General features: G+C 39.5%; 2 protein-coding genes and 1 long non-coding RNA gene across 3 annotated transcripts; 1 reads left to right on the forward strand and 2 right to left on the reverse strand.

The window, feature by feature from the left end:
- Positions 1-1,088: 1,088 nt before the first annotated feature.
- On the forward strand, positions 1,089-2,688 carry LOC147557388 (uncharacterized). Its single transcript, XM_086658836.1, has 2 exons — positions 1,089-1,650; positions 1,700-2,688. The coding sequence occupies exons 1-2, from the start codon at positions 1,089-1,091 to the stop codon at positions 2,686-2,688; spliced, it is 1,551 nt and encodes a 516-aa protein (XP_086514962.1).
- Positions 2,689-25,213: 22,525 nt separating this feature from the next.
- Positions 25,214-25,882, reverse strand: LOC147557389 (uncharacterized). The gene has a single exon (XM_086658837.1). It carries the CDS (start codon positions 25,880-25,882, stop codon positions 25,214-25,216), a length of 669 nt encoding a protein of 222 aa, XP_086514963.1.
- Positions 25,883-48,929: 23,047 nt separating this feature from the next.
- LOC147557390 (uncharacterized) lies at positions 48,930-52,591 on the reverse strand. Its single transcript, XR_015234013.1, has 3 exons — positions 52,442-52,591; positions 52,259-52,336; positions 48,930-50,969 (listed from the first exon to the last, which is right to left on the reverse strand). It is a non-coding gene; the product is annotated as an uncharacterized LOC147557390 (long non-coding RNA).
- Positions 52,592-72,089: the final 19,498 nt, after the last annotated feature.

The raw sequence follows: 72,089 nt of genomic DNA on the forward strand, positions 1-72,089 counted from the left end.
AACCTAAGGGTCATGTTCAATTCACTCTCTATGGTGATTCAATTTTTATCATTAGAGCTGATCTTGAGGAGGATAGGGAGCTTATACTGAGTCATGAGCCTGTTTATATTGCTAGTAGATTGTTCATTACTAGGAAATGGTATTGTGGGATTGAAAAAGAGGTGCATCAGCTCTCTTCTCTGCCTCTTTGGATTATCTTGAAGGATATTCCTACTTCCTTATGGTATGAAGAAGGAATAGCTCTTGTTGCTAGTTATGTGGGTAAGCCTCTGTTTATGGATGGACCAACAGCTTTGAAGACAAGGATGTCCTATGCTAGAATATGTGTTAGAGGTTGAGGTGGGTAAGGAGTTACCTAGTCATATTCCTGTTATTATGGACAATGATGATGAAGTGGTAGTTAGAGTTGAATATGCATGGAAACCAATATATTGTGCTGGCTGTAAGGTTATTGGTCATTCTTCTTCTAAGTGTCCTAAAGTAGCAGCTAAACCTAAGCAAGTTTGGGTGGCTAAGCAGGCCCAGGGTAGTAAGCCTGCTCCTAAAGTTGATTCTTCTGATGCTGCTGGTCATGTTGCTGCTGATAATTCTTCTGGGGTGGATAAGAGCAAGGAGAGGGGTTTGGATGAGTCTACCCCTATTGATGAAGATGAAGGATGGACTGAGGTCAAAAGGAAAAACTCTCTCAAGAGGAAGGAGAAGGACAGGGATACAGGTGCCTCTTTGCTAGGTTCTCATACTGTTTCTGTTATGAAGGTAGGGGAGGGGTTTGACCCTCCCGATAAGGGGATGAGGGAGGTTCCTCCTAGTGGATTGGCCAATGCTCAGATGTTTTGGTCCACTATGGAGAATGAGGTTGAATGTAGTGGAACCATTGTTCCTTATGGGAAACAGCCAGTTGCTATGAGTGTAAAATCTTTTGAGGCTAAGATTTTGGAGGACAGGAGAGGGCCTAAGTTGAAAAAGGTTACCTATACTGTTCCTAATGTTTAGTATTGGTTGTTGGAATGTAAGGGGCATGAACTCCCCCCATAAGTTGAGTGAGGTTACTAGGTTTATTAAGTAATAATTTGGGTATTTGTGGGTTGATGGAAACTCAGGTCAATGATAGTAATAAGGAGATAATTAGAAGAAATCTTATGCCTTCTTGGAGTTGGATTCACAATTATAATAATAGTGTTAGTGGTAGGGTGTGGGTTCTCTGGGATGCTGGTTTGGTGTCTCTTTGTACTGTGGGTGAATCAGCCCAAATGATAACAGTTCTAGCTACTCTGAAGGATGGGAGATGTTTTCTGTTGGGCTTTGTTTATGCTAGTTATGAGGGCATGAAGAGAAGGGATCTGTGGCAGGAAATGTGTGATTTTTCTAAGAGGTTTTCTCTTCCTTGGTTGGTCCTAGGGGATTTCAATGTGGTTTTGGAGGCTAGACACCAAATGGAAGGTGTTGTGGCTAAGCAGCATAATGTTTTTGAATTTAAGGAATGTCTTGATGAAAGTAAGTTGTTTGATTGTCCTTTTTCAGGATGTCATTTCACTTGGACAAATAAGCAAGTTGGTGAGGGGGCTATTGTTAAGAAGCTTGATAGAGCTCTTGTTAACATTGAATGGATTGAGGCTTATACAAATGCAAAAGCTGAGTTTCTTAACATGGGTATTTCTGACCATTCCCCTTGTGGTGTTTCTCTTTTTGAGTTGGCCAGGGTTGGCCCTAGGCCTTTTAAATTCTTCAACTGCTGGACTGAGGAGGAGGGGGTTCTTTCCTATTGTTAAGGAAGCTTGGGATATGGAAGTTATGGGTAATCCCATGTATAGGCTGGTCACAAAGCTCAAGAAGGTTAAATCTTGTTTGAGTGAGTGGAAAAAGAAGATGTTCACTCCTTTCGCTTCACAGGTTCGCGAGGCCAGGACTGTTCTTGATTGTGTTCAGTCTGAGTTGAGGTCTAATCCTCTCTGTGCTCATACTAGGAAGAAGAAGAGAGATGTTGTGGCTGAGTTTAGCTTCAAAGCCAATATGGAGGAGTCTATGTTGAGGCAAAAATCTAGGGTTCAATATGTTGACTTGGGGGATAGTAACACCAAGCTTTTCCATAACTCTCTTAAAGAGAGGAGGAGCAGGAATAATATTCCTTTTCTGGTGAACAGTGAAGGTGTCAAGCTGCTTGATCCAAAGGAGGTTGCAGAGGAATGTGTAAATTTTTATAAAGGTTTATTTGGTACTTCCACCTTTTCTTCTAAGGGTGCCTCTGGTCTTGATGGGGTTCAGTTTGATGCCAAAGTTTCTCCCGAGCAAGCTGCTGATCTCATTAGAAAGGTGTCTAGAGAGGAGATAGTTTATGCTCTTTCCACTATTAATTCAGATATGGCCCCTGGCCCTGTTGGGTTTTCTTCCTATTTCTTTAAAGCTTGTTGGGATATTGTGGGAGATGATGTGGTGAATGTTGTGTCTAGGTTCTTCTCTGCTGGGAAATTGCTTGGGGAAATGAATTCCACTTTGGTGACTTTGGTTCCTAAGTCTCCTGCTGCTTCCAAGATTAATGAGTTTAGGCCTATTGCTTGCTGCAATGTGGTTTACAAGTGTAAATCTAAGATCCTGACTTTGAGAATGAGGGGGATCATTGGTGGGTTGGTGAACTCTTGTCAGTCAGCCTTCATTCCTGGGAGAGAGTTATTCAAGATAACATACTATTAGCTCATGAGCTAACAAGGAATTATCATAGGGAGAAGGGGTCTCCTAGATGTGCCATCAAAATTGACTTACAGAAAGCCTATGACACTGTACAGTGGGGGGCCCTTAGGAAGGCTATGGAGCTGTTTGGGTTCCCTTCTCAGTTCCTTGATTGGGTGTTTGCCTGTGTGTCTTCTCCTAAGTTCTCTATAATGGTGAATGGGAGTTCTTATGGGTATTTTGAGGGGAAAAGAGGCATTAGGCAGGGCTATCCTATGTCTCCTTTTCTCTTTGTAATTCTCATGGAGGTCTTGAATGTTTTTCTCTTGCAGAAAGTGAAGGAGGGAGGTATACACTTTCATCCTAAATGTTTTAACCCTCTCATTACTCACTTATGTTTTGCAGGTGATCTCCTTGTGTTCATCAAAGGAGATGTGCAATCTGCTATTGGGCTTCATCAAGTGCTGGATCAGTTTCATTTGTGCACTGGCTTAAGGGTTAACAATTTGAAGAGTACCATTTTTGCAGCTGGTGTTGATATAGTTAACAATTCGAAATTACCATGGAGGGCGAGGCATTTGTGGAAGAGAGTTCAGAGGCTTCGAAGTCAATTTCGGAGTTTTCGAGTTTTTCATGTCTATAGAGAAGCCAATCAGGCTGCAGATTTCTTGTCGAAGATGAAGCTCGGACCGGGGGTGACTCACTTGAATATTAGTCAACTTCCGGCGGAATTAGTCAATATCGTTAATGCAGACTCTAGAGGGACAGTGAGAATGAGGAAAGGGTGGGGCTAATGAAATAATGTAATTTTGATTTCCTTGCTGTTTTTTTTATTTTCTATTTCATTGTACTCGGTTCGGGCTTCTCCCGCTTATCATTATAAAAAAAAACTTGACTAAGGCTGCTTTAAGGTTTGATTGTAGTCCTCTGCCAGTCAGGTATCTTGGGGTTCCCCTTCTCTCTTATAGGCTTAGATACTCTGACTGTTTGGCTCTTATTGATAAATTGCTGGTTAGAGTGAAATCTTGGAAACTCAAATTTCTCTCTTATGCTGAGAGACTAACCATGGTCTCTTTTGTGCTCTGTGGAATGGTTCAATTTTGGTTTTCTGTGTTTGTCCTTCCCATGAAAGCTATTGATGAGATTAACAGGATTATTATGAGATTCTTATGGACTGGGTCAGACATAAGAATTGGAAATAATGCTGTAAATTGGGCTATGGTCTGCTCCCCTGCCTCTGAGGGAGGTCTCAATCTAAGGAATTTGAGGAGGTTGAATGTTGCTACTTGCCTTAGACATCTCTGGCATATTGTTAAGGGCAGGGATTCATTGTGGGTTTCTTGGGTTCACAATCATCTTATCAGAGGGAGATGCTTCTGGACTGACAATGTCCCTGATGATGCCTCTTGGGTCTGGAGGAGGATCCTGCAGTTTAGACATCTTGGTCTTAAGTTTGTTATGCATTTAGTGGGTGATGGCCAAAATATTAGCTTCTGGATGGATAATTGGCATCCTCTGGGAGTGTTGTTTGATCTTCAAAATGATTTCTTTAGGATGGACAACAGGCTCCACAGGAATGCAAAGGTTAGTTGCTGCATTGAGAATGGAAAGTGGTCTGTTCCTATTATGGTTGCTGGCCCTCTTGAGCCTATTGCTTCTAGGCAGGTTGAAGTTCCAATTGGAGGAGGTCAGGATGTCCTTGTATGGACTGCTAGCAGCACTGGAGAATTTTCTATTAAAAGTACTTATAAGGCTATCAGGAATGTGTCTGACTTGGTTCCTTGGCCTAGCCTAGTCTGGTTCAGCCACAATATCCCTAGACACAGCTTCATTGCCTGATTGGTATGCATAGAGCTTTGAAAACTAAAAAGAAACCTCAAGGTTGGGGGTTGGATATCAACAGTACATGTGTTCGCTGTTGTGAGGCTGATGAGGATGATTATCATCTTCTCTTCCAATGTGAGTTTTCCTGCTCCATTTGGAGGAGACTGTTGAGTTTGATGAATGCTCAATGGAGTAGCCATGGAAGTTGGGCAGCTGTTGTTGCTTGGTATGGTTCCTTGTTTGCTGGGCAGGATAGTTATGCTCTTTTGGGTAAGCTGAGTTTTAATGGCTTTATTTATCATGTGTGGGCTGAGAGGAACAGGAGAATTTTTACAGGGAAGATTGAGAGCTCTGATGGGATTCTTCATAGAATTGTTTCTGATGTGAAGATTAAAATGGCTAAGGCTAATAAGATAGTGCTGGATTGTAATAAAAACAGGGTGGTTGCTGCTAATTGGAATCTTTCTTGGGAGTTTGTAGCTAGGAAAGTCACTGTTTGCAAATGGGTTGGTCCTCCTGCTGGCACCATTATGATAAACTCTGATGGTTATCTTAGTAATGACCGAGCTGGTTTTGGCAGTGTCTTGCAAGATCATAATGCTACTGTGATTATAGCCATTTGTGGTAGAACTAATCCCATTAGTGTGATCCATCATGAGCTTGAAGGGGCTGAGGCTGGGTTATCTCTTGCTGCTAACATGGGTTTTACTAAGGTGACCCTTGCTACTGATTCTCTGTTGGTTCTTAGGCTGCTCACTAAGTCTGGAGTGGAGCCTCCTTGGCGTTCTCTCTTCCTTTGGCGCAAGATTAAGGCTATTATGGCTAAGTTTGAGATATGTTTGATTCAACATGTGTATAGAGAGGTTAATTGTGTGGTTGATCTACTCTCGAAGGCAAAGTCAGATTATGGTGTTACAACCTTATGTGGTACGGTTCTAGGGGCTGAGATTCAAAGAGTGCTCCTTGAAGACAAGAATGGTTACCTTAGGAGAAGATTGCACTAGTTTGTTTAGTTGCTAGTTTTTTTTGTCTTTGGCTTTTTTTCTAGCTTTGTAAGACCTTGGGTCTAGTTTGAGATATGTTGGGTTCGGGCCCCTTATAGCTCGCTGATTTATGCAAAAAAAAAAAAAACTATAGAGAAATTGGCTTACGCGCTCATTCTGACTGCTAGGAAGCTGCGCCCATACTTCCAAGCTCACACAATAGTGGTTCAGACGGACCAACCGCTCAGGAATATACTCCAAAATATGGATCTCTCAGGATGATTGACGAAATGGGCAGTGGAGCTGAGTGAATTTGACATCAGGTACGAGCCCCGAACCGCTATAAAAGGGCAAGCATTGGCGGATTTCGTAACGGAATGCTCGATCATAGCAGCAAATCTTGGCCCAGTCTCATCTTAATAACAATGAATTAAAAATTGACTTAAAATGACCACAAAATGATCTTTTCAGGAGAGAGAAACTCCCGGGTGGCGCATTTTTCTAGAGTTGGCGGCGGCGCTGATTTTCTTCCCCGACGTTCTTGGATCTGATCGGTGGTGCTACTTTTCTTTTTCTTTTTTGATTTTTGTATCCATTAGTCTCCTTCATCTAGCACTACCTTCCTTTGAGGGGACATATTGGAATCGAGGGAGACGAAACTTCTTCTCCCTCCTCCTGGAGGTGGAAGCTTGGGTTCTTCTGAGCCTGTGTTTCTACCGAAACAGAGAGAGTGTGGTGAGGAGAAAGTGGATTTTACTGAGAAACAGGATGGTTCTACTGGTTTGAATGAGAAGAGAAGTGCGTCGAGTTGGGCTTCTCTGTTTCGACCGGAGGAGACAAAGTTCAGATCTAAGCTGGAGTATTCGCCTCCAGTAATGGGGAAGGAAGGTGAGCTTCCTAAAATTTTATTGGAAGAGTTTGAAGATGAAATCAAGGAGTGTGAGAATCTGGTTATTGGGTCGTTTGTTGGTCAGAGACTTCCTTTCATGGTGGTTCGTAGGGTTTTACTTGATCGATGGAAACCCAAAGGAAATATGCTTTTGACTGCACACAGAGATGCAGCTTATATTATTCGATTTGATCTTGAGGAAGATAGACAGAGGGTTTTAGAGATGGAACCACTCTATATTGCTAACAGGTTGTTCTTTGTTCGACCATGGGAGTTGTTTATTGAAGAAGATGTAGCTGCAATGGAGTCCTTGCCTGTTTGGGTTTGTTTTCGTAATGTTCCCATGTTTCTTTGGAATCCAAAAGGGTTGGCAAAGATTGCTAGCCACTTAGGTAAACCTATTATGTTAGATGAACCAACAGCAAGGGCTGGCTTAGGAAAACCTATTATGTTTGGCTGTGTAACCGATTTGGGACTGTTCAACTGCTCGTATACAGGTTGTTTTTATACTGGGTCTAACAGGCAGATGGGAGTTGCGAACATCAGTTCCAAGATTGATCGGGCACTTATTAATAGTGGGTGGCTGACTTGTTTTCCTCTAGCTAAAGCAGACTTTCTACCGGCTGGGGACTCAGATCACTCACCTATTATTATACCACTCGTTGCACCTAACATACACCGGCGAACTCCGTTTCGGTTCTTTAATGCCTGGACGGAGGTTCCCACGTTTAAAGCTCTTGTTGCTGATGTATGGAAGGAGTCAGTACGGGGTAACCCGATGTTTCGAATGGTGACAAAGCTCGAGGCTTTGAAAGCTCGGTTGAATGAATGGAAGAAAAGATCGGTTCAATGGGGTGACGAATCAGGTAACCATTAACCGTAATTTTTTACATTCAGTGCAGGTCCGATTACAGGGTGATCCAGCAAACCCGGTTTTACGGAGGCAAGAGAGAGAAGCTACTGAAAACTATAGTAACGTTGTTCGGGCTGAAACGGCAATGCTCCGACAACGTGCTAAAGTTGAATGGCTTACTCTTGATGACAGCAATACAACTTACTTTCACAACTCTATCAAAGAGCGGAAGTCTAGGAATGCTATTACTAGACTCACCAGGGAGGATGGTTCGGTGGCTGAGGATCCAGCGGAGATAGCTAATATGTGTGTCGACTTATTTGGTCGGGAGGACGAGGATAATGAATCATTAGATCCCATACCTAATGTGGAGTTCTCACGCCCGCTTACGGAAGCTGAAGGAGCTCTTCTCATCACGAGGGTGACTAGAGATGAGATTTTTGCTGCTTTACAGACTATTGGTTCTGATCGATCGCCGGGGCCGGATGGGTTCTCTTCCCATTTTTTTAAGGCGTGTTAGGACATCGTGGGAGATGATTTTGTGGAAGCTATCCAGAGGTTCTTCAGCTCAGGAAAACTTCTCAAAGAGGTAAACTCTACTTTTGTGACTCTAATTCCTAAAATAGATAATGCTTCTTCAGTGTCAGATTTCAGACCGATATCTTGTTGTAATGTGTTGTATAAATGCATTACCAAGATTCTTACTATACGGCTGAAGGAAGTTATTTATTCGCAAAAGATGGGCTCAATATTAACAACAGTTGGAACGCCACTCATCTAAAGTTGTACCACTTCTAAACCCTATCTCTTTACTTTACTTACCCCTTCCAATAACACTTGTACTGACTTAAGCATCGGAGAGTCGGTGGCCATGCCACCGACTACCCCTCTCATCCATTTTGTGACAGGATTCTTGACAATAAAGTGGGACACACCCCATTAGACCAGCTGGTCTGCCAGCGTAGACATACACATCTGGTGAAGTTTTTTTTTTTTTTTTGCATTGATGAGCTAGGTTTAAAGGGCCATACCCTGAACAGCAAAAACAAAGCTAAAAAGCAACAAAGGAACTAAACAAGAAACAACATCTATTAAGTCCTAGATAAAACTACCGCCCCGATGAAGGTGACCGGGGGTATAAGGAGAAGTCCTTGCGAAACTGTTCATGCTTAAAATGAGGAAGACAACCCTGGTAGCTAAGGCCACGACCGGGGGCACGGGAGGAGTCCCGGCGAAAACTAGTCGAGCTCAAGCCGACGAAAACAACCCTGCTAGCGAAAGCCACGACCAGGGACAGGACAGCCTCGGTAGCTATGGCAACGACCGAGGGCCCTAAGGAGAGGTCCTAGTTAAACTAGCCAAGCTCAAGCTGGCGAAACCAGCTCTGGTAGCGAAAGCCAGGACCAGAGGCCTAAGGAGAAGTCCTAGTTAAACTAGCCAAGCTCAAGCGGGCGAAACCAGCTCTGGTAGCGAAAGCCACGACCAGAGGCCTAAGGGGAAGTCTTAGTTAAACTAGCCAAGCTCAAGCTGGCGAAACCAGCTCTGGTAGCGAAAGCCACGACCAGAGGACTAAGAGAAGTCCTAGTTAAACTAGCCAAGCTCAAGCTGGCGAAACCAGCTCTGGTAGCGAAAGCCACGACCAGAGGCCTAAGGAGAAGTCCTAGTTAAACTCTAGTCAAGCTCAAGCTGGCGAAACCAGCTCTGATAGCGAAAGCCACGACCAGAGGCCTAAGGAGAAGTCCTAGTTAAACTAACCAAACTCAAGCTGGCGAAACCAACTCTGGTAGTGAAAGCCACGACCAGAGGTTTAAGGAGAAGTCCTAGCGGAACTTGTCGAGCTCAAGCTAGCAATATCAGCTCTGGTAACGAAAGCCGCGACCAGAGGTCTTAGGAGGAGTCCTGGTGAAACTAGTTATGCGAAGACAGCTCTGGCATAGACAACTAGGGGAAGAGCTAAAAACTCTAACACTATTGAAAATTTTTTATGCAGGGCTAATTTGGGTTCTATTTTGCAGAAGGAAATAGTAAGCTTAAGGCATGCTAGACTAGGTCTGAAATTTCTTTTCTTGCAGGTGCGATCATTCGGAGCATGCATAGTAAGCCTAGGAAAACGCATTAGTAAGTTAGGTTTTGTGCTGACATTGATCTTGCAGAACCAGCGCACGGTATCAATACCAAACTGCAACAAAGTGACCCAGAGCAAGAAGATAAGGTTTTTTTTATTCAAGGCAATTACAGAAGAAATTACAATAAAGACAGCATAAAAAATATCATCAGCAGAGATTCGGTGATAATCGAAGCAGAAAAACCACTCGCCAAACACTTGGACGGAGCTCAACACCTCGTTTATTCTCCTGATTGATCGACATAGTGGCCACCCAAGAAAGAAAACCGCAGGCAGGAGCTATCTTCTAAAGAATTGGAGCTTACAATTCTAAAGGAACTTCGGCCAAAAAGACAAAGTTTGCCAAATCGGGAGTGTACTACCTCGAAAACACCCTCTCTCGAGAAAGACTCGAACCGACAACCGGGTAACTATCCCCATTGCCGGAAAAGCTGTCCCTAACTATCCCCATTGACGGAAAAATACCCCTTCAGGCAGGCAACATGTACTAACTCTATACAGAAGCCTCATCCCGAATCCTTTACATGAACAGGAAGAAATCATAGAACAAAGGAAGAAACCTTTGGGATTTTTCTGATGAAGAAGTAGGTTGAGGAATCAAAACAGATATTTATTACAGAAAAGATGATCAAGGAAATGGGCAAAAAGCATTGAAGACAAAGACCGAGGGCATCTTGGAAACACGCGAGAAAATTAAAAGTTTCGGGAAACGCGCCTCATTCCCAATAACAGAGCTCCGCGTGTCCTTGTGTGACCAAGTGAGTTGCCGTGTGCAATAACCCAAAAGATCAACATTGAAAATTGTATGGGCCAAAATACGTCACCATGAGCGCCCCTAGAAATCCATGATTAATGGGCCTAGATGGTGACCAAGCCCATGAATTAATGGCTAATGGGCCCGACCCATTTATCTCCGGGCACCCCGAAGCAACGCCAAAGTAAAGAAGCACTACCAGCCCTGGAGGAAGAGGTCCGCCTCGCCTCCTTACCAGGCTGAAATACGTAACCACTTCCAGCCCTGAAAGAAGAGGTATGTCCTCACCAGCAGACCTCCCTTCGCATATCCGTTGGGAGACATTACGATTATTGAAGATCCCAAATATACCCGTTAATGGGTTATAATATTCGTATTAATGGTGACAGCTCATGCGTTACCACAATTAAAACGACAACTCATCACCGAGTGGTTAGAGGCACACGCTGATAATAAAAAAAAACCGATAACTCATCACCGAGTAGCAGTCGATCCAAGACTCTATAAAAGGACCAAGAAGAAGATAGTATAGATCATCTGATTCCGGGCAAACACATCGAGTACAGACTCAATACTATCATCGAATTCCCGACAAATACACTTGATCATCTGGTGATCACGAAGTACACCCAATACTTTCTCTTTCATACAGAGTACCATCAACTCATTTTCTCTCTCATAGACTTCTCTCACCTAGGCACTATTACGGCCTTGCATCCATATACAGGGTCCTGTCAAATACAAGACATTATCAAATACAGGCATATCTTATCAGGTGCAAGATCTTTGAGGAAACAAACACATACTTTCCCGAGAAAGTATAAGTACAAGGCTTATCAAGGGCCTGCCTACTTTCTCTCTCCTATAACCTCTAACAAGGGTTCGTCTACTTTAAGGGTTCGTCTACTTTCAAGAGGTCAGGACCTCCCCACATCACCCACATAACAATCAACAAGGGTTCGCTCACTTTATATCTCCTCGGGGCCAGACCCTTAACATACTACCCACGTGATTAATTGCAAGGTTAGACCCTTAAAGATTCTCATTTATTTACGATACATATCCCTGGACGAGGCAAATAATATATATCTATAAAGGGTAATACCCTTACCCTTATGGATATGAGGCATTCATTGGCGGAGCTACACCCAGACATAACAGCTAAGTCTACATCAAGAGCACTCGGGAAACTCACTATACCTTGAAAAGACAAGCTTGCCCGTGCTTCGATCAGCACACCAGCTCCGCCTTAATAAAAGTCTACGATCAAAAGCACTCGGTGTATAAGCCTTGCCTTGATCAGTAGCCCTGCTTTGCAAGCCTTCCTTGATTACATCAGGCTTCATCAAAAGTCTACGATCGATAAGCACTCGGCTTTTAAGCCATGCCTCGGTCAGTAGCCCTACTCTACAATCCTGCCTCGATTTGAGTAGCTTTCACTAAGTCTGCGTCAAGTGCACTCGGCGTACAAGCCTTGCCTTGATTGGCAGCCCTGCATCACGTGCCTCTCCAAGAGCACTAGGTCCGCCTCGCCAGGAGCTCCGGATCTGCCTCGTCAACAAATTTAGGTCAGGACTACAGGCAGACACCCTGCCTTGATCGGTAGTCCTACCCCATCAGCCCGCCTCATTAAAAGTCTACGATCGAAAAAGCACTCGGCACATAAGCCTTGCCTCGGTCAGTAGCCCTACTCTACAATCCCGCCTCGGTTTGAGTAGTTACCATTAAGTCTATGTCAAGTGCATAAGCCTTGCCTTGACTGACAGCCCTGCATGTGCCTCGCCAAGAGCACTAGGTCCGCCACGCCAGGAGCTCCGGATCTTCCTCGTCAAAATTAGGTCAAGACTAGTCCTACCTCACGTCAAGTGCACTCGGCATATAAGTCTTGCCTTAACTGACAAACCCACATCACAAGACTCACCGAGAGCACTAGGTCCGCCTCGCCAGAAGCTCTGGACCTGCCTCACTAAAAATTTATGTCAGGACTACTCGGCATATATCTTGCCTCGATCGGTAGTCCTGCCTCATGAGCATGCATCATTTGAAAATTTATCTTAGGACTACCTGGTAAACATCTTGCCTGGTTTTGTAGTCCTGATGAGCCCGTTTCATTAAAATTTTATGTCCTATCTTGATCGGTAGTTAACCCCATTTACATCAGGACCGCCTCGATTGGTAATCATGCTTCACGAGCCCGCCTCGATTAGAAAGTTTGCACCAAGAACACTCGACATATAACCCATGCATTGACTAGGCAACCATGCACCGCCACGCGCATTGCCAAGAACGCTGGATCCACCAACTGAAAAGAGATCGGTATTTATTAAACCGTCCCATGGAGCATCTTTCTTCCTCGAACAATCCAATAACTGCTGATGTCCAGGTACTCTTTAATTATCATAGTGTGCATCTCCCTTGTAATTTTCAAAAAGTAAAATAAATATACACATATGTATACCTGTACGGGATACGCATATATATGGGTCCATTGAAAATTGAAAAGGGACATGAGTTGGAAATTAAGGTGGGACCCTTGGAGGCTTCGCCTTTAAAATTATCAATTTCGGTGGAAAAAAAAGGTGGGAACGCTTTCAATTACAATTTGGATAATTAATGGGACCTTGGGAACCTCAATTCCATATTTATATTAGAGTAGTTTTTCAATCCTTTACTTTCCAAAGTTGGGAAGTGACAACATAAGCATACGTGGGACCTGATGACATTTGGTTTCTTTTCCAAAACTGTGAGAAGGAATTGACTTGGAGTACTAATTTTGACATCACGTCCCGACCATGACCTCACGTCCCGACCATGACGTCACGTCCCGACCTCTTCATACTACCAGTGACAGTACGCTTTGATCTGTTCGGGACTTTATTTTAATTTCTCAAGTTATTTCGGCTGAAAAAGTTCATCTTATTTATGGGGTCTCCTTATATATCTCCCTAGACCCGAATAATCTTCGGATTATAGATACATCTCGACCGCGTTATTTTGAAAAATCGGAAATTCCGCCCAATGCGTCTATTTTGTTTAAAATAATCTTTGCACGAGATTACTGGTTAATATTCCTTTAATCGAACATTATTGATATAATTCTATTTGAGATTAATAAAACTTCGACGCTCCGAAGAGTGTTCCGCAACAGCTTCAACCGTCAACCGGTAATTCGGGGAATCGAAGAACATTAAAATTTCACTCGGATCACTCCAATGTGCCTCCTCCAGAGCAATCCAGATTGACTCAATAAACGCGACACTCCTCGCGGACAAGCCCCCACGGGACAGGAACTCGGCTATATATGCAGCAAGATCGAACTACGAATTGGCCATATGACTTCAAACTACTCTCTAAGTTTCCGCACTCCGTCAACTTAGAGAGTGGGGGACAAATTGTATGAGCCAAAATACGTCACCAAAAGCGCCCCTAGAAATCCATGATTAATGGGCCTAGATGGTGACCAAGCCCATGAATTAACGGTTAATGGGCCCGACCCATTTATCTCTGGGCACCCCGAAGCAACGCCAAAGTAAAGAAGCACTACCAGCCCTGGAGGAAGAGGTCTGCCCTCGCCTCCTTACCAGGCTGAAATACGTAACCACTTCAGCCCTGAAAGAAGAGGTTCGTCCTCACCAGCAGACCTCCCTTCGCATATCCGTTGGGAGACGTTACAATTATTGAAGATCCCAAATATATCCGTTAATGGGTTACAATATCCGTATTAATGGTGACAGCCCATGCGTTACCACAATTAAAACGACAACTCATCACCGAGTAGCAGTCGATCCAAGACTCTATAAAAGGACCAAGAAAAAGGTGGCACAGATCATCTGGTTCCGGGCAAACACATCGAGTACAGACTCAATACTATCATCGAATTCCCGACAAATACACTTGATCATCTGGTGATCACGAAGGACACCCAATACTTTCTCTTTCATACAGAGTACCATCAACTCATTTTCTCTCTCATAGAGTCCTGCCTTCCTTCTCTCACCTAGGCCTTGCATCCATATACAAGGTCTTGTCAAATACAAGACATTATCAAATACAGGCATATCTTATCAGGTGCAGGATCTTTGAGGAAACAAACACATACTTTCCCGAGAAAGTATAAGTACAGGGCTTATCAAGGGTCTGTCTACTTTCTCTCTCATATAACCTCTAACAAGGGTTCGTCTACTTTCAAGAGATTAGGACCTCCCCACATAACCCACGTAACAATCAACAAGGGTTCGCTCACTTTATATCTCCTCAGGGCCAGACCCTTAACATGCCACCCACGTGATTAATTGCAAGGTTAGACCCTTAAAGCTTCTCACTTATTTACGATAAATACCCCTGGACGAGGCAAACCAAACCACTCCAGGGCTGCCTCACTCAAGGACAGACTTCCTAGGCTGTCATAATCATTCTCCAATCAAGTCAGTCATCCGTAGAGAGCGAGCTCCGGCCACTCTACGAGTCGTGCCTAAGCTCCGACCATTATCCAACCAACGGTAACATTCCAAGGCTAATATCCACGTACGTTTTACTTCTCTTGCAAGCTTACTAACTTGACCGTCGGAGCCCCCTTAGGCCGGCACCATCCCGGTGTCCCCTAAGACCTCACGGTCACGTGTGTTGTTGTCTCTTTTGTCACAGGTTGAGCCCAAAGACGTCATCGGTGCCCGCAAAATCATTAACAGGTGGAGGTTCGACTTCAGGTCAATGACCCGATGGTCTCCGCTGACTTCTTGACCCGCGATTTCCTACCCTCACAAAAACGCGTGATCAGAAGATCAAATCTGTGACGTCATAAAATCACGCATGGAGAGGAATTAAGTATTTGCGCAGAAGACGGAACGTGACCTGGATTACAAGCCACGTGTCAGAACACAGTCGGATCAGCTCTAGCAGAGCTAACACCCAATCAAAGAAAATCTCCAAGTCATAAACATCAATCAGCTCTGGAGTACGGACAGTAAGACAGAACTTCACCAAACGGCCACGGTCTAGGTAAGGCTCAAAGAGCTTTACGATACAGCTCTGGGACAGGTAATATTCTCGACTTCTGGCCTTCAAAGTAAAACACACGAGTTACTTCTACTCCTTAGTCTCTCTACTTTCAACTAAGGAGTGGCGGGACTCATGATGATGCATAAAATGTCTAGACATTAACTAACTTCTGAAGAGTCAAAGATCATACCAAAAGTCTCTCCACAGCTCGGCTTAAGGCAGCAGGACAGCTAAAACCCCTGATGGTCTACCACACATTCCCACAACCGGAAGGTGGAAGGAGGAGAAGCAGGAGGACCGCCGACATCAACCGAGACTCTAATCATGACAGCCACTTCCACAACGACGAACAAGGAACCCCACGGCAGAAAAGAGAGCCGGTTCAGAGGTCCTTGTGGTACCGGTCAGAGAATAGACTAAAGGATAAAGGGGCCTAGATAAACTTAAGGTAGACAGATGATCCTCGTCCAGCAGATCTTGAGGACGAAGTACATCGACAAAACTTTCCTTGGTCACGCAAAAATGTTCGATGGGAGAATCGTTATAGCTCAGAACCATATAGAAAGCAACCCTCACGTCATTACGGGGGAGAGTTCCTCTGAGCGTTAGAAGAGTGAAATATAGAAGAGTCGTCTGAATCTCCATGCTTATTTACAAGACAGAGGAGACGCAATAAGAGGAGCGTGATCAACGAAGAATCGCGACGAGCAGTCACAATTATAAAATGGGGAACCAACAGACTTAAACGTAGAAGATAAAGAGAAGCACAAAAGTATAAAGGAAAAAGGTAATTCTTTATTAATTCATAAGAAGGACCTATTACAGAAGAAATTGCAGGAACATGCTCATGAGTTGGTGAGATCCTATGGGAGGAAGGATGGTCAACCTAGATGCACTGTGAAAATTGACCTCCAAAAAGCTTATGATACAGTGAGATGGAGTTCTTTGCTCAAGATTCTTAGAAAATATGGGCTTCTTGAGAAGTTTGTCAAATGGGTTGAAGTGTGTGTTACTACTCCCAAATTCTCAGTGGTTGTGAATGGAGCTTCTAATGGATATTTTGAGGGGAAGAGGGGACTAAAGCAGGGATGCCCAATTTCTCCTTATCTTTTTGTGATGGTGATGGAGGTTTTTGTTGTCCTTCTTTCTAGAAAGCAGAGTACTGGTGCTCTCCAGCTTCACCCTAAGTGCAAAAACCCTGTGGTAACTCATCTCTGCTTTGCTGGTGATAGTTGGTTTTTATGAAAGGTGATAGGGGTTCAGCTATTGCTCTTAGGGAAGTACTTAATGAATTCTATACTTGTACTGACCTAGCTGTGAATGGTAGGAAGAGTTCAGTCTTTTTCTCTTGTGTGACTAATGAGAACAAGAGTGAAATGCTTCACTTCTTGGGGTTCCCAGGAGGCTCTCTCCCCATTTGATACCTTGGGTTGCCTCTGCTTTCTACTAGACTTTCTTACACTGATTGTGTGCCTCTCATACAGAAGATATCTAGTAAGGCTGAGTCTTGGAAAGCTAGGTTTCTCACTTTTGCTGGTAGGCTATTGCTAGTGAATGTTGTTCTCAATAGTATGCTAATTTATTGGATGTCTGTGTTTGTTCTCCCAAAAAGAGCTTATAAAGAAATCAATAGCATTCTTAATAAGTTCATTTGGTCTGGTATTGAGTTAGGCTCTAAGAGAACTACAGTCAAATGGTCTGTTATGTGTTTGGCCAAAGCTGAAGGGGGTCTAGGTATCTGGGATATTGAAACTCTGAATGTGGCTATGAATCTTAGGCATGTTTGGGATGTTTCTTCCAAGAAAGATACCTTATGGGTCAAATGGGTTCAGCAAAATCTAGTGAAGCATAAAGACTTCTGGCTTATGAAGACTCCAAAAGACTGCTCTTGGTGTTGGAGAAAAGGTGCTTGAGAGTAAAGGTTGTGCTCAGCAGTTTGTCTTTCACATTATTGGTAATGAGGCTAATACCTCTTTTTGGGTAGATAACTGGCATCCTCTAGGGCCCCTATATGAGTTGTTTGAGCCTCATTTCAGGTACCATTCCTTTTTTAACATTCGTACTACAGTTGATGCTTTTATCAGGGATGGAGAATGGAAGGTGCCTGGGTTTTTGGTTTATGAGCTTCCCACTGTTTTTTCTAGTATCCATGAGGTCCCTTTTCAGGCTGATGAGATGGATAGGGTGGTTTGGAAGGCCAATGCTAAGGGAGTTTACTCTCTGATGGAAACCTATGATGCTCTTAGGCATAGGGGTCCAGAAGTTATATGGAAGCACCTGGTTTGGTTCTCTAAGTATCCATGAGGTCCCTTTTCAGGCTGATGAGATGGATAGGGTGGTCTGGAAGGCCAATGCTAAGGGAGTTTACTCTCTGATGGAAACCTATGATGCTCTTAGGCATAGGGGTCCAGAAGTTATATGGAAGCATCTGGTTTGGTTCTCTAAGTGCATACCTAAGCACTGTTTTATTACTTGGCTTGTCTTGAACAGAGGTCTTAAGACCAGGCAGAGGCTTAAGTCATGGGGTATGCAGGTAGAGGATAATGAACAGAATTCTACCTTTGCTTCTAACTGGAATCTCAACATTAAGCTTACTAGGCCTCAGCTCAGGGGTTATAAGTGGGAGCCCCCTCCTAGCAGTTGGGTCTTGATTAACACTGATGGCTCACTTGATTGTAATTACTGTTGGTTATGGAGCTGTGCCTAAGATGACCATGGGAATGTCTTGGCTTTGGGTGCAGGTTCAACTCTTACTGTTACAGTGGTTGTGCATGAACTCCAAGGGATTGAGTTTGGTTTGAGACTAGCTAAAGCTAGAGGTTATAAGCAGGTGTTTTTTTTTTTGAAAAAGTCAACAGGGATTAAAGGGACCCTGACCCTTTTATTGAAATAAACCAACAAATACAAAATCCCACATTATAGCAAGCTATAATGGTCCACAAAGAAAAACACAAAACAACATTAACTCTCAGTAGGCCAAAATCTCCTAATCCTAACCATTCCTCTCCTATCCTGATCCACAATTGAAGCAAGCATACTAGGAAGTTGCTCCACATCCAAACAGACAACTCCATTGCTGCTCAGCCGAGACAAAAAGTCAGCTGCCTGATTAAGTTCTCTATAGGTATGGTGCACAACACAACTCTCAAACTCCTGCATCAGCCTTCTGATCTCCCTCCAGGTGCTCCACACAGTCCAAGGTGGCTTCCCACCCTTATCATTAAGAATAGACACCACATTGGTCGAGTCAGAAGCAAGGAACACCCTGTTCAGCCCTTTCTCCCTAGCCAACCTCAGGCCTAATAAGACTCCTTGCATTTCATGCAACAAAACACTACCAGGTTCAGCTCTACCAGCCCCAGCTGCAAGCACAATACCATATTCATCTCTGATAATGGCTCCAAATCCTGCATAGTCCCTATCAAAAGCACCATCAGTATTGATCAAGACAGAACCTGCAATTGGAGCCCTCCATCTTAAGCCCTTTACACACTGAAAAACCACAGGCTTAACAATGTTCAAATTAAGCAACAATTCAGAATTTTCTATGCTGGCTTCAATTCTGCCACTCCAAGCTTCAACCTTAACCATCACCTCCTGTTTCATAATGGTAAGGATAGTGTCTGCACTCCTACTGGTTTGCTGGAAAGCTCTCAAATTTCTCTCCCTCCAAACATGATAAATATAAGAAGAGAATAGCATACACCTGACTTTATGCACAAACTTTCCACCCTTAAAGTGCATTAAACACCAGCCAACAACACTGTCCCAATCATAGAATAGGCTAGGACTAAGCCCTAACAGCTCCAGCAGCCCCTTCCAAATTACTCCTGAAAAAGAACACTCAAAGAGCAGGTGAAAATCAGTCTCATCAACTAAGCCACAGAGAAAGCACCTCTTAGGCACATGAAAGCCCCAAGAATTGAGCTTCATGGTAGTCTTCAATCCCCTCTGCAAAGCAACCCAGGCAATAAAAGAGTGTCTAGGAATAGCTAGACTAGACCACACCAAACTATACCAATCCACCTTAGCACACTTCTGTCTCACAAACTCATAGGTTGATTTTAGGTTGAATTCCCCATTCTTACTCACAGTCCATACTACAGTATCCTCTTCCACTTTACCAATCTCAATACCCTCCAGGTTACCCAAGATAGGATCCAAGAAGGGCTTAAGATGGTTTGGCACATTCCAAGACCCATCCTTAATAATAGCAGATACATACATATGAAGAGGCAAATTAGAAGTAAATCTTAAGGATTCCTTATAAGCAGAGTATAGGACCCCCTGAGGGTGCCAAGCATCTATCCACATCTGAATACTGTCACCCTTTCCTATCAAGTGAAAAATAAGAGATTTAGCTATCTCCCTACTACCAAGAATCCTCCTCCAACACCAGGAGCAATCATGAGGAACATCCATGAGCCAAAAACACTTCCCTCTAACAAGATTCTGCTGCACCCACCTGACCCAAAGAGACTTCTTACCACTCACTAAGTCCCAGACATGTCTAAGGTTCATAGCCTCATTGAGATTCTCAATACTCCTAATACCCAAACCCCCTTCTTCTTTAGGAAGGAATACAATATCCCTCTTAACAGTAGGCCTCTTTTTCCCCATGTCCACCCCACACCAGAGGAACCTAAAGAAAATAGAATTTATCTACTTAAACACCCTTTTAGGCAAGACAAAGACAGAAGTCCAATACACCATAACCCCACAAAGCACAGCCTTTATCAACAAACACCTCCCAGCAAAAGATAGGTACCTGGCCTTCCAAGAATGCACCCTTCCTTGAATTTGGTCAATCAGGGGCAGGCAGTCATTATAAGACAACCTAGTAGAAATCAGAGGTAAACCAAGATACCTAATAGGTAAAGAACCCCAATTAAAGCCCAAAACCTGTTGAATTTCTACCTTAACCTCAGTCTCCATACCAGCCCAATACATAGAACTCTTCTCACAGTTAACCCCTAGACCAGTACCCTTATGCAAACAGTTGAGAGCCCTATTCAGAGCACAAGCTGAATCCACATCACCTCTAAAAAACACCATAAGATCATCAGCAAAACAAAGATGTGTGATCTTTGGTTTCTTGCACCTAGGATGTAAATGAAAATTACCCTCAACCTCCTCCTTCAAAAGTAAAGCTGAAAACACTTCCATCACCATAACAAAGAGGTAAGGTGAAATAGGGTCCCCCTGTCTCAAGCCCCTCCTACCATGAAAATAGCCATGAGCACCCCCATTCACCACTATAGAATATCTAGGAGTAGAAACACACTCATAGATCCACTTCACAAAAATCTCAGGCAAATGAAACTTTCTAAGTATCTTAAGCAAGGCAGACCATCTAACAGTGTCATATGCCTTCCTAAGATCAATTTTCACAGTGCACCTGGCTACCCCACTCTTATAATTATAGTTCCTAACAATCTCATGGGCCATCATGATGTTGTCCTGGATACATCTACCAGAGATAAAGGCTGACTGGTTCTCACTCACCATAGAGAACACCACCAACTTCAGCCTTTCTGTAAGAATCTTAGTAATGCACTTATATACTACATTACAACAAGAAATAGGCCTAAAATCCCCCAAAGAAGAAGCATTAGAGACCTTAGGGACAAGAGAAACAAGGGTAGAATTTACCTCCTTAAGCATCCTCCCTGACTTAAAGAAGTTCTGGATGGCTGCAACAAAGTCATCCCCAACTATTAGCCAGCATTTCTTGAAGAAAAAAGAAGAGAACCCATCTGGACCAGGAGCCTTCTCAGAACCTATAGTAGAAAGAGCATAAACAACCTCTTCCCTACTGACAGGCTTAATCAATCCCCAACCCCTAGAGGATGTAGAAAATCAAAAGAGTCTAACACATCATCTTCATCTCCACTCACCTCTTCAGTCCCTAGCATCCTCTCATAAAACCTTACACACTCTTCAACCACCTTCTCCTGGTCTTCCACAACCACCCCATCTTCCCCCACCACATGCCTAATAGTATTCCTAGCCTTTCTCTCCTTAATGGTGCTATAGAAGAATTTATTATTACCATCATCCAAAGTGAGCCACTTTACTCTAGCTTGTTGCTTCAACATAGAAGTTTCAGCCGAGGAATCCATTAACCAATTATTCTTATATTGCCAAGTAACCACATACCTATGGTGTGCTTTCTACCTTAAAGATCAGTTGGTGTCCTCCAAGTAGTATTGTGTATATTCGGGAGAAACTCAAAGTCAGGAGCAAGAAGATATGTATATATAAAATATCATGAGAGATCCCTTTGTTTTAAACCTCCTCTTTGTACATATTTCTTTTTCTTAATATATTCATTCAAAAGGATAGTGAAATGGGAGACTTGGGTTATGTAACAAGTCCCACCTTTTGTACTCCCACGTTTTGTACTCACTCTTATTGTAAATATTTCTTGTTTCTTTTTTTTTGCATATATCAGCAGGTTTAAGGAAAACCTGAAACCAAAAGCAAAGAGTCTACACAATCATCAAAAGAAAAACCCATACAAGCCCCAACAGCCCAACAAAAACATATGGTCCCATAAGAAGATTACAACCATAAAGACAAATATAAGAAGGAAACCACAATCAAAAGAAAACACTTCTTCATCTCTGTCTTAATCTAATAAGACCCAATCTATCTTCCATAGCAACAGCTTTCATAGCATCACTAAGGTCCCCTACTGCAAGCTGCTCCATCCCTTCAGTTGTCCTAGCCTTAGACAATAAATCAGCAAGTTGATTCACTTCTCTAAAGACATGATCAATACTGAAAGCACTAAACTTGGCTATGCTGCATTTGATACTTCTCCAAACTTTCAAGGACTGCCAAGGAGGATCTGCATCAAGTTTATTCACCAGCTCACAAGCCCACTTAGAATCAGTAGCCACCTGCACCCTATCAAAACCATAAGCCAAGGCAGTTACCAAGCCAACATCAATGGCCTGCAGCTCATGATGAATGACACTGACAGGAAAAGTCCCTGCTTGAACAGCACACACAATCTCACCTGCAAAGTCCCTCAAGACACACCCAAAGCCAGCCTGATCAGCACTATAAGAACCATCAGTGTTGATCAAGATAAACCCAGGCTTAGGAGCAATCCAGGAACATGGAATGAGTTTAGGAGGCACAACAGTCAAGTGAAGATTCCAATTTCTAGCAATAACATCCAATCTAGGATTACTAACAGTGCTACAGCTAAGACAATTCATTTTCATCCTCACCTCCTCAATGATTCTCACCAACAAGCCCTCCTGAGATACACAAGTGCTAGAGAATACCCTTTTATTTCTCTCACACCAAATGTGATAAATGAAAGCATTAAAAGTCAATCTGCCTAGAATAGCTATTTTATCTTTACCACTAAACATCCTGACACACCAATTTATCATGGAGTCCCAGGAGTTACATGGCACCTGAATAAGAGCCAACATCCTAAGTAACTTCCTCCAAATATCCTTAGAATAACTACAGGAGAAGAATAAATGAAAGTCATCTTCATCCTCTTTAGAACATAGGGTGCAAGTAACATCAATATTAAGACCCCATTTGTAAAGTTTCAGCTTAGTCTTCACAGCCCTATGCAAAACAACCCAAGTAATGAAGCTATGCCTGGGTATATTATGACTAAACCAGACAAGAGAAGACCAAGAAACAGAAGGAGAAACCTCTCTCATGGCCTCATATGTACTTTTCAAAGTGAAAGTACCCTTATCATTAGCTATCCAGACCCTAGAATCATCATAGCCATCAGCCACATCCACCTTATGCAAACTGTTTGCAATAGGTCCCAAATAGATAGATTGCAGGAGAGAAAAAGTCCAATTACTATCAACCATACAGTCACTTACCTTAGCATTCAGGTGCAATATATTATCATATTTAAGCTGCTCAGGGAAGAAAGGTAGCAAAATACCCATAGGGTGCCATGGATCCTTCCAAAACCAAGTATCCTTGCCATTGCCTATCATCACAGAGCAGAATTCCAGACCTTGCTGTCTATAATGCAAAATCCTGCGCCAGCACCAAGAAGCATCACACTTCACAGACAGAGACCAAAAACAGTTATCCTTAATCAAATACTTTTGAACCCATTGGACCCAAAGAGTAGGCTTAAAGATAAATAACTCCCAAATATGTCTCAAAGTACAGGCAATATTCAAGGTTGCTAGGTCTCTCAAGTTAAGACCTCCCTCTTTAGTTGGGTGACAAATAGTGGTCCAGCTGACAGAAGCACCCTTGGCAGACATATCTGGACCATCCCACAAGAACCTCATAAACATTCTATCTAGCTCATTGATCACCCTTTTAGGTAAAACAAATACACTGAACCAAAACAGAACCATACCATTAAGGACTGCTCTAATAAGAGTCAATCTCCCTGCATAAGATAAGAATCTCATCTTCCAAGACTGAATTCTACTCAAAACTTTATCAATAAGAGGCTGACAATCATTATAGCTAAGTCTAGAAGAAATGAGAGGAACTCCCAAATATCTAACAGGGAGGGAAGTACAAGCAAAACCCAAACAGTCCCTTAACCCATGAATCTTCTCATCTGTCAAACCAGCTGAAAAAATAGAGCTTTTAGCTTTATTAACCTTCAGCCCAGTACACTCAGCAAACAAATCTAAGGCATGAGACAAAGCTCTAGCTGAGCCTAAGTCTCCTTGCATAAACACCATAAGGTCATCAGCAAAACTCAAGTGGGTGATCATAGGATCTTTACATCTAGGATGTAGCAAGAATCTACCCTCAACAGCCTCAGTAACCAAAAGCACATTAAACACCTCCATAACTAATACAAAGAGGTAGGGAGACATAGGGCAACCTTGTCTAATGCCTCTCTGACCCTTAAGATAACCATAAGAACAACCATTGATCATGAATGAATATTTAGGAGAAGATATGCAGACATTAACCCATTGAATAAACTGCTTAGGAAATCCAAACTTATCCATAATTTTCAGAAGAGAAGACCACTCAATAGTATCATAAGCCTTTTGCAAATCAATCTTAATTGCACACCTAGCAGGACCTTTAGTCCTATGATAATTCCTAGTAAGTTCATGTGCCAATAGGATATTATCTTGAATAGCTCTCCCAGAGATAAAGGCAGATTGACAAGGGCTAACAAGATGGCCTATAACATGCTTCATTCTAAGAGTCAATATCTTGGTAATGCATTTATAGATGACATTACAACAAGAAATGGGTCTAAAGTCAGTCATTCTTGAGGCACCAGGAGTCTTAGGAACCAAGGAAACCAAGGTAGAATTTACCTCACCAAGCAATTTCCCAGTCTTGAAGAATCTAAAAACAGCATTGACCACATCATCACCCACCACTTTCCAACAGTCTTTAAAGAAATGGGCAGAAAAGCCATCAGGGCCAGGAGCTTTATCACTAGCAATGGTAGAGAGAGCAAAGACCACCTCTTCTCTGGTCACCATAGCAGTGAGAGCAGCAGCTTGGTCAGAAGTGACTAGCCTGTCAAAAGAAATGGAATCAAGCAAAGTTAGCCCATTAGTACTTAAAACAGAGGTGCCAAACAGCCTAGTGTAGAATCCCACACACTCATTAGCCACATCCTGAGGAAGCACCAGCTTAACACCCTCTTCATTATAAAGAAATGGGATATTATTCCTGGATCTCCTCTCTTTCATAGAATTATGAAAGAACTTGGTATTCTGATCCCCCAGATCAATCTTCTGCACCCTGGACTTCTGCCTAATCATTGACTCCTCCATAGTAGCAAGTTTGACATAAGAAGCAACAACTTCCCTTTCCTGACTCCTAATAGTTGCATCAAGAGGCTCCACTTGCAGTCTGGTTTGGAGAAGCTCCACAACCTGCTTAGCTTGGTCAACCTTAGCACCAAACCCAGCAAATTTTACTTTTTTCCACTTCACCAGAGCCTTCTTAACATTCTTAAGTCTACTCACAACTTGGAACATAGGGTTCCCACATACTGGCAAAGCCCAAGCCTTCTTAACAATCTCTTGAAACTCATCCTCAAGAGTCCAAGCATTAAAGAACTTGAAAGGCCTAGGACCTGTGCTCATCCCCTCAAATAAAGAAAGAACAAAAGAAGAGTGATCAGAAACTAAAGGGTTAAAAAATTCTGTCTTAGCATTAGATATAGGCCAGTCCACTCAATGTTAACCAACACTCTGTCCAATTTCTCAGCCACAGCACCCTCACCAACTTGTCTATTAGACCAAGTAAATTCACATCCACAGTAGGCACAATCAAAAAGATTAGCACCATGAACAAAATTTCTGAAATCAGCCAATCCCCCTTCTCTCACATTGGCACCCCCTGCTTTATCTTTAACCTCAAGGATTGTGTTGAAATCCCCCATAACCACCCAGGGACAAGAGTATAACTCTCTAAGGTTAAGCAAAGAGCTCCAAAGAACCCTTCTAGTCACAGCATCATTACTAGCATACACAAAGCTAATAAGAAAGACCTTACCATCAACAAAAGTAGCCATAACAGAGATATGCTGAGCATTCATGTTAATAACCTGCAAAGACACCACAGAAGAGTCCCAAAGAACCCATATTCTGCCTGTACTATCAAAATCATAATTATTAATCCAATTCCAAGTAGGAAGCAACCTCCTCCTAACCATTACACTCTTACCCACATCAATATGAGTTTCAAAAAGACCACACAAACACAAATTACTATTCCTAATAAATTTAGTAACCTCCCCAGCTCTAGTAGGGATATTCATCCCCCTTACATTCCAACCTCCAATATGAATCATTTAATCACATGAGAAGACCCTTTCCTAGGCTTAGGGTCCCTAGCCTCATTCAAAATTTTGGTCTCAAAAGCCAAAACATTATTACCAACAAGATTAGACTGAGAACATGACAACTTACCCCTATCACCCATAGGAAGAGATGCCCCCTCACCAGGACAGTCACCCTCATCCACCACCATGCTAGGCCTCAGAAGCAAAGACCTGTCCTTCCCACCAATATGAATCTGCTTAGAGTTGCTTATAAGGTCCTGACTAGGCAGCTGACCAGCACCTCCACCAACATCCCTCTTCCCTTCATAAGCACCAGCCACAGCTTTCTTACCAGCACCACTGTCAGTCACTTCATAACCACCTAATTCCCTACCTTTCCTCTTCATACTACCTTTATGCTTCACCTCAGTCCAACCCCCATCATGAACATTAGTACCCTCCATAGGCACCACTGTGTCAGCTAAAGGAACATCTCTAGTACTTGGTTCTCCACACTTCTCACTGTCCATAGGATCATTCATTACCTGAGTCTCAACATTCTTCTTAACCTTAGCAAACTTCAGGCAGGAACTAGAACTGTGACCTAATTCACAACAATGAACACAATACCTAGGTCTCCAGGCATACTCAATATCAATATCCAAATCCTCACCATCCACACACAATTCCAACACATGAGGAAGTTCCTTATCCATAGGAATCTCCACACAAACCCTGGCATAAGCCATCCTCAGCCCAGAAGAGGTAGGACCATCCAGAAATAAGGGTTTACCAATAGAACTAACAATATCAGCTAAGCCTTCTTCATGCCACAAGTGAATAGGAACACCCTTAAGCTTAACCCAAATGGGAATAGACCTAAGTTTCATAACCTCCTTCTCAAGAAAAGGAGTCCATGGTCGAGCAATAAAAATCCTATTAGCTACAGAGATAGGCTCATGTTCCAATATCTTCACCCTATCCTCTTCCAATGAAGCTCTTATAACATACACTGAATCTCCATGAAGGGTGAAGGAAACATCCCCTTTAGGTTTCCAAATGTTAATCAAAGACCTTTTAACAACCATAAAAGGCAGTTTGCTACCAAAGAAATTTCCAATTATCAATGTTCTACAATCCTCAATCTGATCCTGATAGTTAGAGGATGAAATAACAGACCTACCATTAACTATAACAGGATCACGAAACTCCAAAGACTTCCTACCAGAACTACGATTCTTCGCAAATAGCTTAGCCCAATCCAGAGAAGAAGCCATACCTTGAGAGACAGGTACCTGAGTCGAAGGGAGCTCTGAGTAATCACCACCCACAGATCCACCATCAATCGGAGAAGCAACTGCAACCCTCATGGGAGCACGCAAGACCCTAGCACCACCCATAGAAGCCCCTAAAATCGATTTCCCCTCAACCATACTACCCTGTTTTGATAGTGTCTCTGATCCTTTCAGACCAAGAGAACCATCGCCAGGAGTTTGGAGGGAACCAGTCACCTCCACCATCACGATTGAAGCCCCAAGGGACTACCAGTAAGGTGGAGATACTCGAAATCGGAAGAACAAGAGACTCGATCCAAGAAAAAAAAAGGAAAAGAAAAGAAGAAGAATCACTGCCGGCCAGGAAGGAACGATAACTACCACTGTCGGAGAAAGAAAGACCGCCGGCGCCGCCAAATCTCACCACCCGAGACTTTCTCTCTCCTCTCTAGGGTTTTTTTTCACCTAACTTTAAATATTTCTTGTTTCACTAGTATTCATTCAAAGTTTTATGTAGAAGGATCATGAAACCGCGTCGGAATGGGTTTAGGCTGAATTATAAGACTATATTGTGCATAACTGACCTGAAACTAACTGAAAACTAGGTCTTGTATCTTACTATAGACCTTATCTAATCTCTTCGAGCCATGTATCTAACCAACCATATGCTCAGGTAAACCCTTTCATGTATTGCCCATGGGGAGCACATCTAATTATTTATTGGTACACACTTAGCTCTCCAGTTCTCGGGCTCCGGCTAGCCTATCTTCCCAAATGTGTCGGGGTGTTTGGATCGGGGTAACGGACTCTTGGATTTATTTCCAAGCCATTAAATCTAAGTAAGGCCCTCTGATGTACCTGAGTTGGAATGCATCATCAGTTCAACTAGATCAAAAAAAGGAAAGAAATAATAAGAATTCAGTCTCAACAATGCTAGGTCGTTATCCGCCTACTTGGGCCGTTGGGCCCCCACTTGGGAGTTCAGATAAGAGGAAAAGGGCAGACAGATAGATTTGAGGGCAGTATGGTCATGCCCACATCCTTTTCCCTTGTCTTATTATCATACCGTCAAGTAGGTGGGTGATCTATCTTTATTGAATTAGTTTAACACATAATGAAAGCAATATGTTTTGCACTTACCAGTAAAAATCTTTTTCAAGAAGGAAACCCATAAGCCTCCTGGTTTATTATCAAATTTCACAGGAACGTTCTAAAATATATCAAGAACATAAAGAATATCAAATTCATCAAAGTAAGCATCAATTAATACCAGTAGTAAACATTTATTCTAGCATCAAAAGAAAGGAGAGTGTTACAATTTATCCCATTCTGAAGTTCTAAATTACCTGACAGAATCCTATATAAAGTCTGGCTAATGATACTAAGGAGCATTTGTTACCTTGATGCACCAATTAATTTTATGGGTTTTTCACTTTTTCTTGTATTGGCATGTACGCGACAAGAATATGCAGTTATAATCGCAAGTGAAGTGATGATTTAACTGGAAAAAAAAGACCATTCAAATATCCACATCCATACTCTAACAATGCTCATATCTAGCCTTATATGCACCAAGCATTAAAACTAAATACCCCCATCCGCCATTCTCAACGATCTTCTAGCAATGTACGCCCTAAATGTTTCCAAACATTAAAAACCTCATAAGCTACTAAGTAGTAAACCTACTTACCCCGACGGAAGTTAGAAAGTAAACTTACCCCACAGAAGGTGAAAAATAGTAGAGCATACCATAAAGATTTTTTCAGAGATGCAACATTTTTTTCTTTTGTCTTTGTTAATAGAGGACAATAGTTTTAGTCATACTATTAAACTAAGTACTCATATGTTTGATTAAGTTTCATTACTTACCCGCAATTAGAAAATTAAAATTGTTTTTCCTTGTAATGAGGTTGTATGCAAATTTCTAACCCTCAAGCTCAAATGTGATGATTGAACATACTAATTTCATTTGTCTTACTCAGAATAATGCAAATCTCATATCGCTTTCTTATGTTTAAATACAAAAAATGTAAAGAACTATATAAAATATTAATGTTAGTGTGTTTAAGATATTTGAAATCAAACCTGCTTTATATCGCCCCAAGTTGGTGATTGCGAAAACCAATCAATTTTTTCAAAAATCCCATCTTCTCGACGACTGTGCAATTTCACAACAAGATTTTCAAGTATCACTATATTTCATTCTCATTTGATATAACAAATTATAGATCACGATATGTGAGAAGAGGCAAGAACTTCAAAGAAGTCCGACTAAGATATATCTAAAAGCAATGACACCTTAAGAGGAAACAAGTTTAGTACCACAACTTTTAATTCAGGATATATAACTTGAATCAAATTGGACATCACAAAGAAGTAAGACTAAGATATATCTAAAAGCAATGACACCTCAAGAGGAAGCAAGTTTAGTACCACAACTTTTAATTCAGGATATATATAACTTGAATCAAATTGGACATCACACCTAAAACTGAAAGTCGAAGGAAGTTGTACCCCAAATCTAACACTGACGTCGGGGCATAATAATTTATAACAAAGCTAGGTTCCTTAAACGCGGATGACAAAAATCAGAACATCAAAACACCTTTTTATAATATTAGTATCTGACTCATGAGTTAAGAAAATTGCCGAAGTCTCTGACCTTCTGTAGCAGAATACTTGTGAAGCTTATCAGTACTTGCATGTTGACCCTAAATTAGAGGGCTTTTAAATTGTAACCGAAAATCAAACGAAGCCTCGGATTCGAACACTTGAGGGAAGAGTGGCCCGGGTCGTCTACAAAGGTCGTCGCCCGTCTCGAACGGGAGGTAATTTTTCTAATCACCCACGAATCCCCTGTTAGTGGGTACTTTTTATAAGATCTTCGTAGTGCTTCCTCGGTTTTCGTGTTAAAAAAAAAAAAAAAAAAAAACTTTGGACCAATAGAAAGGAATCAAGTGTAGTTTTTGTAAGTGTCAATTCTCATCTTGTGATCGTGCCTGACCATCATGGCACATTTTTCTAATGGTTGGACGTACCCTGTTGATGATGATGACCTTGATCTAAAGGGACCCGTCATCAACCGAACTGATATAACCTTAAGAGAATACCAACAATTGCGTAAAGACTGGCTTAACCGACGTGGTAAGACTCTAAGAGATTATCAACGACTTGACGAGGGGAATAGGTTAGTTGAGCCTAACCGAATTGGTATGACCCTAGGAGAGTACCAACAGATGTGTAGAGACGAGCCTAACCGACCGGGTATGACATTTGGTGATTATCAAGGAATGTCTAGAAACAGTCCGATTAGTGAGTGGAGTAGACCATATAAGCCTGATCAATCTCATATGACATTAGGAGATTATCAACAAATGTGTAGAGATGGTCCGATTAGCGATGGATATGGTTCGACGCCAAATATATATGAGAGACCTTATAGTCCACACTATTCTGAGACCAATGACTTTAGAGACAAGTATGATCCTAATATGTACGGAGGAAGTTATTATCAAGAGTCTACATTTAATTACACTAGCGAACCTTATTATGAAGAGACTCTTGAAGATAGATCTCAATTAGATTCCGAGAGTCATCTTATTGAGATGATGTCACAATTTGCGACTCAAACACAACAGGAGATCGAGTCCTTGACTCAACAGGTGGAAATGCTTAAGTCACAGTTATTCGCCGACGAGGAAGGGGTTTCACCACCCAAAACTCAGGAAGGTACTAGGTACGATGACGAGGTTAATACATCTAACCCTAGTACTAAGTTAAATGTCGATGAATTTACTGATAATACCCTAGAGCCTGAAAGGTCTGATGACCTTGTTGTCTTGCTTCCTCCACCTATGTCATCTCACCATGATAGGACTGCATTAGACGTTGATATTCAAGATGATGGCTCTTTGAGCAAGTTTGGGAATGACACTATTCTGAACTTTCCGACATTTGACAATTGTAAGGAGTCAGTCTTAGATGAAATGTTAGGAAGGCATGACACTATAAATGACTGCGAGGCTCCAGATGTCTTTGAGGACATCAATGACGTTAGAGACATGTTAGATAGTTTGTCAGACTGTTTACCTAAGGAAACCATAGACCTAGACTTGGTCCCCGAGTATATTGCCTTACCCTTAGAGTCTAGTTTGACCTTTCACATGGTCTCAGACTCGGTTGTTGATCCCTTTTGGGACACTTCAGATGTCTCCTCGAGAACGTCTATGGAAATAGTGGACATTCTATCCACTAAGCTTGCAGATGACTTTCTGCCTTCGACGGATATATTGGCCCTTCATTGTTATGTCGATCCTTTTGATGACTTTCTAGTCGTTGGTCCTAGTATTTATAGTTACTTAGTGGACTGTGCACCCACTAAGTTTGGGGATTGCCCTTGTTCTTTGATAGTCTCACATGCACTCTCTGCAATTCACAAAAATGTGAGACTATCGTTCACTGAAAACTTTGTGTTTTGGGTGGACCCACAGATGTATCGGTTATTGGTTTACAGTTAATCACATATTTGTAATCCAGTAGGTATAATTTTTTCTATTCATCTGTTTCGTCTGGCTAAAGACGTTAAACTTAGCGCTTTCTGGGAGGCAACCACGGTTAGGACGTTGGAATCAGGTAATATCTTTCCCTTCACCCTGTTATTTTTGCATAGTCTTCAGAACATCGAGGACAATGTTCGGTTTAAGTTTGGGGATAGGGGAATGAATTTTTTGCTAAGTCCTTATTTCAAAAATTCAAAAGGGTTCAAAATTTTAAATTTTTAGATTGAAAATGTGAGTCTAGTTGTTTTTGCTTGTTAATAGTTATAGAATCTAGTTGGTTGTACTACACTTTTGCTAAAGGTTTTTCCACGAATTTCGAGTCTTGAAGTTGTCTGTGCACTAGCCATGTGAGTGTTAGATAGGGAAAGAGTTAATTTTTCTGAGAGAACTTAATCGATCATTAGTGGAGACTTAACCTATGTGAGAATCTGAGCCTTTCCTTTTGTTTTTAGTGATCTCTTCTGTGATAACTCCGAGTAGAATGAAAAGCTGCTCAACCTCGCAATATTCATTAGAGCTCAGTTGATCTCTTGAGTTCAAATTTTACAACCACTAGGGCTGTCATCAGGAAGCGAACCTTTCTCTTGTAGTTTGAGAAACTTGAAAACAATGTCAACTAGAGGAAGATAGAAACCCATTTATTAGTTAGAAACCTGAGAATAAGGCATGAAGCAAAATGAAGAGAATATTACCAAGGGCAGAATAATGTCAAGAAAGAAATATTTGTATTTTGAGTTTTATTACCAGAAGTGTATTAAAAAAAATAGAAATAGAAAAAGAAAGAAAAAAAAGTGTTTGTTTGTGTTTAAGTGTTTAGTCCCTGAAGTAGTTCTTGAAGATTTGAAGACGTCGAGTTCTCTGTGGTTCTAGTCACATCATCATTTATAGTCTATTGACCTCTAGGAAGCATTGTTAGATAGTTGATCAGGTGAGAAGAATTGGTTAGCTTCCCCATCCCGTATTAGTGGTTGTTTCCTTCCTATGAGATCAGTCGTTCACGAATTTTTTTTATTATAGTCCGTCTTTTTTTCATGTGTTGAGTTTTCCTTTCATATTCATACTCACACATTGAGTGAACCATTTCTGAGTGACTTTAATTTTTGAGTGTATGACCGTGAGGCAAAAGTCGAGGCGAAATGTATTGAGAAAGTGATCGAGGTCTTGTCTGTTCGGAACTGAAATGATGCTCATATTGGCTGGTCACGTGCACTTCGAGTCTTGATTACTAGTGAAGGGATTATTAGCTTTTGTATGGTTTGGTCAACTTTGATTTCATTTCTATTAACTTTTGAAAACTTACCGGATAAACATTTTTAGTCCATCTCATATTTGACCCTTATGCATTTTTGAGATTTTTGAATTTTGTGGGTATATTCACTGCAAACCCTCACGAGACAAAACTCGTCCTCTTGGGTAACCTAGAGGTTTAATGGCTTGTTGCACGTGCTAAGTGCAATCGTGGGTCCCTACGAAAGTGGTGAAATGGGTTTAGTTTAATTTTTCTGTTTTGCTCGAGGACTAGCAAAATCTAAGTTTGGGGATGTTTGATGAGCCATGAAAATGTCTCATCTGAATCTCTTAACTTGGACTAGTTAGTCCAATTTCGAGCCGTCACTCTGATGAATTGTTTGTTTTTCTTTCTCAGGTGTCTTTTACGGAGTTCAGTGTGAAAAGCGGATAAAAACGAGAGAAAGACGAGCTAGGAGTATTTTTTGGGCATTTATTGATTATGGTAATTTTGGTCAAAATTGGTGCTCGAATGAAAGTACAGTCTAAGACGAAGCCAACGGTGAAAACGGAACTCAAATCGGAACCCGGATGAGAGAGTTAGCCTAAGTCAAAGTTGAGATGGAAGATGTGGTGTAGGAGAAGATATGGTAACCTTTTGGAAAGATTAATGAAATCCCAATATCAATCTTCTCCAGCTCTCGGTTTCTCTCTTCCCATTATAATTTCCAAATTAACTTCATATCTCCAATGTTCCTGTTGAAAAGATTTAAAAAGGAATACCCAAGATTTGGGTTCAATCCACGTGAGAATAGCTGGTTCACTTGAGATGGAAGATGCGGTGTAGCAGAAGCATCTTAATAACGTGGGACGCACATATACAAGTCGCTTGGATGGCACATGCTATAGGAAACCGTCAGATTAAGACGTGCGCGGAAATTAATGGGTAGATCAATCTAGACTACCGTAGTTAACATGCGTCCATGAATTACTGGATAGAGTTCTTATTTATCCCGAAAATGTACTGCCTACACCCAATAGTGTACCAAGAGTTTCACATTACTGTTCCGGATACGCGCCACGTGTGCTCAATTTGATCTGGTCAACTGTTTTTTTGAATAAAACTTTGACTTAGGCTAACTCTCTCATCCGGGTTCCGATTTAAGTTCCGTTTTCACCGTTGGCTTCGTCTTAGACTGTACTTTCATTCGAGCACCAATTTTGACCAAAATTACCATAATCAAGAAATGCCCAAAAAATACTCCTAGCTCGTCTTTCTCTCGTTTTTATCCGCTTTTCACACTGCGTAAAAGACACCTGAGAAAAAAAAACAAACAATTCATCAGAGTGACGGCTCGAAATTGGACTAACTAGTCCAAGTTAAGAGATTCAGATGAGACATTTTCATGGCTCATCACATGTCCAGTGACTTCAATACATCTTCTACCATAGACATATTGGAACATGCACGTGTAGATGTATGCTCGACATGGGAAGTCAGACTACGTGATCTATTTAGTTTTTTCCATCTCGTTATTTTCGTTCTTTTTAGTTTTTTCCAACTAAATTGAGAATGCTACCCTTAAACTTTTGCCTTCGAGTGGCTTCAGATATTTTTGTTCATGCGAAATAATAATGACATAAAATTTGCTGAAAACAAGAAAAGCTGCAAATTACTGATTACTTCCTTCTAAATAAAACATGAACGTGATCAGGGTTCCTTTGTGTGGGTCAAGCAACACAGGCTGCATATTGAGAATCATTGAGGAGGTGAGGATGAAAATGAATTGTCTTAGCTGTAGCACTGTTAGTAATCCTAGATTGGATGTTATTGCTAGAAATTGGAATCTTCACTTGACTGTTGTGCCTCCTAAACTCATTCCATGTTCCTGGATTGCTCCTAAGCCTGGGTTTATCTTGATCAACACTGATGGTTCTTATAGTGCTGATCAGGCTGGCTTTGGGTGTGTCTTGAGGGACTTTGCAGGTGAGATTGTGTGTGCTGTTCAAGCAGGGACTTCTCCTGTCAGTGTCATTCATCATGAGCTGCAGGCCATTGATGTTGGCTTGGTAACTGCCTTGGCTTATGGTTTTGATAGGGTGCAGGTGGCTACTGATTCTAAGTGGGCTTGTGAGCTGGTGAATAAACTTGATGCAGATCCTCCTTGGCAGTCCTTGAAAGTTTGGAGAAGTATCAAATGCAGCATAGCCAAGTTTAGTGCTTTCAGTATTGATCATGTCTTTAGAGAAGTGAATCAACTTGCTGATTTATTGTCTAAGGCTAGGACAACTGAAGGGATGGAGCAGCTTGCAGTAGGGGACCTTAGTGATGCTATGAAAGCTGTTGCTATGGAAGATAGATTGGGTCTTATTAGATTAAGACAGAGATGAAGAAGTGTTTTCTTTTGATTGTGGTTTCCTTCTTATATTTGTCTTTATGGTTGTAATCTTCTTATGGGACCATATGTTTTTGTTGGGCTGTTGGGGCTTGTATGGGTTTTTCTTTTGTTGATTGTGTAGACTCTTTGCTTTTGGTTTCAGGTTTTCCTTAAACCTGCTGATATATGCAAAAAAAAAACACAGGCTGCATATATTCATCGAGGATTAATTAGACCGATAGTGATTAAACATATGAAGTAATTACTAGCCACCTAGGAAATAAGTCGCAACATGCAGGAAATAAAAGTTATACGGTAAGGAAGTCTTGAGAGTGTTCAATTATTAAACAGAATGCGGCAATTTATTTATTTTACGTGAAGGAAAAGAATAAGCTGAAAATAACGAGATGGCATACCTGTAATACTATTGAAGGAGCAACCACATCTAATACATATTCCAAATTTGAAAGCCATGTGAGTCTTCACTTGCCAAGATCGACAAATTACCACAATTAAGAGTATCCATACTCCAGCTAGACCAGTAAAACCAAAATTCTTTTAAATATCATGAAGTCCCGAGACAGCATACCTAAAGCCTGTATGTATCTATCATCCAGCCAAAACCACCTTATTCCCATTTTATTTGCGACATCGATGAAGTTTCCGATCTTTAGTAACGCTGATTCATCTTACCAACTAGTCTACCGGACATGGATTTAGTAGTATCAATTTGACAAGAAAACCATTAGACAAATAGATGGTTCTGAAGTTTTAAGTTTCTTAGCCTACAAAATCCTTCGAATATGACCAGTTTTAGAGTATGTGATGGAACAAGTCAAGTTTATGATTACTACAGCATAACATTATCAGATCAAAAGAAATGATAGCAAGAACTACATGAGGATAGAGACTACGAGGGAGATGAACAAAAATAGATGGAAATATGAGATATTCAAAATTATAGTTTTGAAATGATCAATTCAGTGATTTAACACAACAATATACATATAAAAACGAGGTTACGACTTAAAAAAAAGCCATTAGTCGAGGAAGATACGAACTCACTAGCCGTACACCAGGTCAATAGGGGATATAAAACCATGGCTTTAATCTTGTTTTAACTTTGAACAATTAGTTCCTATATAACGGTCAAGGCTGGTATTTGAAGTTACAAATCCCTCATTTACCAAAAACATTAAATTAGAAAGATCAGACACAATATAATACCTATTTTAGTGGGAAGTTTCGGCATGAAAGAAATAGAAGAATGATGTGAAAACAATTAAGGTACAAGAGTCAATGATACTGCAGCTAGGGGAAGACTCAAATGTCACGAGTTAATATATCTCGTAACAAAACTGAGTGAAGAGAACTTGCCATACAAATCCCATAGCTGCATTTAGTCAATGTCAATTATCACCAAAATATTACTAGCTAGTATAGTCACTAGCCAGTTCCAATTAAATATCAATCATTCTGAAATTGGCATATGAACTCTCTAGGAACTCTAACTTACCATCGACATTCTTGAGGGCACCAGAGACTCAGAGAGCAACCAAATAAATATCGAAAGTTTAAAAATTAAGTGCAGGTCCCAGAATTACCGATCTATCATATATTATAAGAACTTCAAACCAACGAAAAACAAACTGATTCTAGTAGTTAGCTTTTGCAGAACAGGTTAAAAAAATTCCACAATGATGCTTGTCAATCCTCCTAAATTTGTTCAAGGCCATCAGACACAATATAATACCTATTTTAGTGGGGAGTTTCGGCATGAAAGAAATAGAAGAATGATGTGAAAACAATTAAGGTACAAGAGTCAATGATACTGCAGCTAGGGGAAGACTCAAACGTCACGAGTTAATATATCTCGTAACAAAACTGAGTGAAGAGAACTTGCCATACAAATCCCATAGCTGCATTTAGTCAATGTCAATTATCACCAAAATATTACTAGCTAGTATAGTCACTATCCCTTTCCAATTAAATATCAATCATTCTGAAATTGGCATATGAACTCTGTAGGAACTCTAACTTACCATCGACATTCTTGAGGGCACCAGAGAGCAACCAAATAAATATCGAAAGTTTAAAAATTAAGTGCAGGTCCCAGAATTACCGATCTATCATATGTTAAGAACTTCAAACCAACGAAAAACAAACTGATTCTAGTAGTTAGCTTTTGCAGAACAGGTAAAAAAAATTCCACAATGATGCTTGTCAATCCTCCTAAATTTGTTCAAGGCCAAAGTAGTTGTCAATTCCAGTTCAATCCACATTAGGTCAATAGTAACTTCTATCACTACTAATGGCTTCAATAGAATTAAGTAAACAACAAAGTGGATTAAATAGAAGTGAAATTAGAATAGATATATAATGACGACAAAAAATAACCGATTTTGTCAACTGACCAAAAGTCACCATAAAGACAAAATGTCCCGGGCATATCCATTTCTAGGAGAAAAACAGCAGCAACATTATCTGTCAATGAGATTGCTAACAAAGTAGAAATATCTAGTATAAAAAGTTTATAGTCCTAAAAGAACTAACTTTGAACTCCATCACCAGAACAACAAATATTTATAAAAGTAACCATGTGATGACCTATTATAAAAGAGACTAACTCTTTGAAAACCAGTAAACTGAACGGGAGGACCTTGAAATAAGCCTCACAACTGCGGAGCCATTGATATATCCTTGTAACTATGGCGGCATCGTACTGAGTTTCTTTTAACAGTAAGATGTTTAACATATTCCTGATTTGAGTGATTTCAAAGGTATCAAAAGGAAATGAACTCAAAAAACAAAAAGCTTTACAAAAGTAGCTCAATTGCTAGAACAAAAACTCAACCAAAACCACTTTTGAACTCCACCACGAAAATAGAAACTCAACCAAAACCATCGTTAAGCAAAATATTAATCTTTAAACGTAACCATGTGATTACCTATCATAAAAGAGACTAGCTCTTTGAAAACCAGTAAACTGAACTGGAGGACCTTGAAATAGGCCTCATAACTTCGGAGTCATTGATATATCCTTGTAACTATGGAGGCGTCGTCCTGAGTTTCTTTTAACAGTAGGACGTTTAACATATTCCTGATTTCAAAGGTATCAAAAGAAAATGAACCCATAAACAAAAAGCTTTACTAAGAAAAAATGGCAAATAGCGTGATCGAATTAGAAAGCCTAACTAAGGAGCAAAGAATGATCCAGCTTCTCGATGAAGATACTCTTAATCGATCACAATATGAAAGGTTCGGAAAGAGAACTTACAATACATGTGACGAAGATTGAATTAAGGGGACTAATTAAGGAGCGAAGGATAATCCAGCTACTCTAAGGAGATTTACCCATCGTTGCTCACAATCCAAACGGGGATTTAGAATGATTACTCAAATGCAGATTATTGAATTCCATGGACTAATTAAGAAGCGACCGATCCTCAAAATTTTCCAAGCATATGTACCCATAATTCACCACAATCTCTCTCGATTGAATTTTTGATGGATTGGAAAGAGTTCCCCAGATTGTAGAAAATATATTCAAATGCAGAAGATTGAATAAGAGGGACTCATTAAGTGAGCAAGGGATGATCCGGGCAAATGCACCATTAGTTTATCATAATCCTTTCCAACCAAATCAACGGGCCAGGAAGATCTCCCAAAAGGAACACGTTCACCATATATATATATGTGTGTGTGTGTGTGTGTGTGTGTGTGTGTGTGTGTGTGTGTGTGTGTGTGTGTGTGTGTGTTACATGCACAAGATCGATTTAAAGGGACTAATTAAGGAGCGAATGATGATCCAGCTTCTCTGAGATGTCTCCTTAATCGGTCACAATCCAAGTGACGATTTAAAATAATTATTAAAATGTAGAGGATTGAATTACAGGGAATAATAAAAAAGCGACTTACCATCCAACTTCGCCATGCATATGTACCCGTAATTGACCACAATCCTTTCGATTAAATTTTCGATGGACTAAAAAGAGCTTCCCCAATTGTAGAAAATATATTTAAATGCATTAGATTATATAAGGGGGACTCATAATGGGAGCATGGGACGGTCTAGACAAATTTACCATTAATTTATCACAATCACTTCCAAACAAATTTTGCAACGAACCAGAAAAACATCCCAAAAGTACTTTCACCAAATATATTCAAATGCAGAAGATTGAATAAGAGGAGCTCATTAAGGGAACATGGGATGATACGGGCAAATGTACCGTTCTTTTATCATAATCTTTTCCAGCCATATTTCCAACAGACCAGGAAGATCTCCAAAAAAAGCATTTAACATATATATTCAAATACAGAAGATTGAATTAGTGTCTAATTAAGGAGTGAAGGATGATTCAGCTTCTCTAAGGGATGTACCCTTTAGTAATCACAATCCAGATTTACAATAATTTTTCAATTGTAGATGATTGAATTAATGGGACTGGAAGCGAGTGATCATCCATCTTCTCCAAGCATATATACTCTTAATTCCCTACCGATTGAATTTTCGATGGATTAGAAAGAGTTCCCCAAATTGTACAAAATATATTCAAATGCAGAAGATTGAATTAGAGGGACTAATTAAGGAGTGAAGGATGATTCAGCTTCTTTAAGGGGATGTACCCTTTAGTGATCACAATCCAGAAGATGATTTACAGTAATTTTTCAATTGCAGATGATTGAATTAAAGGGACTGGAAGCGAGTGATCATCCAACTTCTCCAAGCATATATACTCTTAATTCCCTACGGATTGAATTTCCGATGGACTAGAAAGAGTTCCCCAAATTGTACAAAATATATTCAAATGCAGAAGATTGAATAAGAGGGACTAATTAAGGGAGCAAGGGATGATCACGGCAAATGTACCATTAATTTATCATTATCTTTTCCAACCAAATTTGCAGCGGACTAGGAAAATCTCGGAAAAGGAGAACTTTCAGCGAATATAAATATACTCAAACCCAAAAGATTGAATTAGAGGAAACTTCTCCAGGCATATGTACCCTTAATTTATTACAACAGAGAGGATTTATTGTAACGCAGAAGATTGAATTATAGGGACTATTGGAGCGAAGGATGATCCAGCTTCTCTAAAGATATGTACCCTTAATTGATCACAATCCAGAAGAGGATTTACAATAATTATTCAAATGCAGATGATTGAATTAGATGGTCTGGAAGCGATTGATCATCCAACTTATCCAAGCATATGTACTCTTAGTTCCCTTTCGATTGAATTTTCGATGGACAAGAAGAGTTCCCCAAATTGTAGACAATATGTTCAGATGCAGAAGATTAAATAAGAGGGAAACTATTTCGGGCACCGACTTAAAGTTTGTGTATAAATAACTTACATTTAGATGCACCGCATAGATTCCATGTACAGAAATGCCCACATTTAGATGCGCCGCCATCGATTTTATGTAGATAATTTTCCATATTTATATGCACCAACATAAATTTTGTGTATAGAATAACCCACATTTGGATGCAACGACATAGACTTTACGTATAGAATTACCACATTTATATGCACCAACATAGATTTTGTGCATAGAATGTCCCTCATTTAGATACGCTGACACAGATTCTGTGTATATAGTTAGTTGCCCACATATATATGCACCGACATCGATTCTATGTATAGAATTGCCCACATTTATATGCACCAGCATATTTTGTGTACGTAAAGGCCCGCATTTAGAAGCATTGCCATCAATTTATGTATAGAATTACCCACATTTATATGTACTAGCATAGTTTGTGTATAGAATAGCTCACATTTAAATGCACCGACATCGATTTTATATATAGAATTGCCCACATTTATATACACCAGTGTATAACATAGCCCACATTTAGATCCATCGACATCGATTCAATGTATAGATGCTCACATTTATATGCACCAACATATTTTTTGTATAAAATAACCCACACTCAGATCTACCAACGTAAATTTTATGTATAGAATAGCCCACGTTTAGATGCACCGACAACAATTCTATGTATAAAATTGCCCACATTTATATGCACCGACATAATTTGTGTATAAAATAACCCACATCTAGATGGACCAACATATTTGGTGTAAACAATAGCCCACATTTAGATGCCCGGACATCGATTTTATGTATAAAACTGCCTACATTTATATTCACCAACATATTTTGTGTACAGAATAGCCCACATATACACGAACCAACATAGATTTTATGTATGATCAGTGTAGTTTGTATATCGAAATATCGAATAGCCCACATTTATATCTGATACCGTTTTTTCAATCAAAACCTGATATCATCACCCTCAAAATCAACAAAGAAGGAAGAAAAATATGAAACCCTTGGAAACCATAAAGTTGCAGTGAGTCGATCAAGTAATAGTTGTCGTGAATTGACTAGGTAATCGAAAAACAAAAAAGTTGTATGAATTGGTCGAATAATAGTAGAACAAAAATAAAACCTAGAAGATCAAAACCAATCACTTGGATCCTCGAAGAGTTTTTTATGTGGTTAGTCTTATTACATCCACACCAAAAGAACACGATTAGGTCATCCTAACAAAATCAAAGAAAAAACAAAAAATTCCTTCGGAAAACAAGAAATTTCTGAATCGAATCGAGAAAAGTGACAAACCTAAAAGATTATAATCAATTACTTGAATTCTCGAAGAGTTTTTGATGAGGTTAGTCTTATTGCACCCACATAAAAAAAACACGATTAAGTCATCCTACCAAAACCAAAAGAAGAAACAATGAAATCCTTTAGAAAACAAGAAATGTCTTAATCAAATTGAGAAAAAGGCGACAAACCTAAATGATTGAAATCGACGGTAACGCTGAAACTGTTTGATCGCTAATATTGAGTTATAGATGTTTTTTTTAAGTGGTAAAGCATATTTATACCACGTAAAAATAACAGTCAAATCATATCATGAAAATCAACTGTCTCGTGAAAAAACAAGAAATCTGATCAAATTGAATAGGGAAAAACGACAAACCCTAAAAGATCAAATCAAGCACAACTGTTGTTATAAGAGAAGATCCGAACCAAATTAAAGGAATTATTGTATATACCTGACATCACTAGAGTTCACGGCTTGTAGCATGTCAGTAGAGCTCCAGCACACTTTGCATGGAATCCAAATTTGAGATGCTAAAGAGAAGCAGAATGAATATAAAGCAGAAGACTTAGAGAGACAGATCTTGCGTGGCCCAAACCTCAACTAAAACACATAAGAGAGGGTAATTACATTTACAATAAAAAGATGACGATAACCCAACAAAAGCAACTACAATCATCACCTCAAGTTTTATGTTTTTGGCACCATGGCTTCGTCCAGCCTTCGTGAACTATCGCTTGGCATTTTATATCCAGCCGAACTTATCTCATCATGGTATGAGCAACATGTGGAATAACTATTGGAACTGCATCTCGTGAGTGCTGAGGGAATTGTACTCCAAATCGATGCCCACTATAACCAACATTCATCAAAAAGAAGAGCTAATATTGACTTAGGATGATGAATGACCAACATCCCCAGTATTATACATTTCTAGAATATCTGATGGGCTAAGATCGATTGACCAGCCTTCAGGGCATGGTCCCCTTCCATCAGCTATTGATGAAAATATATGGTATACCACATGAAAATTCCATTTCTTAAGCATCAAAACCACAATTATTTAATCCTTCCCTCGACTTTGATGGAATAATAAGGTATACCACGTAATAGTTTTGTTTCTTCGACATCGATACACACGTATGTAAAATCTTTCCCTCGATTATTGATGGAAATATATGATATACCATTTTATAGTTCCATTTCTTGAGCATTTCTTACGTCAAGTGTATAATACTTCCCTCAATTATTGACGAAACAATATGGGATATCACATTAAATTTCAATTTCTTAAGCATCACTACCGACAAATATTTAATCTTTCTAAACAAATATATATAATCTTTTTGAATTGAAAAAGTTAAACAGTACAAGTGGGCGGAGGGATTTGAACCCAAATATATATAATCTTTCCCTCGATTGTTGATGGAACAGAATGGTATCCAACATTCCGATTTCTTAAGCATCACCACCCACAAGTGTATAATCCTTCCCTCGATTATTGATTGAAATATATGGTATAACACATTAAAGTTCCATTTCTTAAGAATTATATCCGACAAAAATATAATACGTACCACAAAATTGATGGAACAATGTGGTATACAAGATTAAAGTTCCATTTGTTAGGCATCACAACCGATAAATATATGACCCTTCCTCGATTATTGACCGAAATATATAGTATACCACATTAAGGGTCCATTTATCAAGCATGACAACCGACAAATTTATAATCCTTCTTGAAAATATTGATGCAAATTTATCGTATACCACATTAACGTTCCATTTTTCAAGCATTACAACCGACAAATGTATAATCCTTCAGGGAAATATTGATAGAACAATGTGGTATACCACACTAAAGTTCTGTTTCTTAGGCATCACAACCGACAAATGTATAATCCTTCCCTCAATTATTGATGAAAATATATGGTATACCACATTAAAGTTCCATTTTTTAAGCATCACAATCGACAAATATATAGTCTTTCCCTCGAACATCGATCGAATAAAATGGTATACCACATTAAAGTTCCATATCTTAGGCATCACAACCGACAAATGTATAATCCTTCCCGAGAATAGTGATGGAACAAGAGGGTATGACACATTAAAATTCCTTTTGTTACGCATCATAGTCGACAAAAGTATAATTCTTCCCGAAAATATTGATGGAACAATGTGGTGGATACTAGATTAAAGTTCCATTTTCTTAGGCATCACAACTGACAAATGTATAATCCTTTCCGAAAATATTGATGGAACAATGTGGTATACCGCATCGAAGTTCTATTTCTTAGGCATCACAACCGACAAATGTATAAGCCTTCCCGAAAATATTAATGGAACAATGTGGTATACCACATCAAAGTTCCACTTCTTAGGCACCACACCCAAGAAATGTGTAGTCCTTCTCGAAATATTTTGGAATAATGTGGTATACCACATTAAAGTTCCATTTCTTAGGTATCAAAACCGACAAATATTTATTCCTTCCCGAAGATACAAATGGAACAATGTGGTATACAACATTAAAGTTCCATTTCTTAGGTATCACAACCGACAAATGTATAATCCTTCTCGAAGTAATTCATGGAACAATGTGGTATACCACATTAAAGTTCCATTTCTTAGGCATCACAACCGACAAATGCGTAATCCTTCTCGAAAAATTTGATAGAACAATGGGATATACCACATTTAAGATCCATTTATTAGGCCTCACAACCGACAAATGTATTATCCTTCTCAAAATATTGATTAAACAATGTGGTATACCACATTAAAGTTCCATTTCTTAGGCATCACAACCGACAAATGTATAATCCTTCCCGAAAATAGTGATGGAACAATGTGGTTTAACACATTAAAGTTCCATTTCTTAGGAATCCATGCCGGCAAATGTATTATCCTTCCCGAAAATATGGATAGAACAATGTGGTATACCACATGAAAGTTCCATTTCTTAGGCATCACAACCAACAAATGTATAATCCTTCCCCAAAATATGAATGGAAAAATGTGGTATACCACATTAAAATTCCATTTCTTAGGCATCACAACCGACAAATATATAATCCTTCCCAACAATATGGATGGAACAATGTCATATACCACATTAAGGTTTCATTTCTCAAGCATCACAACCAACAAAGGTATAATCGTTTTCTCGATTTTTGAAGGAACAATGTGGTATACCACATTAAAGTTCCAATTCTTAAGCATCACAACAGACAAATACAACTTACACCATAATGCTAGCGGTACGGTATCTCACTTGTGTAATAGCCTATGCAATTATTACTAGAAGAATATGACGCATGAAAAGCTTGACTTTAAAGTAAAAATACTAAAATATAGTACATACATTAAAAAAAACGAGGGCATACACCATGTAGCCCACAACATTAAGTTCCACTAGCTAACTTGCAAAACCATACCCTCGGCCTCAAACACTACGTTGGGTGTGAAACCTAACATAAGAAGTACAATTTCTAAATAATAAGAACCCATCTTTCTCAACTAAAAGTAGAATAAAGGAACTTAAAGCCGCTTTAAGACTCTAGTGAATGTCTACTGCAGACTTTCAATTAATCAATATGAATTTTTCGAGTTTCACCTAGCAGTCTCTTCAAGTTGTATGAAAATAAATCTTGTTAACCCCGTGATAGAGTTGTATTGGTGACCAAGAGGTTTTTACAAAGTAAAATTGTGAAACAAACCAATCAATCCAGAGAAAATTAACCAACCTTGGTTTCGATTATCTCTTGCCATCAAAAATGATTTTTGCTTCAGTACTTGTAAGCAAAATCCACCTACACCTCAAGGTATTGGTTTGGTCCCACTCTCAAAACACTCAAGAGTATTAAAACCGATTAAATAAAAGTTATCCACTAAGCCTTTTATAGTCCACTACATTTTATTTCATAGCAGAGAATTGCACCTTGAAAATCAATAAACTGAAGTCCCACTTCTGTTTATACTTGATTTCCTGGTTACTTCTGGAAGACGTGAAAGCAAATACCTAGATAAGCTACAAATGCAGTGTCTCCGTATTAGAAGAGATATTTGGCGATAAACTTGTGTTGGTCTGAAGGGACTGTTATAAACGATTGAAGTATGTGGGTGAATAAAATATTCTACTCAATGCTTAAGAAATGTGAAAGCATTGCTTTAGTGTATAATACTTCCCTCAATTGATGAAACAATATCGTATATCACGTTAATTTTCAATTTCTTAAGCATCACTACCGACAAATATTTAATCTTTCTAAACAAATATATAATACTTACCACAATTGATAGAACAATATGGTATACCACATTAAAGTTCCATTTTTTAAGCATCACAACCGACAAATGTATAGTCTTTCCCTTGAATATCGATGGAACAAAGTGGTATACCACATCAAAGTTCCATTTCTTAGGCACTACAACCAATAAATAAATAATTTTACCCAAAAATATTATGGTACAATGGGTATACCACATTAAAGTTACAGAGGTATTATCCTTCTCAAAATATTGATTAAACAATGTGGTATGCCACATTAAAGTTCCACTTCTTAGGCATCACAACCGACAAATGTATAATCCTTCCCGAAAATATTGATAGAACAATGTGGTTTACCACATTAAAGTTCCATTTCTTAAGCCTCCATGCCGACAAATGTATAATCCTTCCCAAAAATATGGATGGAACAATGTGGTATACCACATTCAAGTTCCATTTTATAGGCATCACAACCAACAAATGTATAATCCTTCCGAATATATGGATAGAAAAATGCAGTATACCACATTAAAATTCCATTTCTTAGGCATCACAACCGACAAATGTATAATTGTTTCCCAAAATATGATGGAACAATGTGGTACACCACATTAAAGTTCTATTTTTTAGGTATGAAAACAGACAAATTATTCCTTCCCAAAAATCCAAATGTAACAATGTGGTATACCACATTAAAGTTCCATTTCTAGGCATCACAACCGACAAATGAACAATCCTTCTCGAAAATATTTGATTGAACAATGTGGTATATACCACATTAAAGTTCCATTTCTTAGGCATGATAACCAACAACTGTATATTCCTTCCTGAAAATATTGATGGAACAATGTGGTTTACCATGTAGACAAATACAACTTACACCGTGATGCTACCAATACGGTATTTCACTTGTGTAATAGCCCATGCAATTATTACTCGAAGAATATGACGCATGAAAAGCTTGAGTTGAAACTCAAAATGCTAATAAATAGTACATATATTAAAAAAAACAAGGGCATACACCATATAGCCCACAACATTAAGTTCCACTAGCTAACTTCCAAAACCATACCCTCGGCCTCAAACACTACGTTGGGTGTGAAACCTAACATAAGATGTACAATTTCATTATATAATAAAAACCCATCTTTCTCAACCAAAAGTAGAATAAAGGAGCTTAAAGCAGCTTAATGACTCTAGTGAATGTCTACTGCAGACTTTCAATTAATCAATATGCATTTTTCGGGTTTCACCTAGCAGTCTCTTCAAGTGGTACGAAAAGGAATCTTGTTAACCCCGTGATAGAGAGTTGTATTCGTGACCAAGAGGTTTTTACAAAGTAAAAGTGTGAAATAAACGAATCAATCCATACAAAATTAACTAACCTTTGTTTCGATTATCTCTTGCCATCAAAAATGAGTTTTGCTTGAGTACCGGTAAGCAGAATCCACCTACATTTTCTGTCATAGGAGAGAGTTGCACCTTGAAAATCAATAAAACGAAGTCCAACTTCTGTTTATACTTGATTTCCTAGTTGCATTAATATACCTAACTCCGAACAGTGGTAGCTGAATATTTTATTCACCCACATACTTCAATCGTTTATAATCGTCCCTTCAGACTAACTAAAAGGGGCACATCGAAATTCAAAAGAATTAGATCTTGTACGTGGTTCCCACCGTTACATATATATATATATATATACACGACTTACATAAAAATTCAAACAAGGTTTTCATGTGCAAGAATCCTGGATCCACATGTGGTAGTTCCAACAATCACCCATGATCTATACCACTCCAAACAATGACATCGGCTAATCTATAATAACGAGTATGCAGAAAATGTGGACAATATACTAAAAGATACCTAGAATTGATGCAACTTATTTTCTATTAGTTTTAAGCTATATGTCCGTAAATTCAACAAGGAACATAATCTATGATTCATACATCACGAAACATAACCTGTAGTACATCCAAGTCAAGGGCATGGACACGAGTTAATTACGAAATCATCATGCCTATTGGTTTAAATCATCTTTCTATCGGATTCAAAATGTTTTAATTCCAAGTTGAATTCCTTCATCTCTTAAAACTAAAAATTGTATTACATACAACCAAAAGATAGGAAAAAGTAAAATGGTGATCTAAGGTCAACTTGGTAATCGTTGCATCACTATATAACCAAATATAACCAAATAACAAAACAAGATAGTCTACTTTTACGTTCCAACCGATATTATACCACATACTCCCAGCTGGTTGCAAAGTTACAAATAATTATAATTCACAGTCCTATCCCAACGGCATAAGTTTATGTCCAAAATTTCCAAGAGCTTAAACATAGTATTCTTGAGCCGCCACAATAGTAATCTTATCAGTAGTACATTCACCAAAAGACATGATTGTGCCTTATAACCATAACAGCTTTGTGGTTTGTGCAAAAGATGAACCCTATGATGTGGTGTTAGACAAAGCAAGAAAAAGACAGCCAACAAAGTGCTAAAACAGCGTATCTCAAACTTGAACAAAGAAAAGGGTGTATATGCTTAAACTCAAGAAATAGAATAAAATCTACATCAACCCTTATCTCTAAAAATAAATCTACTCGGGAAAGAAATAGTAATTCAAACAAGGTTTTCGAGAACATAAAAAGGAAAAAAAATTACCTTAGCAAAATGGTTAATCAACAATCTTCAGCCGAGAATTCTGAGCAAGTTAACTGAAAGGGACACATAAAAACTCAAACAAGGTTTCCATGTGCAAGAATCCTGGATCCACATGTGGTAGTTCCAATAATCACCCATGATCTATACCACTCCAAACAATTACATCAACTAATCTATAATAATGAGTATGCAGAAAAGGTGGACAATATACTAAAAAAATACCAAGAATTGATGCAACTTATTTTTTATTAGTTTTAAGCTATATGTCCATAAATTCAACAAGGAACATAATCTATGATTCATACATCACGAAACATAACCTGTAGTACATCCAAGTCAAGGGCATGGACACGAGTTAATTACGAAATCATCATGCCTATTGGTTTAAATCATCTTTCTATCGGATTCAAAATGTTTTAATTCCAAGTTGAATTCCTTCATCTCTTAAAACTAAAAATTGTATTACATACAACCAAAAGATAGGAAAAAGTAAAATGGTGATCTAAGGTCAACTTGGTAATCGTTGCATCACTATATAACCAAATATAACCAAATAACAAAACAAGATAGTCTACTTTTACGTTCCAACCGATATTATACCACATACTCCCAGCTGGTTGCAAAGTTACAAATAATTATAATTCACAGTCCTATCCCAACGGCATAAGTTTATGTCCAAAATTTCCAAGAGCTTAAACATAGTATTCTTGAGCCGCCACAATAGTAATCTTATCAGTAGTACATTCACCAAAAGACATGATTGTGCCTTATAACCATAACAGCTTTGTGGTTTGTGCAAAAGATGAACCCTATGATGTGGTGTTAGACAAAGCAAGAAAAAGACAGCCAACAAAGTGCTAAAACAGCGTATCTCAAACTTGAACAAAGAAAAGGGTGTATATGCTTAAACTCAAGAAATAGAATAAAATCTACATCAACCCTTATCTCTAAAAATAAATCTACTCGGGAAAGAAATAGTAATTCAAACAAGGTTTTCGAGAACATAAAAAGGAAAAAAAATTACCTTAGCAAAATGGTTAATCAACAATCTTCAGCCGAGAATTCTGAGCAAGTTAACTGAAAGGGACACATAAAAACTCAAACAAGGTTTCCATGTGCAAGAATCCTGGATCCACATGTGGTAGTTCCAATAATCACCCATGATCTATACCACTCCAAACAATTACATCAACTAATCTATAATAATGAGTATGCAGAAAAGGTGGACAATATACTAAAAAAATACCAAGAATTGATGCAACTTATTTTTTATTAGTTTTAAGCTATATGTCCATAAATTCAACAAGGAACATAATCTATGATTCATACATCACGAAACATAACCTGTAGTACATCCAAGTCAAGGGCATGGACACGAGTTAATTACGAAATCATCATGCCTATTGGTTTAAATCATCTTTCTATCGGATTCAAAATGTTTTAATTCCAAGTTGAATTCCTTCATCTCTTAAAACTAAAAATTGTATTACATACAACCAAAAGATAGGAAAAAGTAAAATGGTGATCTAAGGTCAACTTGGTAATCGTTGCATCACTATATAACCAAATATAACCAAATAACAAAACAAGATAGTCTACTTTTACGTTCCAACCGATATTATACCACATACTCCCAGCTGGTTGCAAAGTTACAAATAATTATAATTCACAGTCCTATCCCAACGGCATAAGTTTATGTCCAAAATTTCCAAGAGCTTAAACATAGTATTCTTGAGCCGCCACAATAGTAATCTTATCAGTAGTACATTCACCAAAAGACATGATTGTGCCTTATAACCATAACAGCTTTGTGGTTTGTGCAAAAGATGAACCCTATGATGTGGTGTTAGACAAAGCAAGAAAAAGACAGCCAACAAAGTGCTAAAACAGCGTATCTCAAACTTGAACAAAGAAAAGGGTGTATATGCTTAAACTCAAGAAATAGAATAAAATCTACATCAACCCTTATCTCTAAAAATAAATCTACTCGGGAAAGAAATAGTAATTCAAACAAGGTTTTCGAGAACATAAAAAGGAAAAAAAATTACCTTAGCAAAATGGTTAATCAACAATCTTCAGCCGAGAATTCTGAGCAAGTTAACTGAAAGGGACACATAAAAACTCAAACAAGGTTTCCATGTGCAAGAATCCTGGATCCACATGTGGTACTTCCAATAATCACCCATGATCTATACCACTCCAAACAATTACATCAACTAATCTATAATAATGAGTATGCAGAAAAGGTGGACAATATACTAAAAAAATACCAAGAATTGATGCAACTTATTTTTTATTAGTTTTAAGCTATATGTCCGTAAATTCAACAAGGAACATAATCTATGATTCATACATCGCGGAACATAACCTGTAGTACATCCAAGTCAAGGGAATGGACACGAGTTAATTACGAGATCATCATGCCTATTGGTTTAAATCATCTTTCTATCGGTTTCAAAATGTTTTATTTCCAAGTTGAATTCTTTCATCTCTTAAAACTAAAAATTGCATTACATACAACCAAAAGATAGGAAAAAGTAAAATGGTGATGTAAGGTCAACTTGGTATTCGTTGCATCACTATATAACCAAATAACATTTCAACAAAAAAAACAAATAACAAAACAAGATAGACTACTTTACGTTCGAACCGATATTATACCACGTACTCCCAGCTGGTTGCAAAGTTACAAATAATTATAATTCACAGTCTTATCCCAACGGCATAAGTTTATGTCCAAAATTTCCAAGAGCTTAAACATAGTATTCTTGAGCTGCCACAATAGTAATCTTATCAGTAGTACATTCACCAAAAGACATGATTGTGCCTTATAACCATAACAGCTTTGTGGTTTGTGCAAAAGATGAACTCTATGATGTGGTGTTAGACAAAGCAAGAAAAATACGACAACATATCACTACAAAATAAACACCGATGTTGGATCTCTGAAGATAAATTAGAAAAAACAATAGGTCTCAATGGCAAGAAGCAACAAATTTACTACACAACCAATATCCAAATATGAAAACATTAAACTTTGCCAAAGTAAAACCCTAACAGAATAATATGGTAGCCTCTTTTCTTGAAGATAAATACTTGTATTATGTATAAGTTAGAACCAATTTGTTTAGACAAGATTTGGAAGAGAACATCACAGGAGTAAATAATATGTTCAAAAGAAACCCTCGATGAACAAGACGAAACCATAGTTTTTAATTTTTAGGACTTAAAATAGAATCTGCTACCCTCACATAAGAAACCCCTACTTTTAATTAAAGAACAAAAAACCTTTTGGGTGGTTATTGATTCTAAAAATGAAGGATTGAATCCAATTGAAGAAAAAACGAAAGGGAAAAAAGTAATAGAAGTGAATAGAAATTAAAAACTTACCGGAAGGAAAGGACGATAGATATCTATAACTAAACGATAACCTCGTTGAATTGAAGATGAATTGTATGTATGGTGAACCTGAAATTAGGGTTTCAATAAACAAAAACTCAAGATCAAGAAAAAAAAAGACATATTTTGAAGTTAGGGTTTTCAAAGAAGTTCGAATTGATTAAATTAAATTACCTTGTTCTTGGACGGAAGGAATATCGAATGAAAGAGCGAGAGTGAGAATGAAATCCCTCTCTTTTGAAATTGAAATCCCTCTTCTAAACTCCAAAACTAACCTAGTTGCTCGATTTCAGGCTTTCTCCCTCTTCTAAACTCCAAAAGTAACGAAAGAGAGATTTCAACAAAATAAAAATAAAAAAACGAAAGAGAGGAGTTTAGTTGGGCTTAGGTAGGGGTGGGAATCGGTCCGGGTCGGGCCGGTCGGGTTCATGTCATTCATTTAGTCGGGCAGGTCGGGTTTTTGAACACTCTGTCTATTAGGGCTTTCGGGTTTAATCGGACAGGTTATTTAAAAAATTCTAGTGTGCAAAACCCGTCCAAGTTCGTCAAACTTTTCGGGTTTCTCGAATATCGGGCGGTCGAGTATCGGGTTTTCACCAAAGTTTCAAAATATTTCAGTCGAAATGACCAAAATATTTCTATTTCGATGGTACCGAAATTTCTATCGAAACTAAATTTAATTTTCTCTTAATAATGTGGTGTCAAGAACACTCTGCACTTGGACAACAATATATGTATATATATATATATATATATCTATATATCTATATATCTATATTATACACTTCAAATACTTTTAAAATATATCTATATATATGTTATTCATGCATATATAATACATACAAGCAAACATACATATAATGTGCATATGTCTTATCGTATAATTGGATGACATTATTAAGCGGGTTATGTCGGGTAATGATTATCAGGCGAGATCGGGCGGGATGCAGGGTAGCACTTCAAAACCCCTCGTTGATTTCATCGGGTCGGTCGGACTAAAGGAACACGTTGTCATAAATGGGCCTACTTCTGGCGCGTCCAATTCCGGCGCCATTATTTGGACTTTGTAACGGCTTTTATTTTAGGAAGCCGTCACGTCAACCCAAATATACACGCCAACTATGGTCGCCAACTAATGAAAAACCCAGAAGCTCCGTGTTTCTTAGTTGTGACGGATTTCCTATGTAAAAGCCGTTATAATACATTTTTGTGAAGGCTACAAAAAAACTGTTATAATTATGTCGCCACAAATACTCCGTATTTTTGTAGTGGAGTCTGTTACTACAATGAACCGAACACGGTCTTTAGGGTTTCCTTTTACCGGCTATAGATAAAGATTCCTCTAAACTAAATCCTGTGATTACAATCAGTCGCACACGGTCATTACTTTCCTTTTACCGGTGATCTGAGATGTTTCTTGTTTGTTGATCGTGAATGAATACCAGATCATTTCTTTCTTCTTGAACATGGTAGGTAGAGTTTCCATCGCGTCTGGTAGAGTTTCCATCGCGTCTGGTTGAGTTTCACTCTGTTTTAGTCTCGCGAATACATATTTGGCCCGGGTCAATTCTTGGTTGAAGAAATAGGTTAAAGGGTTAGACATAAACTTCAAAAATTTGGATGTGTCCTTGGTTCGATTCCTACAAAACTGAATTTATAGTTTTTTTTGTTGAACAAAGTGAAATTTATAGTTATTGAACTTGACTTAATGAAGATAAAAATGTCTGACTTTAAGTCAATTTTTTTGGAAAAATAAGAATTAAATTAATATTTTTGACATTTTTAATGATGCAATATACTTCTATCTTGTGCATTTTACATTGTACACAATACAACTATTTATAGATACATTTATAGATTAACTTTTCTTTACTTGTCAAATGACATTTATACATAAAAATCGTTGTGTAGACAAGAAAATGTCATCATATAGAAAAAAAAATGTCATTTTATATCTGTTTCCTAAAAATATTAGGAAAGGATTTTTTTGCAACATTAGTATGCAACTTTCCGGTAACATTAGTATGTAGCACTGTATTAGATATCTCTTTATCTATTCAAACAAATTCACAATCCATGTCTTTTCTCCAAACAGAACATCACCAATATAATTGGACCGTCCCCTTTTAGCCACATTAAAACCAGTGCTCATGACACAAGAAAGGAAAAACAGAACCACATATTTAGGCAAAGTATTCAGAAGAATACGAAACTTCTCGACATCAGTGCCTCTAAGTGGACGATATGGGATATCTTAGCCACTTTAATAAATCAGAGGAAACCAACTACAAATATAAATTGTGTATTTTTGTTGAGCAAACTCATGAAGTATATATAAAAAAAACAACTCCAATAATAGACAGCTTGCAGCGCAATGTTGGCTCTATATTAAATGTTGAGATAAACAGAAGACCACAATTAGAGTAGGTGTCAATATTATTCATTATATCTAGGATTACAAATAATGCCTGATATGATTTATATATCAAATAAGCTTCTACTAGCCTGATGTCGGTAACGGTTAATACTCGAAGCGCTTCACGAAGACCATTAATCCAAGGATGTATTCATCGAGAAAGAGTTCTCATATGGAGTTTTATAATAATTAAATGCATTTAAAAAAGTTCATAATGACATTAATAATTCTGTAATATAAGATTGTAAGCGAATATGAAAGCACTTTATATATGATAAAGGCTAAAATCCTTGTAATTCTCGTATTCCAACTTCATTAGGATTTTCACTTTTCCTGATTTTAACCATCCTATATACTAAAACAGCTCAGTCGGTTATATGAGATATAAGTCTGCCCGTCCGTTTTGTTTGGAGTTTGATAAAGATTGTATCCAACGGGTGATTAAAATCTCCCTAAAATATCTCCCAACACTCCACGATTTCTCTCTTACCCACTCTCATTTTTCTCTCTCTTCCATAACTTCTAAATAACTTCTCACTCTCCCTTATCTTTATCTTCTTTCTTCTTCATCTTTTCCAGAAACTTTTTTTAACCATCATTATTTTTATCTTTTTCTTCTTTCAGATAAAATGTGGTTTACTGGCGTAGCCAAGAGGAATTTGTCGCGTCCGTAAGGCGCGCCGGAAAACTAGTGTATAGTAAAGACAAGGCATATCATATAAATACTAAATGTCACTAATTGATCATGATTGAGTTCAAGACCAAGTGAATATACATAGAGGATCAGTGAAGATCAAACACCGCTAATGTGGACTACGCCACATTATCAGACTCGGACACTTCCTGTAATCTATAATATCTTCCTTCTCCTTTTTCGTCGAATACAAGGAAGAGAGTCATAACAGCAGCACCAGACCCATATAAGTTATCGTTTTGTCGCTTATGTAACTAGTTTTCTCATCGCGCTTCCGTTGTATAGTCTGTGGAGACTGGGATCTCGTGACTGTTTTCAAGTTTGATGGGTCTTTCCCATCCTTCAAAACCCAGAGTAAGGCTCTCGTCCTATGTATGATGATTTGATCAAGTAAAGAAGATTTAGCTAAGACTCGGTCGGTCTTACTCTTAATAAATATTTGTCTTAAAGAAAACCCAAAACTAACATCCACCAATCAGAAGTTCGATGAAACTCCTGCGTATTGGTAGATGGAAGAGAATTGTATTGCATTGACTTGATATTCCTAACATTTACATAAGATCTTTATAAAGTGTTTTACAAGAGAGAAGTTTTAACAATTGTACTATATGGGGCTGTATAACTATTCTAATATTCCTCCTTAAACGAATGACTTTTGCTATTGCAAAATTCATGAGTTTGCTATTGCAAAATTCATGAGTTTGCTATTGCAAAATTCATGAGTTTGCTAAAAAAAAATTATATATTTTGACTTGTTATTGGTATGGAGCCATCATTGTGAGGTTTCTCATGTATTTATATTACATTGTGAATTTTATTAAATTGATGTATTTGTACGTTGTTGTTGTTGTTGTTGTTGTTTATTTTTTCTATTTGAAGAGTTGTTTGACAATTATCAACCATTGCCCAGTTTTGACAATTACTAACCATTCCCGGTTTTGTTTGGAGTTCTTTCTCCCTCGGTTTTTAATAGTCCTGACACATGATTATTACTCCAACATCATCAATGTAACAAAATTCAATGCCTTGATCTTATTGATTTTATCCTTCTTCAAACACTAGCAATCATCATTCTTGAATTTTTCTCATTCTTCATTATACTTTTTCTCTTATCTCCTCTTTCTCTTATCTCCTCTTTGTTTGATCTTTTTTTTTTATTATGATAAGCGGGAGGAGCCCGAAACAAACACAATGAAATATGAAATCAAAAAAACAACAAAGAAGTCAAATTACATCATCTCATTAGCCCCACCCTTTCCTCATTCTCACTGTTCCTCTAGAGTCCGCATTAACGATATTGACTAATTCCACCGGAAGTTGACTAATATTCAAGTGAGTCACCCCCGGTCCGAGCTTCATCTTCGACAAGAAATCTGCAGCCTGATTGGCTTCTCTATAGACATGAAAAACTCGAAAACTCCGAAATTGACTCCGAAGCCTCTGAACTCTCTTCCACAAACGCCTCACCCTCCATGGTAATTTCTGATGTGGTTTTGCAAGAAGTAACTTGATATTCATCGAGTCAAGACCAAGTTCAACTTCTTGCAATCCGGCACTTGCTAACTTCAATCCCAACTCAACACCCTGTAGCTCATGTATGAAAATAGTCTATCCGTCAACCTGACCTGTGGCTGCTCTCACAACAGTCCCCTCCGAGTCTCGAATAATGGCTCCATACCCCGCATCCACCTCGTTCAATGCACCATCCGTATTAATCATATATCTCCCTGCCGTCGGCCGAGTCCATATGCATGAAGTGTAAACCGGATTTTGGAGAGAGATAGTAAGATTCCAGCGATCGATGGTTCTCCGATTCTCCTCCGTATCTTCAAACCGTTTGGTAACGGTATTCAGCTTGATCCTCACTTCATCACAAATAGTTTGTATAATCAACCCCGGTGACATGACATTACTTCTAAATACCCTATTATTCCGCTCCTTCCAAATATGATAAACATAGGCATTTAGAAGCAAACTGCCCACTCGGGCAGCGATAGAAAGCCCACCAAAGTGATTGATACACCACTGTAGCTCCCCTTTCTAATCTGCAGCACATACTCTTTGAAATCCCATCTTGAGTAATAACGATTCCCATATAATCTTTGTGACTGAACACCCAAAGGATAGGTGGAAAACCGTTTCTTCATCTCCCCCACAGTATACACAAGTAGTGTCTATAGCCATACCCCAACTAGCCAAGCGATCTGGTTTTGAGGCGTTGTCGGAAGGCAAGCCACGTGATGAAGCAATGTTTGGGTATACCACCCGGTGACCATACTAATGAAGTCCAGCTCAATCGATTTCCTCTAGGTCGAATAGCTTCATACGTCCCTTTGAGAGTAAACTCTCCATTCTGGTTAGGCGTCCAGATCACCACATCTCTAAGAGTACTATCTACCACCACCTCTCTAGCCTTGACCTCAATAGTCCCTAACATAGCTGCCACATGCGTAGGGAAAGCCCAGCCTTTCTGCCTGATAAACTGAGAAACCCGGGCATCTAAATGAAGGTGAGAATCATATCTATGTGTCTCCTCAAAAGCATCAAATAGAAGACCACGAGGATGCCATAAATCAGTCCAGAATTTGGTATCACGACCATCCCCCAAAGAGGTGCAAATGAGTCGATGAGTTGTCGGTCTGCTGGCTAGAATCCGACGCCAACACAAGAACTTCTACTCGACGTCGATAAAGTCCAGAACTGCTGATCTTTGATGAGATTATGTCTCACCCAATCAGCCCACAAAGTCGTCTTACCACTAACCATATCTCATATATGGCGAAGGTTAGACACCTCAAACAACACCTCGATATTACGAAGTCCGAGGCCCCCTTCACCAGTTGGGTAACAAAGCCTTCCCAGCCAATAGGAGCTCTAATACACCCCATATCAACACCTGACCAGAGGAACAAAATAACAAAGTAAAGGAACAAAATTTTGAGAGTTTTCAACTTGGATATAATAAGTATGAGCAAATAGAATAAGAGAATGGACTTGCTTGCCATGAACGAACCCACAAACATGTTTATAAAACATCAAACGCAAACCCTCTTTGAGAATAAGCAACATTTCTCTCACGTATTCTCTCGAGCAATAGGAGTGCATCATTTAGTAAACCAAATTTTTTTTAAGCTACAACTCTTGTGTTAAGATAACAATGAGGTAAGTAACTAGTTCAACAAAAAAAACCATGGATTCTTTCTCCCTCTCTAATAGCTTTCCAGTTTCTCTTCGTTTGGACATCTCAAATAGAGCTTCATTTAAATGACCATTGATGTAGATAAGTTTCATGAGATGGGGAATTTGAGGCATTTCAAATGCTTGATATCATTAAAGAGTTTATCTCTTGATTTCTTTAATAAACTTCTCTTGTTTTGATCTTTCTTCTTCTTGTTAATTTTCATCATTATCATATACTATGGAGAAAAGTAATGAATAATGAATAGATTTGAATAATAGAAGAGAACTAATCTTAATTAAATAAAAAATACAAAAATAAAACTTTGAACATAAGCTAAAATCCGGCAGACAATAGCCATTAATGGGACTACCGCTGTCGGCTAAGCGGAAGACTATGATTGACTAACTATCCCAAAAACAAAACCTAAGCTCTTATACCATGAAAGAAAAGATCATTGTGATTAATTAACTTGATATTCTTAAAGATGAACCAAAAAGATTACCTTAAAAGGTCTCTACCCGCAAGTATACGCCGTCAAGTAATATAATTCAATAAGACCGGGTCGATCCTTAGAGACTGAGTCAAACTTATTCATAACCTAGAATTGGGAAGATTGTTCAAAGTTGATTTGGTTTTGATGAAATGTAAATCATAGAGATTTGTGTTTTTCATGGAAATGGAATCTTTGAACTAGATTTCTATTATAATTTATATTTTCGTTTACAAACCTATATTAATATTATGGTGGATTGATTTCGCTCTATCTCTTTCTCCTTTCTCTCTAACCTTTTTCTAGAGAAAAGTGTCCAGAGATCATAGCTTTTTTATCTCCAGCGAAGGGTCCTGGATCCCTTTTTCCATTCGAATAAAGTTTGTTTTCCCTCTGTAAAAAGTTTCTAAGGTTTCACAGATCCAGTTTACGCTATGTTGGTAGTCGCGGTTCTTGCAAATATGGTAGTCGTTGTGTTCTTGTTGTGGTGGTGGTCGCGGAGTATGGTGGTTTGATTTTTGATATATGGTGGTGTTGGTGGTTTGAACGATAGTGATGGTGGTCTGGTTTGTGGTTTATGGGGGTGGCGGTGGTTTGAACGAAATTAATGGTGGTGGTTTGTTTTGCTGTGTATGGTGGTGGTGGTGGTTTGAACGAAAGTGATGGTGGTAGTTTGTTTTGCTGTGTATGGTGGTGGTGGTGGTTTGAACGAAAGTGATGGTGGTGGTCTGTTTCCTTGGTTTGGTGGTTTTTCTAGTGGTTTGTCTATGGTGATGGTGGGGTTATGTTTTGTGGTGTGAGATGGTGGTGGTTTTGTGGTTAGGTCATGGTGGTTTCCTGGTAGTGACGGTGGTTTCCTCGTAGTGGCGGCGGTCTTTCGATGGTGGCGGCGGTTTTCCAGTTATGGCGGAAGTGGTTCTCTTGTTTGGAGGCTATTTATGTTCTAGTACAATAAATTTTATGACCTTTAGGGTCTTTTGATGGGGCCTAAAAGGTTACACCTAAAAGGTCTCCACCCGCAAGTATACGGGCGTCAAGTAATAATCCAGTAAGACCGGAATCGATCCACGGAGATAGGAAGGCGGTTCGGATAACGAAGGGTCTCATTTACCAGTCTAGATATTAAGAGCTAACTTAAACTAGAAAGGAAAGGAACAAAGATAAATGAGGGGGTTTTATATGGAATAAGCAGTAAGAGAATAAAACAAGTAAACTAATCAAATAAACAAAGTAAACGGGCGAGAGATTCGAGAGAAGTGTCAGAGGAACAAGAGTCGGGAGACGGTAAGAATCGATTCGGGCAAAAATTGATTGAGACGGATACTTCGATCCACAAGATCTAAAGCGACAAATACTAAGTATCTATTCGAATGAAAATGTAATTAACTTCACCCACATTGACAATCCTAAGCATCATGTGTCTAACTAAGCATAATCGATCAAACATCACTAAGCATCGACTATCAAACTTACACACACTATCTAATGAATTGAAAATGAACAAGTATGACACTAATAAGTATAATACGTAAAACTAAGTATAATCGATCAAAGGTTAGTAAGTATCGATTATCAAACTAAGTACGCAATGTCAAACTTTGTGTCAGTAGACGATTAAGATCAAGTCTTCTAGTTTATAACACTAGACGAAGTCAATTAAACTCACATGTACACAAATAATAAGTCATTCATCACATTCAAATCATGCTCCAGGAGTATCCGAATACAAGAGTTAAAATGTGTCGAAGTCCGGGAATTCATAATGGTAAACCTATGACTATGTGTAGTCCGATCTAATGTTTCACAGTATAATCGATGTTCGACTCCTAAAGTAGATGTTTCTAAGTACTACGTATATCCGGAGATCATACTTAGTCAAACAAACGTATAAATCGGTTAATCCCGAGTCAAATAAAGTGTTGTCTAGTCGCCTAACATGTGAAGTGCATGATCAGTATGTCATCTACATACAAGACCAAGAAAACTAGGTTGCTCCCACTAACCTTCTTGTATACACAAGATTCCTCTTCGTTCTTCAGAAAGCCAAACTCTTTGATTTTCTCGTCGAACCGAAGATTCCAGCTCCTGCTTGCTTGCTTCAAACCATAAATGGACCTTTCAAGTTTGCAAACCTTCCTAGCATTATTGGAGTCTACAAAACCCTCAGGTTGTGTCATGTACACATCTTCTTCCAGATTTCCATTCAGGAAGGCGGTTTTGACATCCATTTGCCAAATCTCATAATCGTAATGAGCGGCTATCGCTAGGATAATTCTAATGGATTTAAGCATCGCGACAGGTGAAAAGGTTTCTTCATAGTCTATCCTATGGACTTGTCGATAACCTTTTGCCACGAGTCTTGCTTTGAAAAGGCTCACGTTTCCATCCATGTCGGTTTTCATCTTGAAAACCCATTTGCATCCGATGGGTGTTATTCCTTCGGGCAAATCTACCAAGTTCCAAACTTGATTCTCGTACATGGATTCCATTTCGGATTGCATGGCTCCCAGACATTTTTCGGAGTCTGGGCTCGTCATAGCTTCTTTGTAAGTGCTAGGTTCGTCATCTTCTACCAGCAGCAAATCCAGCCGTTGTGATAACTCGATTAACCTTGCTGACCTACGTAGGAGTTGAACAACAGGTGAGACATTCTCAACTTCTTGAGGATTCTCTTGCGATTTCGGTTCGCTTTACGCGGGAGGCTCTCCGAGATCTACTATCTCTTCCTCACTATTCCCTTCTATCGGCTCAGTATAGATAGGAACCGCGACTTCTGACATCGGTCCAATGGTGTCAGTTTGTTGCTCAGATCGAATTTCTTCGAATTCTACTTTTCTCCCACTCGTCTTCTTGGAAAGGAACTCCTTTTCAAGGAAGACACCATCACGAGCAACAAACACTTTGTTCTCTGATGGATTGTAGAAGAAATAACCCCTTGTTTCTTTTGGGTAACCCACAAAGAAACATTTGTCTGATTTGGGTGCTAGTTTATTGCCTTGTAGACGTTTTACGTAAACGTCGCAATCCCAGACTTTTAGGAAAGACAACTTTGAAACCTTTCTAAACCATAACTCATATGGCGTCTTTTCCACAGCTTTTGACGGAGCACGGTTAAGTGTGAAAGCAGCCGTTTCAAGAGCATACCCCCAGAAATTGTTAGGAAGATCGGCTAAGTTCATCATCGATCGAACCATATCCATCAAGGTTCGATTTCTCCTTTCGGACACACCGTTCAACTGCGGTGTTCCTGGTGGAGTGAGTTGTTACACGATGCCGCAACTCCTGAGATGATCCTCAAATTCTTGACTTAAATATTCATCACTTCGATCTGATCGAGTGGCTTTTATTTTCTTGTCAAGTTGATTTTCTACTTCATTCTAAAACTGTTTGAACATTTAAAACGATTCTGACTTCTGCCTCATAAGATATATGTAACCATATCTTGTGAAGTCGTCAGTGAATGTTATGAAGTAGCCATAGTTACCTCTTGTTGGTGTACTCATAGGTCCACATACATCTGTATGTATGACGATTTTGTCATCTTACCCACTAAGCATGGTTCACATGTATCATATGATTCTAAATCACACGAATCCAGAAGTCCATCAGTATGAAGCTTCTGCATGCGTTTCATGTTTATGTGGCCTAAGCGACATTGCCAGAGATAGCCTTGGTTTGAATCATGAGTTTTAAGCCGTTTAGCGTCTATGTTCAGGATTTCGTCTTCCATGTTCAAAACATAAACACTAATACATAGCCTAGCACTGGTGTAGAACACATCATCTCTGTATAGAGAATATCTTCTGTTTTTTTTTTTTTTATTATGATAAGCGGGAGAAGCCCGAAACGAGTACAAAGAAATAAGAAATCAAAAAAAAAAAAAAAAAAAACAGCAAGGAAGTCAAATTACATCATCTCATTAGCCCCACCCTTTCCTCATTCTCACTGTACCTCTAGAGTCCGCATTAACGATATTGACTAATTCCACCGGAAGTTGACTAATATTCAAGTGAGTCACCCCCGGTCCAAGCTTCATCTTCGACAGGAAATCTGCAGCCTGATTGGCTTCTCTATAGACATGAAAGACACGAAAACTCCGAAATTGACTCCGGAGCCTTTGAACCCTCCTCCACAAACGCCTCGCCCTCCATGGTAATTTCTGATGTGGTTTTGCAAGAAGTAACTTGATATTCATCGAGTCAAGACCAAGTTCAACTTCCTGCAATCCGGCACTAAGTGCTAACTCCAATCCCAACTCAACACCCTGTAGCTCGTGTATGAAAATAGTCTGTCCATCAACCTGACCTGTAGCTGCTCTCACAATAGTCCCCTCCGAGTCTCGAATAATAGCTCCATACCCAGCATCCACCTCGTTAAGTGCACCATTTGTATTAATCATATATCTCCCAGCCATCGGCCGAGTCCATTTGCATAAAGTGTAAACCGGCTTCTGGAGAGAGATAGTAAGATTCCAGCGCTCGATGGTTCTCCGATTCTCCTCCGTATCTTCAAACCGTTTGGTAACAGTATTCAGCTTGATCCTCACTTCATCACAAATAGTGTGGATAATCAGCTCCGGTGACATGACATTACTTCTAAATACTCTATTATTCCGCTCCTTCCAAATATGATAAACATAGGCATTTAGAAGCATACGGCCCACTCGGGCAGCAATAGAAAGCCCACCAAAGTGATTAATACACCACTGTAGCTCCCCTTCCCAATTTGCAGCACTTACTCTCTGATATCCCATCTTGAGTAATAACGATTCCCATATAATCTTTGTAACCGGACAACCAAAGAATAAGTGGAAAACCGTTTCTTCGTCTCCCCCACAGAATACACAAGAAGTGTCTATAGCCATACCCCAACTAGCCAGGAGCGATCTGGTTTTGAGGCGTTGTCGGAAGGCAAGCCACGTGATGAAGCAATGTTTTGGTATACCACCCGGTGACCATACTAATGAAATCCAGCTCAATCGAGTTCCCCTAGGTCGAATAGCTTCATACGTCTCTTTGAGAGTAAACTCTCCATTCTGGCTAGGCGTCCAGATCACCTCATCTCTAAGAGTACTATCTACCACCACCTCTCTAGCCTCGACTTCAATATTCCCTAACATAGCTGCCACATGTATAGGGAAAACCCAGCCTGAAAGCCCGATAAACTGAGAAACCCGGGCATCTAAATGAAGGTAAGAGTCGTATCTATGTGTCTCCTCAAAAGCATCAAACAGAAGACCATGAGGATGCCATACATCAGTCCAGAATTTGGTATCATGACCATCTCCCAAAGAAGTGCAAATGAGTCGAAGGGCCATCGTTCTGCTGGCTAGAATCCGACGCCAACACCAAGAACTTCTACTCGAAGCCGATAAAGTCCAGAAGTGTTGATCTTTGATGAGATTATTTCTCACCCAATCAGCCCACAGAGTCTTCTTACCACTAACCAGATCCCATATGTGGCGAAGGTTAGACGCCTCAAACAACACCTCGATATTACGAAATCCGAGGCCCCCTTCATCAGTCGGGTAACAAAGGCTTTCCCAGCCAATAGGAGCTCTCTTACACCCCATATCAGCACCTGACCAAAGGAACTTACTAAAGATGGAGTTGATGTCGTTCATGACCCTTTTGGGAATAACAAACACCGCTGCCCAATATAGTAACATACTGTTCAAAACCACCTTAATGAGAAGAACACGCCCCGCAAACGATAAAAAGCGACTCTTCCAAGATTGGATTCGTCCCTTGATTTTATCTATCAGCGGTATGCAATGACTATAGGTAAGACGAGATGATATGAGGGGTAGTCCCAAGTATCGAATAGGCAGAGAACCAGTACCGAATTCCAGGATGGTGGTGATATCACTCTGACCTTGAGCCGAAAGACCAGCAAAGAAGATAGTACTCTTAAGCACGTTGGCCTGCAACCCCGTCGCCCGATGAAAGCCAGTTAGCACACCTTTTAGGGATTGGGCCGAACCCATGTCTCCTCGAAAAAAGACCATGAGATCGTCTGCAAAACAGAGGTGAGTAACCTTCGGGACTAGACACTTAGGGTGTAGCAAAAACCGACCTGCCCTTTCCTCTCGATCAATCAGAACCGCAAATACCTCCATCATTAAAACAAACAGATATGGAGATATCGGACAGCCTTGCCGTAAACCCCGTTTCCCATCAAAATAACCATGGGCTTCACCATTGACCAAAATAGAGAACTTAGACGTAGTGACACAAGCCCGTATCCATTCTATAAATATCCTTGGAAAATGGAACTTTCCAAGGACTGAGAATAGTGAAGACCAACGGACTGTATCATACGCCTTCTTAAGGTCAATCTTGACCGTACACCGAGCTGGACCATCAGGTCGATGATAGTTCCGGACAATCTCATGGGCTAGCATGATATCCCTTCTTGTCCAGAACGAACACAGAGATAATGTTTCTTGAGATAGTAGGTACATATAGCAATTATGCAACACTAATATCAATCCAGTGTCGAGACTGAGCTTATAGGTCCCTACAGCCGCATCAGCAACTCTTGCTTTGTTTGCGACTCGTAGAACCATTTCGCTTTTTGTCAAACTTCTGATTCCTTCTAGAAAGAAATAAGGGGGTCTCCATAGTTTCGACCCATATCTTACGCCCAGAACTGGACAGATATCAGCACTGCGCGACCTAACGACTTAATCCCGAACCTTCTAGAAAGATCTCAGTCGGCCACACATCTCGAACTGTTTAAGCCCGATTGGGCTCCACGTATCTAAAGGAGGAAACTTCTCCTTTAGAGTCTATCACTCCGGCAAGATATCTGCGAAAGTATCCTTGAAATTAGGAACTTTCACTTATCAAAAACCCGGGATAGACTCGAAAAGAAACCCTAGATACGCAAAAGAGGTAACTTCCCTTACGGTTTGACGGCAACCGCCTCACTACCGCCACTACTCACAGTCAGCCTAACATCGCCTATAAAAGGCCCCCCACATCGTCCTTCATAGGACACGATCTCTTCACCCGAAAAGATCACCAATCACTTAAGAGTTCCCCAACTCGCCCCCAAAAGGATCAATCAATATTCATTCTTTTACTGCAAAGAGCACCCTTATAATCTTGAGCGTCGGAGCAGTTTTCGAACCCTTTGCAGGTTTTCCCCCCTCGGGAACAGGCAAACAAGAGCAAGGAGCGAGGAGCTGGAACAAAGAACAGTGCAGAATCCAGAGCTATAAGCAGAGCTGATCAGAGGAATCTCTCCTCTCACAACAGAATATACCATCATAATGGAGGCTGTCATGCATTAACTCTCTTTTTCATGATGATTTAACGGGAGGCCAATTTTCGACATCAGCAGACTCGAGTATTCAAACAAGCAAGCCACGCTTTGCCAAAATACTCCAAACTTCGGCCACGCCAAACACAATACAGGTACAATATAAATTATCTGTAAAGGGTAATACCCTTACCTTTATGGATAGAAGAGGCAAATAATAGTATCTGTAAAGGGTAATACCCTTACCCTTATGGATATGAGGCATTCATCGGCGGAGCTACACCCTGGCAAAACAGCTAAGTCCACACCAAGAGCACTCGGCAAACTCACCTTGCCTTGAAACAGCAAGCTTGCCCGTGCCTCGATCAGCACACCAACTCCTCCTCATTAAAAGTCTACGATCAAAAGCACTCGGCGTATAAGCCTTGCCTTGATTTGTAGCCCAGCTTCGCAAGCCTTCCTTGATTAAAGTAGACCTCATCAAAAGTCTACGATCGATAAGCATTCAGCTTTTAAGCCATGCCTCGGTCAATAGCCCTACTCTACAATCCTGCCTCGATTTGAGTAGCTTTCACTAAGTCTGCGTCAAGTGCACTCGGCGTATAAGTCTTGCCTTGATTGATAACCCTGCATCACGTGCCTCGCCGAGAGCACTAGTGAAGGATATATCTGTTCGATCTAAAGGAGATGTCCTTCGACCAAGATGGCAATGCGATCATTTTGTCAGTTAGGATAAAGATGAAGATCCTCCAATTCGGTCCAATTAGGGGTTGTAGTGCTTTGCTAGAAGCCAACTACGATCGTCGAATCAATTCGGTGATTCGCAGCTAACATAGACCGGATCCTACAACGGGTTACACATAAGAGTGGTAACTTGATCGGAGAGAGTTGACTAGATAAAGAGTGGCAAATGAGAGGATTGGATCCATTATTTGAGGCCAAATAGAATTCGGAGGAGTCCGGACAAGTGTACATAACCCCAGGTTAAAAAGGGAGCCCAGGGTGCCCATAAAGGGGTCGCCCCATAAACCCCTTTTAGGGTTTCATATGGGAGATATTTTAGGAATCCTAGTTTGGGTCAAATACCTTCTCCATGATCCCTATAAATAGATCTGCTTAGAAATATTCTATACACAAGTTAAGAGACAAAACTCATAAGTTTGTGAGAGCTTTTTAAGAGGGAAAAAGCAAGAAAAAGAAAAGTGAGTTTTCTCTAGAATCTAGTCAAGAAGAAAGGTTCTTCTCAACCTTCAATTGAAGTCCTAGCAGACATTAATGAAGGGAGATCAAGTTAACCATCTCGGTGTCTCAAGTAGAGGAGCGACAATTGGAGCTCTCGATCTTCACACGCGAATTGGAATGGTCCGAGGGAAAAACGCGAAAAGGTATTTATCCCTGTTCTAGTTCATTGTTTAGTTCATGTATACAACGATCCTGGAAACTAGTGTTAACATATTAGATGTTGAGATTCCGCTTAGAACACTAGATAGTGTATTAGATACACCTATAACCCAACAGTGGCATCACGAGCCGGTTACATGAAACTAACTTTGACTAGTCGAATTAGATTCGAACTTGATTGATTAGAAAACAACCCAGAACTGTTTCGGCCCATATCTTACGCCCAGAACTGGGGAGATATCAGCGCTGCGCGACCTAACGACTTAATCCCGAACCTTCTTGAAAGATCTCAGTCGGCCACACATCTCGAACTGTTTAAGCCCGATTGGACTCCACGTATCTAAAGGAGGAAACTTCTCCTTTAGAGTCTATCACTCCGACAAGATATATGCGAAGTATCCTTGAACTTAGGAACTTTCACTTATCAAAGATCCGGGATAGACTCGAAGAGAAACCCTAGATACGCAAAAGAGGTAACTTCCCTTACGGTTTGACGGCAACCGCCTCACCACCGCCACTACTCACAGTCGGCCTAACATCGCCTATAAAAGGCCCCCCACATCGTCCTTTACAGGACACGATCTCTTCACCCGAAAAAGATCACCAATCACTTAAGAGTTCCCCAACTCCCCCCCCCCAAAAGGATCGATCAATATTCATTCTTTTACTGCAAAGAGCACCCTGATTATCTTAAGCGTCGGAGCAGTTTTCGTACCCTTTGCAGTTTTTCCCCCCTCGGAAACAGGCAAACAAGAGCAAGGAGCTGGAGCGAGGAGCTGGAACAGAGCAGAATCCATAGCTATAAGCAGAGCTGATCAGAGGAATCTCTCCTCTCACAACAGAATATACCATCATAATGGAGGTTGTCATGCATCAACTCCCTTTTTCATGCCGATTTTCTTGGCCGACTCGAGACGCGTCTGGAGCAGATCTAGGCCGTCTAGGAGTCTGAGACGACTAGGACGCGTCCGATGCATTCCTAGCATCTAGGATGCGATCTTATGAGACATGAAACTGTCCCATCTGAATCTCTGAACTCGGGTTAGTTAGTCCAGTTCGAGCGATTACTCTGATGATTTGTTTGATTTTCTTTCTTAGGTCTCATTTACGGAGTTCGATGCGAAAACATCGTGATAAAGACATACTTGAGGGGCATTTTGGTCATTTTAATGACAAGGGTATTCTGGTCAATATTAGTGCTCATGTGAAAGTAGAGCCCAATACGAATCCATCGGCGAAAGCGGAACTGGAATCGGAGTCCGGATCAGGGAGATAGTCCAAGTCAAAGTTGGAGTCAAAATCATTAGACCAGGATCAACATAGAGTTCTCCGGAGACACGTGGCGGAAATCGGATGGGAACCCGGAGCAATCTGGATGGTAGCGGGATTATATCGGGACCAAATTCAGGCGCACAAGTGATACCGCGTCTACTGATCCAGTGTGCCTGTTCCACTTTCTCACGGTAGTCCCGCGCAATCTCACGGTGACTGTTGTTCCCAGCCACATGGCCTCATCCAGAACACGAGTTGCACCCCTTTTCTTCTTGCCGCGAAGCACCGGATCAGTGTCACTCCTCACTCAGCAACTAACTCACGGTTGTTCCCATATTAATGGGAGTTCCAAATCTACTGATTGGGCAACTAGGTTGGTAAGTTTTTATTCTTTCTCCTCTCATATCTATCTAAAGAGATTTATTTCTTTAAAAAGAAAGGAAACAGAGGAGGAAATAGGAAAGAATGACTTTTTGAAACCAGAAATATTGATGGAGAGATCATAACAGGAGACCTTACCCGAAGTGGATGATTCCCAAACCTTATTTCTTTCCCTCCCATCTCTATCTTCTCTCTACTAATTCAAACAAAATCATAAAGAGATATTCAGAGAGCAAAAGAAAGAAAGATTTAATTGAAGAGATGATTTCTAGAGAGAAGACTCTCTCATTTGATTTGTATTAGCAGCAATTGAAAGAGAACCAGGGAAATAATAGAGAGATTGAAGATATTTTTGAAGATCAAAGAGATTAGGTTTGAATTCTATATAGTATATTTCAGAGATATCTTTAATCCAGATTAAGAGATTCAATTGGGAAGGGCAAGAAAGGAGATTTCTCTCTCTGATTCAAAAATCAGATTCGATTTATTCGTTAGAAGAGAGGGACATTATAAAAGAGAGAGAGAGCAGGAGCTAGAGAACATCTTCTCTTGGGAGGAGCCTCTCTGGAGCTCAAATAAAATAGCAAGATCAGAGAAAGAGAAAGAGAGAGAGAGAGAGCATCTCCACACAAGTAAACAAAACAGAGCATCATCATCATCTTCTATTTTCCAATTCTTCTTCCTTCTTTAATTCTGTCTGTTTTGAGAGAGAAAAGAGAGATTAATAGAGAGAGAAAGAGTGATTGTAGAGAGATTGAGAGAGAAATCCAATAAAATCAGTGATTATCATCATCTTTCTTCTTCTTTTTTGTTGTGTTTCTTTTAGTGAGAGAAAGGGAGAAAACAAAGAGAGAGAGAGAGAGAGAGAGAGAGAGAGTGAGTGATTTCTGAAGTTAGAGAAAGAGAGAAACAGGGATATTCGATGAATTGTTATTGTTTGTCAGAAGCTATTGTTAATCATCTTACTTGAACCATCATCTTCATTACTTTCATCTTGGTTAAAACAGAGAAGGCTTGTGTTAAGAAGAAGGATCTGTTTGACTGTTTGGTAAAAGGGGGTTTTCGCAGGAAAATTATTTTCCCAAGGACCTGTTTGGTGGAACCAGGGAACATAATTTTCAATAAGTTTTTGAGTATTCTAAATCATGTGTGCCTTTTTACATTTAGTTTCGAACCTTGATTTCAGTTCAAGCATGATTAGCTAACTCTCTTTGACTTAGGGTTCTTGATGAAGGCTTAAAATATTTTGATAATGTTCCTTTTCATGACTTTATATCTTAAATGTCTTAATCGTTATAATATTCAATTCTGAGTGTTGACGTAGGGAGATTTCTTCATTAGCTATGCTTTTGATTTGATTTGATGACTCGTGTTTAGGTTAAGTTCTTTAATGAGTCATGCTTATAAATTGATAGTTAATAGTAGCGACTTTGTATTTCAAAACTTCGAGTTTAGACTTTAGTGTTATTCGGCTTTAACTAGAACATTTTCCGGGTTTGGTACATTCGGTTACCAAAACTTGAGTGATAAATAAGATATGCATGTTTAGGTCATCGATAATACATGTCAAGACGGATTCCAAACCCCTAGGTTTTCTCCCCATTTGAGTCCATTTTGATTTCCGTTATTTTAGTATTTTGATATTTCATCAGCAAAACCATTTGACAACCGTACTAATTCTGAGTTATAGAATATGTTTCACTTAGTCCCTGCGGATCGACCGGGTCTTGCCGGATTTTATTACTTGACGCCCGTATACTTGCGGGTGTAGACCTTTCAGGGAGACCTTTTAGGCCCATCAAGTTTTTGACGCCGCTGCCGGGGACTAAGTTTTTAATTTGTTCTAATCTTCGAAAGTTTTATTTTTGGTAAGTTTTGATTTTTTGGCCACTTTGACTTGCTTCTCTATTTTTGGTGTGCAGAACACTAAGGAGCTGAAGAGGAGGCGCAACAAGGAGGAGGACCTCAAAAGGAGAAATTTACAGTTTTTATTTTTGTATTTATTTTGGTGAGAAAAAGAGACTTTAAACTTTTTAGACTTCCTTTTTATGTTTTAAGTTTTGACCCTAAACTTAAAGGGCTTAATTGTAACCGAAAACCAAAACGAAGCCTCGGGTTCGGACACTTAAGGGAAGAGTGGCCCGGGTCGTCCACAAAGGTCATCACCCGTCTTGAACGAGAGGTAATTTCTTGATCACCCACGAATCCCCTATAAGTGGGTACTTTTGTGTTTGTCTTTTTATAAGATCTTCGTAGTAATTCCTTGGCTTTAAATATATATATATATATATATATATATATATGAAGAGGTTGTTGATTTGAAGTCGTTTGACTCGCTTAAGGACGATGAATCATGGTTGATAAATGTGTTAAATGAGACCATTGTCTCGCTTGACTTTGGTGAGGATATAGAATTCTTTAAGGACCCTGAGTACATCGCGATCAAAGAGAGTATATAAGGTTTATCTAAACCGACTTCTAGGGAGTGTGAGTCTGATATTAGGGGTTCTCCATTGAAGGAACCCGAAGTACTTGTTTTAGAGACCTCCAATTTAAGTCCAGGTGTCGTTGATAGTCCTCTAGACTACTTTGCATTTTGTCCCTCAAAACCATGTGTAGATTTTGAAACACTCTTTCCCTCTGTCTACCATCCATATGAAGACTCCTTCTATCCGGTCTGTGATCTCTCTGGTGCAGTACCAAACTTAACGACCTTATTGT

This window comes from Eschscholzia californica, unplaced genomic scaffold (genome assembly GCF_041429995.1).
Source record: "Eschscholzia californica isolate CP2 unplaced genomic scaffold, dmEscCali1.0.p SCAF_2, whole genome shotgun sequence".
Lineage (NCBI taxonomy): Eukaryota > Viridiplantae > Streptophyta > Magnoliopsida > Ranunculales > Papaveraceae > Eschscholzia > Eschscholzia californica.

Coding starts and splice junctions, on each gene's coding strand:
- LOC147557389 (XM_086658837.1), bottom strand. CDS start 25,882: ATGATTCATATTGGAGGTTGGAATGTAAGGGGGATGAATATCCCTACT.
- LOC147557388 (XM_086658836.1), top strand. CDS start 1,089: ATGGAAACTCAGGTCAATGATAGTAATAAGGAGATAATTAGAAGAAAT. Junction 1,651..1,699: donor AGCTGAGTTTCTTAACATGG/GTATTTCTGACC, acceptor TGAGTTGGCCAG/GGTTGGCCCTAGGCCTTTTA.